Source organism: Protopterus annectens, chromosome 6.part0, assembly GCF_019279795.1.
Source record: "Protopterus annectens isolate FY-2018-M chromosome 6.part0, PAN1.0, whole genome shotgun sequence".
Taxonomy (NCBI): Eukaryota; Metazoa; Chordata; order Ceratodontiformes; family Protopteridae; genus Protopterus; species Protopterus annectens.
Window position 1 is genome coordinate 1,756,731,175 of NC_056737.1, and position 72,089 is coordinate 1,756,803,263.

Below are 72,089 nucleotides of genomic sequence, written 5' to 3' on the forward strand. Positions count from 1 at the left end.
GATACACAAGCAGCAAAATAATCACAACAGTGCAATAAATGACCCCACACTTGAGTGCTAGGCCAAAATCAGGTAAAATGCAGTTTTTAGAGAAAAAAAAATGATTTTAAATTAAGTGCAACACAGGAAATGCAGTAAACAGGCTCTAGATGTGTTCCAAGTACTATTACTGTTACAGATATAAATTTTAGCAAGCTGGAAAATGCCAAAAAGTAGGAGGCAAAGCAGTAAAACTTAACAAAAAAAATCAGAAGAAAATACTTAAAATCACAAAAGTGGCTCCTTTTCTTCTCTCAGTGTTTTCTCCCCTTGGTAGGTGCTTCAGCAACAACTAGCAAGCCTGAAAATATGCCAAAACCATGAGGCAGCTGGGTTTTAAGAGTTACAGATCAAGGAGTTTAGAATTGACCCAAAATGGCCAATAAAACTACAGCTTCTAGGTAGTAACGACTCCTCCAGGGGCAGGCAGGCTGTTCAGTGTTAACCACTCCCACTGGTGAACACAGAGACTTCCCTTTAGCCCAAGCAAGCACTGGCCTTCTAGAAACTTCCAAACAATTCAGAAGAGCAAATCTGTAACTGAACTTTCTTACCTTTCAGAAAGTGGGAAAAAAGCAGGATGTCTGTTGTAACCTTGAGCAACATAGGGGTAAATATACCATTATGTCAATGATTTGGGCAAGTGGGAAAAAGGCAAGATGTCTGTTGTAACCTTGAGCAACATAGGGGTAAATATACCATTATGTCAATGATTTGGGCAACTGTCAGACCATCTGTTACATTACATTACTCATTTGAACATGTGTGCTGGCAGTCCTTGTTGCTAGCAGGACCTCCATATGTGTTTGCTAGCTGTGCAGCTATGCTAATCTGTAATATAATTATGAAATAGTTGTATGCTGCACTCGGATATTAGTTGGCCTCATTTGCATTACCTAAATTAAAATCCTGTCTGAATGCATAGTAATGCATAACCTAACACTTTATGCACTTATAGTAATGTTATAGGGATATGTCAAGTATGTTCCTGTCTGCATGCCTGTGACTTACATCAGTAAAAAGCACACATTTCATTTGAAATGCATTGAGTGGATAAAGAATGCATGACTCAGTCATTCATTGATGGCTTCACAATAATGTAATTTAAATACTACACACTACTGGATTAGAACCCAGGACTAGGTGGCAAAGCTTACTGTTTGCAAAGCTTTTAGCAGACTGAGCTACTGAGTCACTGCTACATCATGTGTATTTGTGAAATTATAAGTGCACTCATAAAGTCTGTGACATACCTCCATTACATCCACTGTTATGTGCCTGGCTTTACAATGATGTATTTCTCCACCAGAGTCCCATTGAACATGTATTTGCCAGTAATGTTTTAGCAGGAGTACTTGTACATGTTGCTGATAAAAGTGCTCATTTAGCCATTATTGGAGACCTCAGTTACATCCATTAATCTGTGTCTGGCTTTCTAGTGGTGCACTCCTGTACAAGACTGCAAATTACACACCCAGTTTTATCACTACTTTTTCAGCAAGTTTGTGCAATGTGATGCGATGCACAGTTGCGCTTAAATACGTTTAATTATGGTAACTTGCAATTACTATGTTTTGCTTAAGCCATCTGTTTTAATTAACAGCTGTGTGGTGTGGCAGGATAATGCAGTGGTCTGCAGGTCCGATGGTCTCGGGTACAGAATAGGTGACAGGTGTTTATTTTGCACTTGTTTATTATCATCTAAAATGCATATATCAATCTAGCTCCATTTAACTCAGCTTAGTGACACACCATATCATGCAGCATCTCACAAAAAAATCTTTAAAGAAAAGAAAAATGGTGAGATAGGACAGTGGCAAAATAGGGTGCAAACAGGGGAAAAACATAGTGAAAGGCAGGTAGGTATATGCTGGAAGGGTGTAGGAAAGAACTATAGCTATCCATTTCTTGCACAGCAACAACTGCACTTCAACAGAATTTTAGATGAATTTGGACTGTAACTCCCAGAGAGAGGGGTGAGGACAACATAAATGTGTTGTCAACCCAATTGGACCAAATTACACGAGTGTGAAATGGGAACTATGTATGGGACAATTTTTTTTTTTGAGACATGTGCCCATTTTTTTTTTAAGGTGAGAGTGGAATGTTGGGGAAGGAACATAGTTACATGTGGGAGAGGTTAGTTGGGAAGGTGAGGAAGCTTTTGCAGAGAGACAAGACTGCAGACAGGGATGGTGTGTGACACAAGAGGGGGCTGAATACCTTGGATGGGGAGGGTGTTGTGGAATCCCAGTCTCAGGTGCCTCCACAAGGTAACAGTTGAAACCATGTCCCCACCCATGAGACTGTTGGTACTGCTTCTTCACTGCCCCGGGGCTGGCAGTGATGGAGGCTGGGCTCCAATGTGAGGCTGTTCCACCAGGATGGTGACCATGCCCTTCATCTGGAGCAGGCAGCATCCAAAACAATGGAACACAGTCCTGCACACCAGTCTTGGCAGTTCATCATGGGTGATAACACCCCCTCCACCACTGCTCCCAGAGAGAGGCTCAGCTCCAGCCTGTAGGGTGGTACTACCCAATGCTGCAGCAAAGGAGACACCACCAGACTGCGGCCCAGACATGCTGGGTCCAGGTGCCACGGCCGGAAGAGCCAAGGTAGGTGGATCACCTGGAACTGGGCTAACCTGTCAGTTTATAGTAAATTAGTCATAATAGTAAGTTAAGCTCAGTAATAACCAAATCAATGTTAGTATTAATATAATGGAACATAATACTGATTAATACAAATACATATTAAGGTGTATTATGTGAAACACGACATTAAATAACTTGACAGTAAGTATGTTAACAGCAAACCAGATTGAAATAACCCATAAGGCCAATAAAACAGTTAGTCTAACAGAATATATTAATATTAAATCATTATAATAACTAATATTAATAAATTAAAGAAGATAAGGGATGGGGAGAGAGAAAAAACATACCCTTAGTGAAGTTGCAGATTATATTAATACACAGACTGCTAATACATACTTCTACAGGTGTGCAGTGTCAGTTGTGAGTACAGTGGCTCAAATTCTTCTATAGATGATGTAGCATGTACATACCTCTCAAGCTGTTAACATGGGACAGTATAGGCAAGCACTAACAAATGTAGGTACACAACTACATGGAACTGTTTCACATAATGTGCACGTACATACCTACCAATGTATTCTGTAAATGGATTTGCAAATCCATTGAATTCTAGGTAATCATTTATCTGCTAATCATGGACCAGACAGAATGGGCAGTTGTCATTACATTATGCAAAATCATGACAGTTGAGAGGTATGTTTGTGCACATTAAGTAGACTAGACAGCCATCATGTCTTAGTTGGCAGGCATGGGAGTAGAACCCAAAAGCTGTGACTGCAGGGGACATGTACACATAATTTAACAATTGACTGCAGTGATATTAGAACAGACATGCAATGAATATAGCCCTACTGTAATTATTTGAACATATTACTTATGAAACTACAATCCTGCTTTACACTTTATTGTTATTGCTGCTTAGAATCTGTGAAGTATTCACATGGTATCTGCCCAGAAAGTAGGCTACCTTACCAATATTCTTTGCTTCCAGAGTGGGAGAAATACAGAGCATTATTTGACTGAACGTGACCTGGAGACAGCCCTGAACCCTACTATGGGTTGTGCAATACATTTATCAGGCAATTACGTTTGCATTCTTTATTTATTTCTGTTTTACAGTTGACTGCAATGACATTAGAACAGACCTGCAATGAATACAGCCCTACTGCAGTTATTTGAATACATTACTTATGAAACCACAATCCTGCTTTACACCTTATTGCTTATTGTTATTGGTATTGTTTATTGTTTATTACACTACAGTTATCAGAAAATATTCATACTTATCACACTCACGGCACATCCTGGCCAGATTCCCAGAATGAGACTGGACGTTGTGAGCCCATTAAGCTCCAGCTGTTGCAAGAGAAGCACACCATTATTCATACCAGTTTTGTACAGATTCAGCTTGTATTTTAGTAAAGTAGAAACAAACATACTTACATATCTGTAGGGCATGCCCAGCCCTAGCCTCTTGGACTCAGGTGTCCAAGGTTCCCTTCAGGTCATCATAGTGGTGACAACACTTCTCACCAGTGCAAGGGATACCAGGGTATGATCCCTGGCAAACTGATCCCAGGCTTCAGCTTTACATTCTGAGCCCTGGTAATCACCCTGCAACAGCCAGCGTTTGTGTTTGTGGACCCAGAGTCCAACAAACGCTATGGATTCCTGCATACCTCACCTCTGCTCCTGAAAGCACACTCTCTCACCAACCCTGCCAGGCATTTTGACTGGTTAATAAAACTCCAAAGAATGCTGCAGAATTCCCACCTATTGGCCTTAATATAGGCTGTTTTCCTGCCTTTACACATCATATTGTAACATTCAAAAAAGCGCCACATTGCTTAACTTTGCGCAAACCCGCTTAGCAGATCTGAGCATCTCGTAAACTCGCACAACTGCATTTTGGTAAAGCTTAGCAACACGCAAACAGGAGTAGCCATTAACTTTGTTTAAGCAGTGCTTAGTACTGCACAGCTTTTGCAAATGCAACAATTTTGTTATTACATTTAACCTCCCTTTAGGTCACCACACACATTTCCATAGCAATAAATATAAAAATGTATGATTTCTGGGGACTCAAACCCAGGACCTGCAACAGTTTAGGCCATGACTCTACCTATTTTGCTACTTGTATAGCTAAAAAAGCAGTATACCTTCAGAAATACTACTAGGCTACCTGTTAGTGTGGCTAAGCATCATGCCACATAGCTGAAATGGCCATTCAAAAAAATAAATAAATAAAATAAAAACACGTAGACAAAAATACATAATTAATTACATCTAGTTTTCATTTTTAGATGTTTGGCAGATGTCACCAGCGCATGTGTAACAGCAGCACGGCATTGCTGAGCTCCATGCCATGCAAATAGGCATTACAAGAAAGCAAAATAAATAATCACATCTGGTTTCTATTTTTAGATGTTTGTCAGGTATCAGCTGTATATCTGCAAGCACAGCTCGGCACTGCTGTGCTCTACATAGTGCAAACGAGCATTAAAAAAATACAAAAATAAAACAAAAAATATTAAAATTCATACATATTTCTAGGCTAGCGGGGTACATTGCAGGGATTCTTATCCTATAAATAACATCTATCCTGGAATTCTCTGGACAATCTACAGCCATGGGCCAACCTCTACACTACTGCCTACACGGATTCAGTATCCCATTAACTATGACCTACCTCGGTAGCATACCATGATTAATATGCATGGTGCACTGCCGAGGGGGAACCATGGCCGCATACACAGGTACATTCCTCTACACAGAGCCTACACAGATTTGATTGAATCCTGGAGAATATGTCCCTATTTCATTACTGACGTCTACTTTACACTGCAGTATACATTCTTTGTGCACCATAAGCAATCTCTTGGTTTAAAACAAATCTGTGTAAATCCCACACTTTATCCACAATGCAACAAAAAATGCAGCAAGTCAAAGTCACAGCTAATACTGCTTGGAATATTTTATGTCAGTTATGCACCAGAAAATGCATTTGGCTAAAGTAACAAATCTAACAATTTAACCCTGCTCTGGAGAGAAAGTGTTACATTCTAAAATTTGAGACTAAATGAAATGATCTGTATGTGAATAAATATAAAGATGAATGGGGGAATATGTATATATATATATATATATGTATATATATATATATATATATATATATATATATATATATATATATATATATAAATTACCAACTGACATTATCCAATGCTAGAGCTGACAGTATTGTGTTTGTAACAATTGCTTCAGCAAATAAAGTGAAAAAAAACATCACATTGGTTTATGGAGCAATTATTCTAGGAATAAAATGAATTACTTTGGCAGGAAGTACAAAATAATTCTATTTTTGACAATTTTACCATTTTGGATTTATTATTTCAATATGTGAATGCAGCTGTAATGAGTGATTAATTATTTCATATCTTGCTGAAGAAAATAAGTGATGATTTTATTGACTAAGGAGTCAGAGAACATCTGGTGAATTATTATTTCCATGTGACTAGATTCAGCATTAAAATACTACAATAAAATGATTCTAAAAATATACCTCTAAATAAGATATTTTAGCAAATCTGACTTTTGAAATATTAATTCAAAACTCTAATACCAATATTGGCAGTAGAACTTTCTAGAAATCGACACCAGTCCAACATACCATCATTAATAAGTTAACAGATTTAATGTGGTTCCTTGACTGAACTGTGCACATTTTTTTCTTCATCAGGACTGTGTCCCAAACTTCTTTTGTTCCACATGTCAGCAATATTCTTCATTTTTTAAAGAGGTAAACCAATCAGATACTAGCCTATTTTCAGGGAAGATTGAGGAGTAACTTGCTCAGAGTCACACAAAAGAAGCTGAGTTTCAAATCCTGGATTACATAATGAATCTCATTAGCAAGAGATAGTCTTAATGCCCTATCTTAAACTGATAAGTTTATCCCTAATCAGACAATATTGCTTTGTTTGCTACCTAACTAAGCATGTTTTGCTTTGAAATGCTGCAGGCATTGCCATGATGAAATAAAATATATTTCCTTGCTGGTTTATTTAACTTAACAGCAATGCATAACAATATCACTGCTCCACATACTTAGGGCCTACCATAATAAACATTTATTTTGTCAGATATCTAACTGTAGCACTTGACTGTTTTATATCTCTTATTAACAAAGTCCATATGGCTAAACAAAAACTGAGGTTAGCTTTTCTGTAAAGGAACATGATGATGGCAAATCAAGTTTGATCATCCCAGCTTTATTTCTTTCTATTACATCGACACTGCTCTTTTAAATTCCTATAGTTAACAGATGTGCGTGTGTGTGTGTGTGTGTGTGTGTGTGTGTGTGTGTGTGTGTGTGTGTGTGTGTGTGTGTGTGTGTGTGTGTGTGTGTGTGTGTGTGTGTGTGTGTGTGTGTGTGTGTGTGTGTCTCAGCATGCAATGGAGATCAAAAGTTAGAAGCCACAGTTTGGATTGTAATGTTTTCAGATGCCCAAAGTGGGACTTTTTCTGTTAAAATGTCAGATTGTGCAGAACAAATTGTGCCCAGTCTATTAAATAAAGTGCAAAGGACAAAATATGAAATATTTGACAAAATAAAAGTGTATTCTTATAGTGCTGCAATTTCTTATGCTGCTTCATATTCTATTTAAATGTTTCACTGTGACTATTAATGGAAATATAGGAAGTATTTTTCTCCTAAAATCTTAGGACATTTGTCATTTTCATCTTTTTCTAGAGGACATGACTGCTCAAATAGGGACATCCTGTGCAAAGTGGTTCAAATGGTAACCCTATGCATTGAGTGGTACCATGCAGTGCATAAAGTAATTAATTTTCAGTTCACTACAATTAATCAAAGACGATGTGTCTACCAAATGAATACAGCACATTTACCAGTTTACATAAAATGAAAACTTTAATTGCCTATGCTGTTGGCATAGCGGAATGGAGACCTGACTATGACAAAGAAAACCTATATTTGACAAGTGGCTTGGACACTTGACATCATAACCAGTGTGCATATTGTGAGTTGATGAAGCAAGCGCTGTCAGTCTTTAGTTGAGCCTCATTGAAAACTGGGAATCACACATCATTTAGCTGGGTGTGCTGGTAGGCTGAGAAGCTGTGACTACTTTGAATCATTGGCAGATATGTCCTAAAGCAACACCTCATAGTCTGTCTGGCATAATATTGTTGTAGTGGCAGTTTGGTGTGGGTAGTGGCATTGGACTAAGCATAAACAGCCCGGGGTGTACATTGCATTATGATACTGTAGGTGGCCAGTCTCACTCCTGTCTCCTCATCTAGGTTCCAAGTCCCTTTCTCAATCTGTTGCTATCCCAACCTCAGGGGTAATAACAGGATAGGATGTTCTGGTCATTCATGCCTCCTAATCTACAGTGTCCCAATCTCTTTCAGATAATGCAAGTAGCCACAGGTGGGGTGGGGAGGCTTAGTACTTGGCAGGGAGGTGAAGATATGTAGGAGGTCACTGGTCAAGTTGATGGTCAACAGCAGACATGGCTACAAAAAAAAATCTGTTACATACAACAATAGTTAAGTAACCTATATAGAACTGCAAAAAGCCTAGAAACAAAACAAAATATGTTATGAATGCAAACTGCAAATTGATATAAATGTTAAAACTGATGTTTTAACTGGGACACTCCTCAAACAGAGTATGAAAGATAAAAAAACAAGCTAGGGTACCGATGCAAAATAAAGTTAAAACTGATGCTTCAACTGCAAGTCATTAATTAAATAAAACACTCATTTATACTGCAGGGCCAGGAGAGAAAGATGTGAGAATATTTAACTAATGTGAAGAAATTAAAATAAAACAATAATAAAATGCATGGAATACACATAAAACTAACCTGGAGGAAAATGGCTGAATAAATAGGATTAGTAAAATGTGCCTTTTATTAACACAACAAAGCTATTGAGTGCCAAGGGGAATGATGTTTGTTTTGAGTTCAGCATCATGGAATGCTAGTAGGGGAACAATGGTAAACAATTAATTGATGAAAGTGATCACTGATAATGGAAAGGGCTCCAGTAAGTTTCTCAGAGTTAGCATACCTGTCAACCCTGCTGTATAGCCTAAATCAGACAGCTGAAAAAGTCCCATTTCATTCATCATAAATGCTGAAATATTTTCTAAAAATAATGCAGTATATCTCATTATTAGAAATAAAAGAAAATTCCATGATGTGCTTCTTTACAATTAAATACACCATCTACTTCACATAAGGTTCTGGCAAAATATTTTTCTAAAACAAATGACCACTACTTACAGACAGACCTGCAGACCTGTGGTTCTATTATGCTTTTTTGTTGTTTTTTTTTTTTTTTTTACTTTATCACAGGTAGATAACATAAGCCATCTTATCTCTGCAGTTTCTAACAGATAGGGATAACCTGATGTACCTTTCCTTACCACATAGATGTATGTGAGTGACTTCATGGTTAAAGGGTGTCAGCTCGTTGACTCATACTAACACCTTCTTGATTGCCCTTATTGTGGTACCAGTCAACACTGTACTAAATATACATGTTTTAATATGGAGCCATTGGTTCAAGCCTTAGCAAATTGGCTGTATCTTTGGACAGCCCATCTGCATTAAGGAGTCTACAGCACAGCCAATGCATGGTTCTATAACCTGAAAGTTGTAAGGTCAGTGGTCACCAAGATAACTTCAGTTTGATGCCCTTCTTTTCATGTAGCCATTGAACTGGGGCATAAACTTCCAACCCAAATGCTAGTAATCAACACTGGTGAGGACTCACTTAATTGCAAAACACTGTCTTTGTGTGCTAAGAATTGCTTCTAGAAATCAGGGGCTAATAGTATGATCTCTGAAAATAGCATTTTCTTTAGTTGTCTAAAGGTTTGTTCCAATTAATGTCTTCATTTTGTCTTCAGTAGAAGCTTACAGTCAGGTAAGTTAAAGGTGTTAGCCATAGTGCAAAATCTGAAAAAAAATCTAATAATTGCCCATAAAAACCTTAACCTGTTTTTTCTGTAGTTGGCATGGACCAATTTTGTACTGTTTCCTCTATTTCAGTTTGTAGATTCAGTATAACTCACCCTATTACATAGCCGGACTGTAGAATTCAGGTGCATCAGATGTGCACTTAGCTAGGTTAGCTGTCAGTGAGTTTTGCACTGAGAAATTCAACTAGCTTAAACTTTGGGTAGATGATCTCCTAGTATTCAAGAAATATTGCAACATCATCCATATAAGTAAATAGAAATAGTGTCTCATGAACAGAATGCTCTTTGTTAAAAGAATGTGTTCTACAGTGTATTATCTTTTCCTGACTCCTGCTTTACAGCTGGTGTAATGTTAACCATATTCCATTGTACATTCTTGTATGCACCTTATTTTACAACTGTTTAATGAACTTTCTTGTCAGGCAATGCCTTTTTGTTTTTCTGAATTAAATTATCTTTGCCAGGTATCTCTGAGAATATGTCTGTTCATGAGCACTAATCCTTTCACTTCTTGTTTGTGAGATGCAGATAGTGTGCTCTCTGTGTTTTACTTCATAACATGCAAAAGGAACCTTAACTTTCCCTACAAACATAGTTAATATGGAAATTTCAGTTTCTCTGTATAGTTTCAGATTTGAGCTTAGAGCAGCTAACTTGCACTTTGGCTAGTGCTACCAAATCCTAGCACTATATAACATCTTGCTCTTAACCCCAGATATATTTGTTGTGATGGGCTGAGATGGCCTAAAGAAAATGTTTGATTTGCAATTGGATTCGAGCAGAGGTGAAGATCTTGTAGGAGGAGATTAAGTATGATGTTAATGAGTTAGGGGTCTGGAAGACTTTGTATCCTAGGGGGTGCTGCTTAGCTATTTGAGCAAGAGAGTTAGCACTTATTAAATCTTTTGGTGAATGGTATAGTTACTCCATTTCATCGCTGGATACAGGATATTAACTGCAAAAAAGGTATTTATGTGGAATAAAGGAAGCGCATTTAGAAATCTTTCATGGTCATCCATGGACATGTAAGGTAATCTGCAGAAGGTTAAAGACTGATAATTTGTTTTTTATAGTAAATTCAATTTCAGTAACTTCTGTTTCTGCATTAACAGGAATTATTCTAGAAACAGTTGTACCTCTGACAAATATTAATGCCCCACCCCCACTGTTTCCAGCAGGTCTGAATGCACAATAAGTGCCAAAATCCAGTAAATAGTGAGGTGCTGTATTTACGTTGAAACTAATGTGACACAAGCGACACTTGGTATGAACTGTGAGGTTAGTCTGTGATTTACTCTTTCATGCTACTGGTAATTGTGTGAAACTCTTGCCTTTGAGACTCAGGTCATGGCAGAAAAGGGTCTGATAGCATGGCAGTAGCCAGATGTGCTCCATGTATATCACAGCATATAGATTATTTTTAATATAAATTAATTTATTTAGTGCAATGAGGTTTGCTAGAATATGCATATTTTAAATGACATTTAAATTACATTTTATGGACATATAATTTACAAATGGCTTTTTTCCTTTTCTTTTTCGGATTGCACAAGTCGTTAATGCACTATTTTGTATAGTTGCCATTTCAGGAGTTTCTGAAAAGATGTACTGTCTAGAAGCATGCATTGTATGGCTCTCAGGACGAGAACTTGTGAGCGAGGGGGTTACATTCTTGAAGTTGGTGCTCCTGCCTGACATAAACCCATTTAGCTACTCATTTAACAAACTAATAGATCAGATTAAATTAATTTATGGCATATGAAAACAAGATGTGGGGTAATAAAAGAAGGAGAATCCTGAGATTAAAGGACAAAACAAAAAACAATCGCACTGGGGAGAGTTAAAACCAAGAACAAAGAGAATATCAGTGAGCTATAAATGTGCTTCTGAAAAATGATACTACCTGGATTGTCAAACATTAAAATAATAAACAATTTTTTTCCCAACATTCAGTGCTTGCACATTTAATGAAATAATGTAGTTTAGCAGGTCTGAAAAAAAGCCAATTTGTATGCAAGAACCATTGCTAAGCTAAAATGGAAATGGTTCTATCAGCCTTCGTGAATAAACCCTTGAGAAGTGTTATGAGAATGTCTCCTGTAGTTTCTAAAGAGTGGAATATGAAAAGAGACTGAAGAGATTTTGCAGACTTGCTTGTGTTGTGGTATAGTGCAGTTCTTCATTAAGAAAAAGTCTGAGAGAGCAGATGGGACAAATGACAGAATGTCTGCGCAGTGCTTACATGTTGTACAGTAACATCACAGCTGATATAAGGAATTCTGTGGCAAACAATGACGCACAAGCTGTCTTTCAAATGTTACCAAATGGACGGGTAAGGATTCAAATGCATTCAGCTGGCAAACTGCCCCTGTCAGCACTTTGTGTTCCCATGAGTATATTGTATGTATAAAGTGCACTGTGTATTTCAACAGCTGAAGAAATATCCATTCTCCTCAATTTAATAAGAGCTTCCAACCACTACCCACAAACAGACAAACATACATCGTGCACATATATATGTATACACACACACACACACACACACACACACACACACACACACACACACACACACACACACATACCCAACATTAACATGTACAAAAATCGCCGTGATACAGAAGCAAATCTTGCCTTTAATTTTCTTTGAGTAATACATTTAAGAAAAAAAAACTTGTGCAGATACAAAACAATATTTTGAATGTATGATTTGACTGAGTCTATACATGTCACATGGGCATACACAGATACCTAAAATAATATACATGTATCAAAACCATGTGGACCAAGTCCATTTTCAGCAGGGACCCTGGGAGAACAGCTCCAGAAGACACATTTAACATACTATTGGTATAACAAATTATTTGGAAAGGTACAAGGTAACCAAGGCATTTTTTTAAAACTTCTAGATACAAACAGGTTTGTTTTATGTGCACACACCTATTATCTATCTATATGAAGTAGGTTTACTGTCAGAAAGTTACCACCTATATTTGAATTACATAAAACTGATCTCACTTTACCAAAAATATAGAACACCAAGAGGACAATTTCTGAAATCACAATAGCAAATGTCCTGTCATGTTTGATATTGCCAGTTCAGGAATAAATATTGAAAATGTGTATCCAAATTGCAACTCACAGCCATTGCATCAATATACACCCAGGCATATCTGTGAAAAAACTTAATCTTACCCACTCATGAAGCAACATGCAGGGTGTGGGGACAGAAACAAAACAGTAGCAAAACACATATCCATACGTCAACACATAATATATTGTAAGCATGTGACAGAAACAGATGAATGCATTCTTTCTAAAACAGCATAAATTAGCATGTAAGAGCACATTAACAATACAGTAGCAATTGTCAAAAGCACCATAAATCAAAACCTTAACTCGTATGCTTAAATTGTGTGATTACCAGGTCTGAATAATATAAACAAATATACCTGATTGTTGCACAACATACTAGTGATGACTGATGCACTCATTTGTACAACATAAAGTCCTGCTGACCAAGTCAGTCAATAGTGCCGATAGTATGTACCTGTGTGCAGAGAAGCAGCTGTCCAATAACACAACAAATTGGAAGTTGGACATGGACAACATCTTTCCATCCACAATTTTAGAACTATGCGACCAGTAGGATTTCATTTTATCCCTGACAATTTCTATGCATGTATGTATGTATTTATTTATTTATTGGTATTTGATTACCAAAATTGTCTGACTGGGTCAAGGCAGTGATTTATTTTCAGTGGAAACCTTTGGAGAAAACCTCCATTTAAAAACAAGAATAATGATATAATATGGTAACAGAGTAACAATATGTTTCACAGTGGAGTCTAGAAAGCAGATTACATATTATAACAAGGAAAGAGGGGCTGCATTAACAAGTAGAACAGTAAAGGTGAGGTCAAGAAATAGCTGAAAAAAATAGTTTTCACATAGCTTCACAAAAATTCAAGAGATGTATGACATATTATAACTTTTGGATGGTGAGAACACAATCAGCTGTGTATTGTGCATAATAAGATATAGTAGAAAACAAGAATATAATGTTCAAAATGATGACTGAGAATAACTGTTAGCTTGAGGTAGTACGCTGTAGTGTAGTGTAATGCTGCACGGAGCTGGCAGGCAGATATAATGTAAGCATGTGATAGAAACAGATGAATATTTTCTTAATAAAATCAGCAAAAATAGAATGTAAGAGCACACTGACAATATAGTAGCAAGTGTTAGAGGTACCATAAAGCAATAGTGCAACTCACATGCTTACACTGTGAGTTTATCAGGTCCAAATAATGCAGACAAACATACCTGTTTTCTGTACACTATGCCAACAATGATATAAGCCCTAAGTTGTAGAAAAATAATGTCCTGTTAATGAAGTCAGTCAATAATAAAATTGTCCACTTCACTGCCCATAGTATGTTCCTGTGTGTAGAGAAGCATCTGTCCAATAACACAACACATCATAGGACTCGTTGGTACAATATATATTTTTGTCCATAATTATAGACATTTGTCACCAGCAGGATTGTACTTTACTCCTAACATTTTCTATTTATTTAATTACTGACATTTGTTTACCAGAATTGTCTGACTAGATCAATGCAGTGATCCTTCCTGGCAAATTCCTGGGGAGGAAAGCTCCCATTACAAATGAGAATAATTACAGAATGTAGCATCAGACAAACAATATACTCCATAGTGGAGTCATGAAAGTAACTTACGTATTATGACAACAAAGGGGGGGGGTGTATATTAACAAGTAGAAAACTGCAAAAAATAGTTGTCACACAGCTTCACAAAAATTCAAGATATTTACAACATATAACTTCTTCATGTTGAGAATGCAATTAACTGTGTATTCTGCATAATGAGTTATTGTAGAAACATGGTGTTCAGGAGGATGGTTGACTATATCTCTGTCATCTTTGTAATACATAGTGGTTTAGTGTAATGCTGTATAGAGCTGGCAGGCAAAGTGTCCTAACCTGATACAGGAAGAGACTGTGTGTAAAAGAGACATGATGCTAATTTGGATGGGATAAAAAAACAGGGACAAACAGGATGATTGCATAGATGCAGAAAGGATGAATATGTTTGAGAAGTAAGTTGTACTGGGGGTTAGATAAGAACTAATGAGAAATACAGAATAGAATGTTATCAACACAGATAGATAGGTGGCAGAGACAGAGAGGGAGAGAGAGAGAGAGAGAGAGAAAGAGAGAGAGCGCACTGGTATATGTGGGTTTAGATGACAAGTATGTTTTTAGACAGTAAGTGTGGTTGAAAAAGTATGTTTTCAGAGAGTAATTGAGGGACAGAGGAGTCAAGGCAGAAGATGTGTTAGCCCCAGAAGATTGCAAGTACATAAAAAGAAATTGCAGGAAAGGTGGTTTCAGGGTGCAAAATTTTATCTGGGTTTGAATTTAGATATCATGGTATCAGGTATCACCAAGAATGATACCATGGTCTAAAGAAAAAATTCTTGATTTCTACAATTGGCTAAGTTTCTGGTGTCATTCAAAGGGGATCCAGTGTCTGTCTGCCTGGGATGACATGCTCGACAAGCCCCGCTGCTTCGCTAGAGATGGCTTGCACCTGTCACGGCTTGCACCTGTCACCCTTGGGCTTTCGAATACTGGCCAAGGCTCTTGCCACCCCCATAGAGCCTTTTTTAGGCAAGGTTCAAAAGACAAACACACTGCCATAAATAGCTCATGTAACAAAAAACTGAGGGTAATGCTACTCAATGCCAGAAGGCTGAACCTCAAAATGCATGCACTCGAGGCACTCCTCAGTATGAGAAAATCAATATATGTGAAGTAACAGAAACCTGGGTTAAGCCTCCAGAGAGCACCCCAGCACTACCAGGCTACAACTCATACCATACATTTCGGTCACAGAACCCAAACCGAAATACAAAAGGTGGGGGCATATCCATATTCATCAAGGCCACAGAACCCAAACCAAAATACAAAAGGTGGGGGCATATCCATATTCATCAAGGATACCCACACCTCCAGGTTAGTGGCATAGCATGATGCTTCAGAGATCATCCATGTGCAACTAACAATGGGCAAAACTTGTAGCTTGCTACAGATCACCCACCATGTCCCAGGACCCCCATTCCGTGTTTCTGGAAACACTGGGAAACATAAAGGTCCTGCAAAACACCCTAATATTGGGTGATTTCAATTACCCAAACATTAACTGGGAGAACTACTCAAGTACTAAACCCCATGCCCAACATTTCCTAGAATTTATAAACTCAAAACGCCCTGGTTCAACTGGTCAACACTCCCACCAGAGGTGACAACATATTGGACCAGATCATCACCAGCATGGGCGACCGGTGTTCCACACCAAAGGTCAACCCCTCGCTGGTTAGATCTGACCATAAACAAATCACTTTGGATATCCACATTCTGCCCCCACCCCCGGACAAGGAAACCACCATGAAAAACTTTTTAAAAGCAAACTTCATGTTACTTAAGACCGAGGTGGAAAGTTTCAAAGTCCCCATGTTGAAGGATAATGCTGTCCAAGCTGCAAAATCTTTTACTAATGCATTCTACAGGCACCTACAAGGGGTCTATATTATAACATCGAAGTCTTAAAACTTCAAATGTTATAATATTGACCCCAATTCAGCTGCAGAACACCAAATATTTTCCTAGGGAAAGTATTCGGTGGGTCATTTCTGTGGCTTTGCTATTTCCTCGACTGTGGTGCGAAGGTGACGGACCGGGTTAAGGTAAGTGTGTAATAGTTAGGGACCATAGGGATAGGGAGCGGGTAAGGTGAGTGTGTGATAGTTAGAGACCTTAGGGTTAGGGAGCGGGTAAGGTGAGCATGCGTTAGTTAGGGACCATAGGGTTAGGGTTGGGTTAAGGTAAGTGGATAGCTAGTAGTGTATGTACAGTTTAGTGTAGGGTTCTGTGAAGTGTGTATGTGTGGATTATGTATTTTGGTGTGCTTGTGCTGTGTGTGTGTATTCTCGGAACAGCGAATGTTTTCCCATGGAAAAAATTCGCTGTTCTGAGCATTCGAGTATATCACATTTCAAAATTCCAAGGTCGAGCTTATGGTGTTTAACATTTTGGAATTTCGATAATATGATATAGACCCCCAATAAGAATGCATGGATCATGCCATCCCAAGCAAAACCAAGACTCACTCCTCCAAGAAAAGGAAACCAGTCTGGTGGACTCCTGCCATAAACAAGCTATACTATAGAAGGAGGAAACTAGTACAGAAAAGAGTAAAATCCCAAGAAGGGAAGACATCCCTGATCAGTATCAGCAAGAAACTAAGATCCCTCATAAACTCATCCAAGGCGAGCTGTGAAAGAAAAATTGCTTAGGACTCCAAAGATAACCACAAGGCATTCTTTTGCTATGTCAAGAATCTAAATGACAATGCTCAGATCTGCTCAGAGTTAGTGCAGAATGGCACAGAATACACTGAACCGACCGATATCGCCAACATCCTGGCAGACAGGTTCAGCGCAAACTTCACCCTCCTCTCATCCCCAAAAGGGCCCATTACCATACCGGAAGAATGTAGAGTCCCTGAAATCACAGACACTTAGGTTAAAACAGTCCTCTCCAAAGCCAAACACACAGCATCAGTGGGACCGGATGGTGTCCCAGGTTTCATCCTACACAAGCTCAAAGACAAACTAACCCCTCACCTAAATACACTGTTCAAACTCAGCCTTTCCACAGGCTACATACCCATAGAGTGGTGCACAGCAATGGTTATTCCACTCCACAAAGGTGGAGCCACAATAGATTCCAGGAGCTATCACCCTATAAGCCTGACTAGCTTGGTCTGCAAGGATATGGAGCGCATCATCATAGAACTCATTAACTGAGACACTGGGAACCTCCAAACACTGGATCCTACCCAGTTCAGCTTTGTTAAGCACAGATCATGCCTCCTAAACCTGGTGGACTTCTTGGAGACAGTTATCAAGGCTATAGACAAGGGAAAGATGGTACATACAGCCTACCTAGACCTTGCTAAGGCCTGGACACCATTCTCCATTCTGGTATTATAGACAAGCTCAACAGCCTGAACATAAACCCCAACAAGATGGGTTGCCAACTGGCTCACAGACAGAACCCACATGGTGAGAGTTGCAGGAGCTAGTTCCGACTCTAAACTGGTTACAAGTGGCATTCCCCAGGGCTCAGTCCTAGGACCACTCCTGTTCGGCATATACTTCTCAGAGGTACAGACAAGCACAGAAGGACTATGGCTGATGAAGTTCACAGACGACTGCAAACTAGGGGCTATAATTGACTCTCCGGATGACACAGACATCCTCCAAAAGTATATCACTGAGATGGATACCTGGTGTCAAAATCATGGCCTCAAGCTAAATGCCAAAAAGTGCATAGTCATCCCCTTTGGAAAAAACAAAGTACCCATAAACTACCACATAGGTGGTAGTCCCCTAAATGCGGAAGATGTAATAAGGGATTTGGGGACCCAAGTAGACGGTAATCTCACCTTTGATAATTACATTGCCAAAGTGGTTAGAAAATCCTTCTATGTGGCCCACCTAATCACAAAAGGGTTCGCATCCAGATCAAAAGAGGTCATTGTGCCCCTCTACTCATCACTCATCAGACCCATCATAGAGTACAACGCCCCATTTCGGAAGTACCTTACAAGATACCTGCAACAGCTGGAAATACCACAGAAGTACCTCAGCAAGAGGATCACTGGCCTCAAACAGATGCCCTATGCAGCTCAACTGAAGAAACTCCAGCTGTACTCGGTTGCATACCACCTACTCAGAGGTGATCTCTGCCTGACATACAAGGCCATGTCCAACCCAGAATTGATGGACATGCTCCACTTAAAGAAAACCTTATCTCCTCAAGCCACATGCTCTAGGGATCTAAACCTCACCACAACAATAAGCAGGACATGCTGGAGGGATAGGTTCCTGTCACAGAGACTTCTCATGCTTTGGAAAAAGATTCCAATCTACATTAGGCAGAGATCCTTGCTAACACTTTTCAAAAGAAACCTTGATGAGTGGATGGGAAACGGAAAGTTTACCCCGGGGAACACTTCAGTTGCTCTGCTGGACATAAATGACTATAAGGTACATACCAAAGGGGGCATTATACTCTATGATGGGTCTGTTGAGGACTGAGTGCAGTGGTATGATGACCTCTCTGGGGTTATTTTTTTTTTAGCTATATAGGTAAGTTTTTCCATACTCTGGCAATAAGTGAAGAGTACAAGCAGTCACAGATCTGGTTGCTAGAGGATGTTACATGAAAGAACTTTTTTTTTTCTAAGTGAAGAGGTCTATTTGGGGATTATAACCGGAGTACATTAAATAAAGCTGGGAATTGGTCAGGTTTATAAATGAGTTTATGAGAGGTGATTAGTTATCAGAAGGTTAGAGAGCAGGGTAGTTCTGACCAGGATAGTTGCTGAAGGGCAAGGCAAGGATGTGACAAATTTGGCAATTTTGTTATAGCACTGGTCAAGAAAGTTCAGTTTTGAGGCTTGTATATTTACCATTGTTGCAGCAGCAGAGAGGAGTGTTGAGAGCAAAAAGGTTGAAGCAATATGTTTGCATGATGATTTGGTTAAGTAAGGTGGGATTCTGCAGAGGGTACCTACATTTTATTCATTTTTTTCTTAGTTTCTTTTAAGTGGAGACCAGATTTTAGGTTTTCTATCTATAATGACACCTAGTAGTTTTGTATGGGATACCTGTTCAATTTTGTTGTTTACTGAGGTTATTATAGAGTTATTATTTTGGTTAGAAAGTTGTTTAAGGGAGAATAGGATTAGTTTATTTTTGTTTAGGATTTAGAAAAAGTTGGGAGTTGAATAGCCATACTGCAACTAACGTGATAGATTCTTGGGTTAGGTGTTGTAGTATGTACAAGTCTTTAGAACAGCAGATGGAAGAGGAGTCATATGCATATTGAACTCTGGTCACATCTTTGCTAGTTAATGGCTATGTGGACATCACTGATGAATATATTAAAGTGCAGAAGTCCAAGAATGGATCCCTAAGGGACACCAACTGAAATGGGCAGGAAGGAGGAGAATGTGTTCTACCTTTTTACAGCTTTAGACATATTAGAGGGATAGCTCACAAACTGGGAGATTGATATAGAGTTAAGTCTGAGTGAGGATATGTTTTTAGCAGTTTACCATGGGAGACTGCATCATATACTTTTGGAAAAAAGCTGATGTTGGGTTACCTGTATTTTGGTTTAGGTTTGTATTTGTCATGAAGTTCAGAAAGGCTGTTGTAGTACTGTAATATGCACAGAAGCTGTGCTGTGTCACAGATAAAAGCAAGTTGTTGGTGATGTATTTTAGATGTTGAGATTGTACATATTTTCTGGTCATTTAGAGGTGGCAGATCAGTTAAGCAATGGCTCTATAGCTGCAGAGTTCAGTGGTTGTACCACGTTTCTGCACTGGGCAACATAAATTTTTTTCCAATGTACTGGAACATAATGTTCTTTGATGGTGAGGTTAATTAAGATGGATATAAGGTGTGCAAGGGCATCTGCAGGTATTTTGATATATTCAGCAGGAAGATTATAGGGAACAAGGGAGAGAGGTTTTAGCTTCAGAAGTAGTGCTCTTGTTGTATTAGTGGACACTGGAATCAGAAGAATATATTACTGTCAGAGTGAGTGGGGGATAGGGGTGTTGTTATAATATAGGTTTGGCTTTGAGTTGGGAGGTAACTGTTTGAATGACGTAGTAGTTGAATTGGTTCTGATTTAGATATGTTAGATGGGGTATATTATGTGGCATGGCCAGGGTGAAGAAGATGGTTCACAGAGGAGCAGAAGAGATTAGGATTCTTTTGGCTTGAATCTTGGAAGTTAAAATAGTATGGTTTCTTATCTTGCATGATTTTGTTTTGATTGGTTTTTCAGGTTTAGAGGTTGGATTCAGTTTTATTGGCTTGCCAGGCTTTCCATGCTTTATTTTTATGTTTCATTTAAAGTTTGGTATGGATGATTAACCATGGAGCTGGTGTACATTTAATGAGTTTAATTCTTATAGGGGGTAACTGAGTTTAAAATATTTATGAAAGTTAGCTTGATCTAGTGGAACGGTAAGTAATGGCTCTCATTTGGCTGATTTTAAGATTGAAATTAAAGTGTCTTTGTTAAAGCTAGATAGGTTTCCTGCATGGCTGAACTGCTGTTGCTTGGGTATGTTGACAAGCTCCATGATAACAAAAGTTACTATATGATCACTTAAAATGTCAGGAAGAATGACATTTGTATTAATATTATTTAAAGAGTTTGTCAGGATCCTGTCAATAATAGTGGAATGTGATGACTTTTTGTTATATCTTGTAATAGAAGAGATAAGCTGACATAGTCAAATATTGGTTATAGCTTGGTCTGAGGTATTGTTGCTTAACATTGACCAGTCCGTATTGACATCCCCTAAAATAATAGTTTATTTTTTACCTTGAAAGTGGTCCCATGGAGGAACACTTTGGCAGATGTGGTGTTGTTTCCTGGTGGTATATATACCAATGACACATATGCTTTAATTTTAATTAGTTTGAGTGGGGACAATAGGTTTTCAGTGCTGCTGATTTAGGGAAGTATAGTCTGGGGGAGAGAGATTTCTAGAGTATTTTGAAAAATGATGGCTCCTTCCTTAAGAATATTAATCCCTGGAGAAAAAAAATGTTATTGAAAATAACTGTGCTGCAACATATTTTGGTTCATAATTGTAGACCTATGTCACCTGCAAGATTTAATTTTCAACCTAATATGACTCTTTCTGACATTGAGAAAAGAGCTGTGAATACATAGCTAAAGGCTGTTCAGAAGTATACGAGTCTGATGACCACTGGGGCCCTTATAAGCCTAACAGTACAATCCAAATGTGATTAACAAATGTGAGTTATATGTGGGGTGATTTTTGACTTCCTCTGTCGATCAGAGGCATAGGCACCAGACCAGGGATGAATTTCTAATTACCCATTGACTGGTCCAAGTTGTGTTTAAATAGGGATAGAGAGAAACTCTGCTTCACATGGATGGGGAGCTTGCTCCAGAGAATGCAAATCTCTGAGAAACATATCTGTCTCTCCAACATGTCCTATTTATGTCACAAGCAAAATTTAGGTCTTTTAATCTAGCAGTTCTGGTGCTGCTTGTTTTGTGAATTTGAATAAGGTTAATCAAAATGGGATCCAGAGATGGCTTATATGCCAGCAGAATATCACATCTCAGAAGTCTGTATGATTCTGAGTAACGAGACAGGGCTTTGAGGTGATCAGCATAGGCCACTGTGTTTACTCCTTATATTCTTTTTATGTGGAGCCTTTGCTGATATTCCAATTGCTGCATGTGTCTGGCAAAGTACATACCAAAGGGGGCATAATACTCTATGATGGGTCTATTGAGGACCGAGTACAGTGGTAGGATGACCTCTCTGGACATAGATGCCATGGCCTTTCTTATAAGTTGAGCAATATAGAGTGATTTTCTTACTACCTTGGAAACATGTTGATCTGAGGCTAGCTATCTTTCTACATGAGTTCCCTAATCACTGATTAGTGAATCAACTTTTAGGAATGTTTTATTGATTACATAGTTATCCGAGGTGGCCGACTTTCCAAAAGGTATAATGCATTTCTTGGTATTGAGTTTTAAGCATGGTGTTGGCACCAAACATTTGTTAGACCTTCCTGAAGGAAGGGGGATTTAATGACTATTCCCAGTTTGCAATCATCTGCGAACTTGGTTAGCCAGTGGTCTTTGACATTGGCTTTGACATCTGAGAAGTAGAATGCAAAGAGGAGTAGGCCTAGCACAGATCCAGAGAGGACTCCGCTGGTGACTAGCTTCTTTGTAGAGGTGGCATAACTGATTCTAACCTTCTGGGTCCTATCAGTGAGTTAGGTAGCTATCCAGCATGTTATTGTACCTAGTTCTGTAAGTTTGTTGAGAATGCCCAAGTGAGATTTTGTATCAAATCATGGAAGGCAGTATGCACTGTTTTACCCTAATCCATTGCTTTAGTGACATTTTCAAAGAAGCCCACCAGATTCAGTAGTAAGCATGGCCTTCCCTTGACAAAGCCAAACTTGGCTGGATCTATTATCTGGAGGTCTCCTATGTCCTTGTTGATAATATCCATGGTAATTATTTCCAAGGCTTTGCAAATAAGATTAGTCAGACTAATGGGTCTGTAGTTTCCAGGATATGTTGCAGGTCCTCCCTTATGAAGGGGTTGGCTATTGCACTCCTCCATTCACATGGTACAAAGCCTGTTTTAAGACAATAGTTAAATAATGACTCTAGGGTCCAGATAGGAAAATCGCCCTTCCTAATTTTTTCCATTTTTTTCTTTTGTTGAGTATCGTGTTTAATTTGTAATGCCACCATGGCAGTTTGTTTCTGGGGCTAGTCCTGGGCTTACTTCTTGTAGGGACAGTAGTCTCTATGCCGCCAGTGGCATGGCTGAACAGAGTTTCTGAGAGTAATTCAGCATAGGCTGCTGTGTTCATGCAGTTTGGAAGGCTCAAATTAAACAGACTTAATAAAAGGTAATTTGCCTTGGAATACTTCCTAACTGTTACTAGTTTTAATGGGATTGTGAAGTTAATTTTGATTTCAAAGGATCCTGCGTTATGGTTGGACTTTACCAGGGAGGATGAGACACTGAGTGAGGGGGTTTGCAGTGTTCTCCCACCTTTGCGAGCATAAGTTCCAGTATGTTTAAGTCTCTAGTGGGAGTATTCACTATTTGGTCAAGGGTGCTTGTATTTGTGAAGTCCAGAAATCTCTGTGCTTGTAGATTTGAGGCCATGTAGGATTCCCTGTCTATAGAATGGTATTTTAAGTCTTGTGCTTGCGTGGGTTTGCACTCAGTTTACCAAAGCTGCTCAGAGTTTAGCATTCTTAGGTAGAGGCCTGGAATGTATCTGAACAGAAATACAAGGCATCCACTGAAATATTCTAAAATTACTTCAAAAATTGGCTTAGCTTCTGGTGTCAATCCAGGAGGATCTAGTATCTTGTCAGCCTCAGAAGATATGGTCAACAGACCATGTTGCTTTGCCAGAGATGGTCTTTACCTGTCTCCTTTAGGCTTTTGAATACCATCAAAGGTGCTTGTATCCCCCATAGTGTCTTTTTTAGGCAAAACCAAAACAAAACAGAAAAACTTCTGACGTAAAAAACATCAACTACAGACAAACTCAAGATTATGCTGCTTAATGCTAGGATTATAAACAGGAAACTGTACTCCCTGGAAGATCTCCTCATCTTGGAAACTGCTGATGTCTGTGCAGTGAGTATAAACAGGTTTTATAACAAAAGGAAGACATGGATATCTAAGAACAAGAGGGAACTTAGTCAGCAGAGAAAGAATACTCTCCACGGCTTGGATAAGCAAATCAGATATCTGGTAAAGTCCTCTAAGGCTAGTTATGAGGCTGAATTTGCTTCCCTAGCTAAAGACAATCATAGGACATTCTTTAGCTATTTCCGAAATTTAAAAGTGCTGAACTCATAGTGGATGGTGCCTCTCACACTGTCCCTGAGGTAATTGCCAACCTCTTACCTGACAGATTTGGAGCAAACTTTACCTCTCTATCCCTGCCAGCCATAATCCAATGCATATTTGGCTCCTGTCCTCTCCCCAGTATCTCCATATCAGTGGTCTCCAAAGAAATAAAATGGCCTCTGTGTGATCAGATAACATCCCAAGCTGCTTACTAAACAACCTAAAACATGATCTAGCAGATCCACTTGGTACTCTCTTTAACCATGATATGAGTATTGTCTTTGTTCCATCAGAATGGAGAACAGCAACTGTAATCCCCTTGCACAAAGAGGGTCCATCAACCGACCCTGGGAACTATAGGCCCATAATGCTAACCAGACTTATCTGCAAGACCATAGAAAGAATCATCATAGACTTTGTCAAAAAGGACATTGGCAATCCTCAAACTCTCAACCCGAGCCAGTTTGTCTTCATTAAGGGTAGATCATGCTGACTAAACCTGATGGACTTCTTAGAAAATGTCATCAAAGCCTGGGACGAGGGCAAAGCAGTACATACAGCCTATCTTGTCTTAGCCAAGGCTTTCAACACGATCCCCCACTCAGGTATCATCGGGAAACTCTACCAGGTGGGGATTAATCTATGTATCTCTAGATGGGTAGCCAACTGGCTCACCGACAGAGCCCATACTATCAAAGTTGGGGAATCCACCTCCTCTGTTAGAGTAGTTACCAGTGTGATATCACAAGGTTCTGTGCTAGGCCCTCTCCTGTTTGAAGTCTATTTCTCAGCAGTTCAGGTGAAGGCAAACAGCCTGTGGCTTACCAAGTTCTCAGATGACTACAAACTGGGAACAATCATTGAGTCACCTAAAGATATTAGCATATTACAGGAGGGGTTAACACAGACAAATGATTGGTGCCAAAGTCACGGTCTAAAACTAAATTCACAGCAGTGCATCATTGTCCCCTTTTCCCCTTTTCCAAAGAGGTAGTCCCTACAAATTACAATACAGGCAGCACCCCCCTAATCCTGAACCCAGTGGTGCATAACTTGGGAACACAAGTTGATAGCAGTCTAAACTTTGATCACCATGTGCCCACAGTGGTAAGAAAAGTCTTTTATGTTGCACATATCATAAGTAAGGGCATCACATTCAAGACCAAGGATGCTATAATTTCTCTGTACTCCACCCTCATCAGACCACTAAGAGAGTACAATGCTCCCTTTTATGTGTACCTCATCAGACATCTGAAGCAGCTGGATAGACCACAGAGGTTCCTGACCAAGATGATTCAAAGACTCCAAAACATGACTTACATGGAAAGACCAAAAGCCCTGTTGCTGTACTCTGTGTCCTACAGGCTGTTCTGAGGTGACCTGTGCCTGGCCTACAGTGCATCCTCTGACTCTGCTCTAATGGAAATGCTACACATCAACAAATCAAATGGGACAAGAGTCACTTGTTCCAGAGATCTCAACCTAGCCTGTGACTTAAGCAAAACATGCTGGAGAGACAGATATGTCTCTCAGAGACTGCCACTACTCTGGAATAAACTCTCAGTTCATATTAAGCAGAGCTCCTCAATGACCCTTTATAAGCACAACCTAGACAACTGGATGGGAGTCCGTAAATTCAGCCTTAGGGTTGCACCTTTGTCCGTCATGGACAGGGGCAGCCACTGCTGATCCTACATTCACTCTGCAAGCAATCAAACTGTCTAACAATGGTCAGTTATGGTACACTGGTATTACTTGGCTAGGCATATAAAGACCCTAGGGCCGATACTTTATTTATTTATTTATTTTAGATTAACATTTGTTAACCGGGAGAGTCCGACTGGATACAGGTCCATTTTCAGCAGAGGCCTAGGGAGAAAAGCTCCAATTACATTCATTTTTCACATTAAATGCCATTACTTGTGACATTCATTACAGGAAGACTAACAATGTGAAACTAAGTGACACATATTATATATACTCTGAGTAATTATGAGAGCAACAGGTAAGACAGTGTAAACAGATTCATAATTATGAGGAGCAGTACATGGAATGCATTACAGTAGCTACTAGGCAAATGGATGAGCAGTTATTAATGCTCTCTTAACATGCTGGAAAACATGGACTATGGGTAGACTGAGAAGGTAGCATATTTTAGTGTGGTACAGAGAGATTAGCTATATACTAGAGTGTTATCCAGGGGTGAGACAGGAGCAAAGCCTGTTGTTCATGAAGTGAGCTTTATGGAGTTTCTTAAACTGAGTGATGGAGTTGTTGGATGTTTAGTGGGCAGGAACGGAGTTCCAGAGTTTAGAGATCGAGTGGCTGTAGACAGATTTTCCTGCCTCATTGTTAAATTTGGTGACCTGTACGTGATTTTTGGTGCTAGATCTTAAGGTTCTAGTAGTGGTGTGAGGGTGAATTAGATGTTGTAAAGCTGGGATTTTGTCTGAGTGGTTTAATATTTTGTGCATTAGTGAGAGCTAATTGCTTTAAAGTATTAGTGGGAGCTCTAACCAGTTAAGTTTGATGAGACACTCACAGTGATGAGTTCTACAGGATGAGCCTGTAGCAAATTTTGCTATCTTATTGTAGCATGATTTGAGTTTGTTTAGATCAGTTTTGCGAAGGTTAGTGAGCACAAGGAAGGCATATAGTAATGTAGATAGTAGGTGTGTCCTTGTTATTATTATTTTTGAATGGTTTGAGAGATAGTGTTTGTTTTGATAGAGTAGTCTGAGTTTTTTGTGAACTTTCTTATAGTTTGGGCAATGTGTAGATCAAATCTAAGGTTGTTGTCTATTTCCACACCTAGCAGCTTGGTGTGATTGGTAGGGGTAATAGTGGTATTGTTGTTGGAGGTGATAGCAAAGCTGTCAGTGCAGGGAAGGGATATGTGGGTGCTAAAGAGGAATAATTTAGTTTTGGATGGGTTAAGAATGAGCTGTTGGCTGGTGAACCAAGTTTCGGCTAGAGAGAAGGATTCTTGTGTTTGGGAGAGGAGGTGATCTAGTGTGAGGGCTGCACATATAAAAGTGGTGTCATCTGCATATTGCACTATAGAGGCTTTGGGTGTGGTGGATGGGAGTTGGTTGGTGAACAGTGTGAATAGTAAAGGACCTAAGATGGAGCCTTGAGGGACCCCTAGGGAAACAGGCAGCAAGGAGGATATTTGGTTTTGCCATTTCACTGCTTGCTGCCTACCAGATAGATAGTTCTTAAACCAAGAGATAGAAGATAAACTGAGGTTTAAGGTGGAGAGTGAGTGAAGGAATTTCATATGGTTGACCATATCAAAAGCTTTGGATAAATCTAAGAATGTAGCAGATACGATTAGTCCATTATTTCTGTGGTTATTTATGGTGAATGAGGTAAGTGTAGTGGTAGTACTATGGAAGGGTCTTAAGCCATGTTTCTGTATAGATAGTAGTTTGTTTTCTAGCAGATATTGCAACAATTGTGTGTGGATTACCCTCTCAAGTATTTTTGATAAGGGGGATAGTATAGCTATAGGCCGATAGTTATTGAATTTGAAAGAGTTACCCCTTTTGTGCATTGGTATTATATGGGATATTTTCCATAAGTGGGGTAACGTACATTCTGAGATGGATCTGTTAATTAGGATAGTGACAGGGTAGGCTATAGCTTCTGCAGCTAGATGTAGATATTCAGTCGGTAAGTTGTCTGCGGCTTGCATGGTCGGTTTACGTTTTTGGAGACGTTTTTGAATGGTTTAGTCTAGTAACCTCCTATAAACCTATGCCATCCTCACCAAAGAGACAACAAGGTACAGATAAGGCGGTCATGTTTACGAAGTCAGTGCAATGGAGGAATGATTTTTATCTCCTGTGGTTTGGTTGAGGCAATATCTTACCTTTGCTCATTTTTATATTATGTCAGCCAGACAAGCTAAACCTTACTGTTCAACAATTACAAAGCATATGTTTTTATTCTTCTGTGGATATTTACTCCAAAACAGCTGTGATTGTCAGCACAAAGTCCTTAATTTGTCAAGCAGTCATACAGTAAAATGGATCATTGCCATAATGTAGATTGGATAAGTTCTTTTGCTGTTATGAACAGCACCATGACCAGAATTGCCATATTTCCCAATAGTGACATCTCCAATATGTTTACCATGCATTTATCATGGAAAGCTTATATGACTGCTAGCAACAAACTGGGTGTTTATCTTCTTTATGGTGAAGGGATTGATTGTCGCATGCAAAGGCAGTTGCAAGATACAAAAAAGTGAATAATGAATTCCAGTATTACTGCTATAATAAGAACTAGGTGTTCTGTGTTTTAGTATACTCCTTGTGAAGATGTAGAAGTGTGCTATAGAGGTTATTGTGAAGATGCAAGTGTTCAAGGGTCAGTGTTAGAGAAAGAGTTAGGTAAGGGGAGAGAGTCAGTGTTGTGCTTGTTTGGTGCTGTCAGCATTGTGTCCTTTTGTCTCATGTAGTGGTACTTAGGGAAAGTGTTTTTACAAATGTGGTGTGTGAGATTAAGGTTAGGGGCAGGGGGTAGTTTTATGATTACATTTATGGATAGGGTACATGAGTAAGATGGCAAGGGAGGAGGGCAAAACCTCCCTGCTCAGCCTATTCATGAGTGTTAACCTCAACCCACCCTGATTCTAACTGTAAGTCTACACATTGCATTATTAAAACCCATTTCTGTAATAGTATCTCTACTAAGACTTTACCTGATCTTGGTTTTGGAGCTGGGGTGTACTGATAATAGAGTATTTTTAATGGAAGAGAAGTATTCAAAGTTTTGTCACTCAGTCTTTTGTGTCATTCAGTGGTTTGTGATTATTTATTTTTTATACTACCATTTGTGGTTCTCTCTTTTGAGTTTTCTACTTTCATGACATAATCTCACACACACACACACACACATATATATATATATATATATATATATATATATATATATATATATATATATATATATATATATATTAGATATAAATATACAGAATAGACACACATACTTTCTTTATACCACCATCTAGTAACAGTAGTCAGAAAATCATTCTGCTTAGCACAGCTAATATCTAATTGCATATCATCCATGTCAAAAGATGTTATCATACCTTTATATTTATCCCAAATTAAACCATTTTACTATAATACCTTCCTCTCTGTGCAACTTTCTAAACATATTAAGCGACTAGAAAGCCCCATAGGTTCATATCTAAGAAGAATGTTGGCTTAAAATCCCTGAACTTCCAAGAAAGGCTTGAATTGCTATCTTTCTACTTAGTTTGTTATAAGCTATTATGGGGTGATATATGCAATGTGTTGTACACCATTGGGAACCCTATCCTTCTTGATCTCGGGTGTTTTGATGGTTTTCTATTGACTCATTATGTATGATTGCATGACACGTATTAGTTATCGAAACATGTTTTTTACCCATTCATAAATAAGAAAGCTTGCGCTGGATTTTCTTTTCTCTCACTCTCTCTCTCTCTTGTTTTTTTTTTGTTTTTTTTGAGTAGGGGGCTGTACCACCCTCTCTGTTCTAAGTTATTGGCTTTAATCACTTATATATAATTTACAATGAAAGATGAAAAGTATTTGATATTGTGAGTTCCTTGAAGAACTATGTCTTTATGTCATCTCTCTGTCTCTTGCTTGTTCTGTGATTCCTTCTACTGGGTATTCATACGAATTTTATGATACGTCTCTTTATATGGCTTCTTATACAGATCTAGTGTTCTTTTAGCTATCCATTTATGTGTTGCCATTATATACAGTAACTTATTATCTTATGGAGATGGAGACCAAAAACTGTGCAACCCATTTCAATCAGAATTCCAAAACTGGAGCTCCATAACTGCATAACATATTAAAAACAAGGTTTTGCCAATCCCTTGTATGGCGAAGAAATAACCTTTGCTCCTTTACTGCTGATAATTATGGCAATATATTCTATTACATCTATGCTGTTGTTGCTGAAACCTCATTTTTCATGCCAGCTTTACAGACATCTGAAATATTTACTGTCGGGTCCATTTTCTATGTTATTAGTAACTTGTTATTCGGTAGCTAAGAGCAAACGGACAGTCAAATTTTAGGAAAAAATATGAACATCACGAAAGTCCTATGTAATTCATAGACAAATGTGTCAAATTTCAAGAGGCTTTTTGTTAATATTTTCTTTGTGCAACCATGCTGCTTTTAGAGTCACTTTTTGTTTTCCTTTTGTGAGCCAGTGCGTTACATAGGTCATATTCCTATTATATGGCATAGGATGGTCAAATTATTTATTATATGATTACAGGACAATATGTAAAATACGTTACCAAGATTTGATTACTACTTTGGTTTATAAGTTAAATAAATAAATAATTTATTTTTTTATGGCCCTCAATCTGGGAGTCTTTGTTGTGCCAGGTTCTGCACTCTTCTGCTTTCGATGTTGTCAGCAGTTCTACATTTAATAACTGATTCCTTCATCCGACCTACCTCTGAGGTCAAATTAAAGGTCTGAAACTAAACCAAAGACCACCCAAGAAAACTAACAAATAAAACTTGAGTAACTAATGGCTTCCTATTCACTGTCACTATTTTAAGCCCCATGACTGACCATGTCTTGAAATATAAAGGTGCATATGAAACACATTACTTTAAAATACAGACGCAGGGACCTCACATTAGCTATATCATAAATTATACACAAAAGTTCTTAAACAGCACTACAGTCATTCATGACTAATAATAAAAGACAGAAACGCATAATGAAACATTTACAAAAGCTGTGTTATATACATAAATACAAGTGTATTCAAAACATTATTAACTATAAATTTTAACAAATCAATTGGTTGATGCACAATATTCAAAAATATTTGGAATATGACAAATTCAGATTGCATTACTACAAAAATAAATACAGGTCTGCATTCATAAAACAATATTTAGTGAAGGGAGTGTGATTGCACTGCAATTTCATAAAAAAAAAACAATTAAGTGTTTCTTTAGCATGAATCTTAACAAGTGCTATGCACCCCTTTTTCAGTTGTTAAGACTGTTGAACTAGGCAGTTAAATCTGCCAGTACTAGATAGCAAAAGCCAGAGGCAAAATTAAAAACAGATTTTTTCCACCTGCTGTCTCTATCTGTAGTCTGTTCTTGATTTTCTTCCCCCAGATTCACTATCCTTCCTTGCAGGACTAGTTTAGTCCTGCACGGAAGTTGCTGTTTAGGAGCAGGACGGCAGCGCGCCATGCATATTAATGAAGGCGCGCTGCCTGAGCTCCTAAATGGACACGGAGCATGTACGAGTGCAGTGTGGTATCTGAGAGCAGAGCTCTCAGAATGTACACTCCCCTGCAATGAAGAACAGCAGAGTATGAATAAAAATGAGCGAGATGCTTATAGGTGCTCGTATACCCCCAGCAACATCCCCCCAAGTTTACAAGAACAATATATAAAACAGTAAAGATACAGAAGTTATTTTTTTTATAAAACAGATTAAATTTAACCGTAGTTGCGCAGGTTTGCCCATCGCTTAGCTATGGTTAATTCAGCTTGAATGGCACAAGAGGATAAAAAGCAAGATATGTGCAAATGAAGCAGTACAGCAATAGTGTAGTGGGCAGAGCATTCACCTTATAAGTAGTTATTCCCGGTTCGAGTCCAACTGCAATACAATTCATTTTCCATGTCAAATCACTTTATGATCAATTTATTTTGCTGCTTAACCTACGATATATATGTATAACATTTATATATTTATAACATGTATTTGTGAACTGGAGTACTGCATTAAATGCAGATGTGAGGTGTCATTGTCATAATGTTGCAAACTCCACAGATAATCACAAGTGCCCCATACAGTATATGCACACAGGAATCAGGGATACAAATGGAAGGTTAAATGCATAATGAATGATAACTCCATACAGTTTCCAAATCCACCACCTTCCCAAGAATCATTAGACATTACTGTCTAAATGAGTGCGGTGGTAAGTGGAAGTAAGCACTAGTAAGCAAGTGTAAGCATAATTAAGCAGTAGTAAGTGGGAATAAGCATATCTAAGCAGTAGTAAGCGAGTTTAAGCCCATTTGCATGGGGGTAAGCAACGCACACACAGGTTAAGCAATATTTAAGCTATCTGTAAGCATATTTAACTGGAGGTTAGCATTGCTTACCTTCGTGCAAACCCGCGCAAACCCACTTACAATTGCTTAAAAGTGCCTTAAGCACTCTGTATGCATCAGCTGCTGTTCTAGCCAGAAACAAAATACACAGCCTTTGCAGGTCTTGAACCCTATACACCATAATCACAGTAGTTAACCCACTAAGCTATTACAGCAGTAAATGAGACTGAGGTATTACCAAACAGATCCTCACTATATGAATGTCAAAGTGAACATGTGAAAGGAATCTATATACAGTTTTATGTTGTATAACCTACTAGATAACATAAATATGTGAACTTGAGTACTTCATTAAGCCCAGATGTGAAGTGTCAGTGTAATAAAGTGTTGAAATCCCCTAATAAACATAAGGACCCCATACAGTGTATGTATACATGAATCATGAATACCAAACAGATATATAACATGTAATGAATAATAAATCAATGCCACTATGCAAATGTAATGCAACTTAAATGCAAATATAATGCAACTTAAATATTAAGCAATGCTAAAAATTGCACAGCCCAGCTTAGTAGGTGTAAGCAATATGTAGGCCAGCTAATTCGATCTGCCTATTGGTATACCACTTTAAGCAATGCCAACCTTAGGTAAGCAGGTTTGCCCATAGCTTAGCCTTTTCAAAACCATCCAATCATGGCAAAGTGTGAGAAACTGGCCCTACTTAAACCCAACAGGCAGGAATACATCTCATAACTGGTTGTAGCTTCCCCTTGTAGGCACTATGTCTGGAATGGGAGAGGGTGTGAGCTTTTGGGTGCAGTGCTGGGCACCTGGGAGTCCAGAGTCATGACAGGACTCCATGTGAAAGACCATGACATGAGACTGCTGCAAGGCCAGTACCAGGGTTTCCAATACAAAGTGGAAGCCTGGGACTGTCTCGCCCATGACCTCACCAGTGCCAGTGCCATACGCCAAACTGTTAAGCAGATCAGGCATCACTATGAAGTGGTGAAAGGGGGATCTCTTGGATTAGTGGATCCAAGAGGCTAGGAGGACAGGGGAAGTCCCAGCTGTGTGTGTGTGTGTGTGTGTGTGTGTGTGTGTGTGTGTGTGTGTGTGTGTGTGTGTGTGTGTGTGTGTGTGTGTGTGTGTGTGTATAGATTTAGATATATAACAACATGTATGTCTACAGATATACAGATAGCCATATATAGACATATATATAAACACATATATACAACATAATATGTATCTACACACACACACACACACACACACACACACACACACACACACACATATATATATATATATATATATATATATATATATATATACGCTCATGTCTACATATATACAAACACACACACACACACACACACACACACACACACGTATGTAAATACATGCTCCCTATATTACCACCACAGTGCTGCATGCTATGTATGAGGGAACAGCACACATAGCAATACACCCAGATATATACAGCTGTAAGTGTGTGTGCAACTTGGACAGGTATGTCACATGTGAACCCCTTGTTGGAACCACATTGCCCTTGTCTGTGAAGTAGGGAATGGGAAATTTGTGGAGGTGGTTTGGGTTGGTAGATATAGAGGACAGCCTACAAGGGTGGTATATGATACATGTGGTGGGTAAACACCCTGGATGGTGTGTGTGGTCTGCATAGTGGAAGCCCCATGGGGCACCATATGGAAACAATGGGAACAAGGCTCCCACCCATTGCTACTCACAACAGCAGTCCATGGCCCTGAAGGTGCCTGGCCTGGAGGCTGAGCGGAAGGAGCATGTGGACCCTGTGAATGTATATGGGGTACCTCAAGATGCTGTAGCACATCCCACAAGTGTCTGTGGAGTCCCCTATGGAACAGACCCTGGACCTGGCCTCTGGTGACAGGATCATGTGTGTGTGTGTGTGTGTGTGTGTGTGTGTGTGTGTGTGTGTGTGTGTGTGTGTGTGTGTGTGCACCTCAGGGGGGGACAACATCCCCTGAGGTGGTTCCACCTGAAGGTAGTGCTGGACTAGTATATAAGGAGATCCCAGGGTTGGTCCCACATGTGATGTGGCCTGGTAACATGGCCAGATGAGGTTGGGGAGGTGGTTCTGCTGGAAACTATTCCCTAAACATGCTATTGTGTCACTGTTATAGAACATATGTGAGTAGTAATAGTCTACACAATCCTGGAACATGTCCAACAGCATGCATAGATATCCCCAATAACACAGAATGACAGATGTGCAGCAATCACATAGCAAGCATACCACATGCATATATGGCACCATAGTGGCCCTGACAGTGGCATGCAGGTGAAATAGTCTGTAACAGGCCAGCAATGATAGCGTCCACACAGGGAACATGGCTACAAACATGTACCACAAAGTGTGGTACAATACAATATATATCCCACTGGTATTTAAGCTGTAGCTATACCTATTGAGTTGCTTGAAGAGTTTGTTGTCACTGATATGGTGGGGGGTGACAGAGGTGTGTATTAAGAACTATGGTAACCTTGCTGTATGAGTTGCTCAGACCTGTTTCCATCTTTATGTCTTTCAGGGAAGATGATGTTCCATGGCTGCCTATCTGCATATTCAGCAGCAGAAAATGAGGTTGTGTTGAACTACCTAATCCACTATTATCCTGTCCTATTCATCAGGGCCACCCTTGTGCAGCAGGAATGGACCTCACTGTGGAATGATCTAGGTCACAGGGTCAATGATGTCGGCCTACATAACCGCTTTTATGAGCAGGTCCGGCATCATTGTTCTGACCTGCTTCGCAATTCCCATCGGCGTGCTGCTGCAGTCCAAGGGGATCACCTTGCAACAGAGGGGGGGTCATGACATCCATCCCCCCAACACATGTTGAGGAGCTCCTCACCAGCCTCTTGGCAACTGCCCACCCGAACACCCAACAACTGGCAGAGACCATTGTGGTGGTGGGTGCTACCCACACACCGGCTGAGAATCATGCAGGTAAGGCCACAGGGCACATCAGTAGACCACTGTTGCGTATGCATCCACATCTGTACAGGTAGATCATGCATATCTGACAGGTCATATATATAGTTTGTTGCTGCATACTAGTAATAAAAAGATGTGCATAAGTGGTAGGATTGTGGCCTTGCAATGTTGATGTACTGTAATGCTGCACCCACCCTGTACCAATGCCACAGCTGTGGCCACTGACATCTCATCTCTCATACTCTTATGTAGGTCCCTCTGATATATCACCAAGGTAGCAGCCTGTAGATGGTGAGTATGGTTTATGTTGATGCTTGCCAATACACCGGGCATGTAATGGCTATGGTATATTCCATGTACACATCTAACACACCTACTCATAATACATGCTGTATATGTTCACGTATTGTTGCTGTTAAATGCACTACATCACAGTGATGACCATTATGGGGTATCAGAAGGGTATGTCAGACACCTGCAAGATACCTAACAACCTGTTATTGCAAAATGTGTCCACAGGGATGAATATAATGGTGGGATACATGGCCTACAATAGGGACATGTGTGACACATCACCCTTATACACTGCAGCAACATTGTATATACCAGTATTACAATGGCAACTGTTACAGATCTACACTATGGCATAACATATTACCATGGTCCTCATTATTAGCTGGGACTAGGCTGTAACACATGGTGTTCAGTATATGGGACACTGCAAACTGACACATGTGTAGGCCATACTTGTCAAGCATCCGCAAAAAGGCTGAAGGTGGGGAGGGAGTGCACTGCAGCAGGGATCTTTAGGATGCTAAGAGTGGCTATATCTGCACTCAGTCAGGTTCAAGAACTGTGGCAGACATAACCATACCCCCACAGCAGTCTGTGAACACCAAGAGATGTGCACATGAGTAGACCTTGCAATCATGCAGAGTTGGGGGACAATTGTAGGGTAGACTGACCATACACTGGCAAATGCAGATGGCCCATGTTAGTATATCCCTGCCAGGAATAGTGACTGCTGTAGTACACATAACAATAGGTGCAACAAATCTTCATGATAAGGGCGTGCACACATATGGACACATTGAGTGTATACATCGCGGTCAGCATCCGCACACCTAACACATTTCTTAGACTCTGCATGTGAATGCACAGGATATATGTCACATATCAGGCTCATGTACTCTTAATATATGTGATACTGTGGTCCCATGGCAGATCAAGGAAGAGTGCCTCATATCAATTAGAGTGTGTATACTCCCCATAGCCACAGTATGGTCTGACGGTTGTTAGTGTAATAGTATTGGATTGGAGATACATGCTCCGCTGATGTTGAGATCTGTAAACCAGATATCACGCATTCACAAATGACATCTGTCCACATATCATCCCAGGTATGTGTTGCTGAAAAATATAGGGGCTGTGAGCATTTGAGCAGACATAACTGACACAGTACTACACATTCAGCAATGGTTTGTACACCTGTGAGGTTTGGTGCAGAGTACATGGCAGGATACAGAACAGGTGCACAGCAATACTGTGTACATGGGTGCAGTGTATTCCAGGGGAAGGGTCGACACCTACTAACACAGCCCATGCCTCACACACGTTTACTGTTGCTAGCATGGATTGACTACAGCTGCACTGCATCCTGTTGTTCCATATGTTATGCATGTTGACAGATGGGTAATGGGAGAACTGTGTGTACTATCTTTCTGCAACCTCACCTGTATATGTGTGTTTGTGTGGGGGGGTATTTTGTCTGTAAGTACAATTTGGTGGAGTGGAGGGGAGTTGATGCATAAGGATGTGTGTGTGCATGTGTGTGTGTTTGTGTGGGTGTCCATGTATGCACATGTGTGATTGAGGGGTTGTTCATACGGCAGTACTTCCCTCTGGGATTGTACAGTACATATACATGGTCTGACACATGAGACACCAGGAATACTTGTCTGATATTTAATCACAGGACAGCTGATAGTATAATAAGGTCTGTAGCATGGAACATGCATTGGGAGGGAAAGTAGACACCAGGTATACCCTTAATATTGCAATCAACAGAGAGGTGAATGACAACCCACATATGCAGATGCATTGGGAAATTACAAGACAACACCAGGGAGTGTATCCATATATTACAGTTGTCACATGATAGGTTGATTGAGCAGCAGATCTGGCATGCTCTGAGCAATACTTACACATGACACTTCAGTGTGTGACATTATGGAGTGAACGTAGTAGCCCCTCACATATAAGGGCCATGCTCATGATGTCCGGACATACACAGGGTGAACACTGAATTACAGCAGTGAGGCCATGTAAAATCTACTCCACTCAGGTCAAGGAGGTAATGGACTAACAGGTCTTGTGTTGTGATCACTTGTCTAGGCATTTAGAGGAATGAAACTTTAATGAGTGGTATTAATGAATGTGTGTTACCAAGTTTGATGCAGGATAGGGAACTTGTGGGAAAAAACGTGGGACTGTCTGTAAAATCACGGACAGGTAGGTATTAGGGTGGAGTGTGTGTGTGTGTGTGTGTGTGTGTGTGTGTGTGTGTGTGTGTGTGTGTGTGTGTGCGCGCGTGTGTGTGTGTGTGTGTGTGTGTGTGTGTGTGTGTGTGTGTGTGTTTGTACATACAGTTGTGCACTGCTGTGCAAGTCTTAACGTGCATATCTTGTTTTTCCTCACATGTGGCGAGGTGAGTCAGGGTCCCTCCTGCATGCAATCTGATGTCGGTATTCATACAGACACCGCAGATGATGATAGTACTGTTGAGCACAGGCTCGGTTGTCAGGGACCAAAACTGCGCCATCATTTGACATCCCCCTCTTAGCCACTCTAAACCCACACACAGTTACAGTGCCTATACATACCCCATCACCAGTGGCCATAGCAGAGGGACAGTTGGTGGTTGGTGGCAGTGCACAGGAAAATGTGGTATCTATGCCTACTGTGTCTGGTCAGAGCAGGCATGGCCAGATGTCTGGCAGGGCATCACATAGGCAGATGTACCAGGATGCTTGTGGTAGGGCCACCAGTCACCATGCCCCTGGCAGAAGCGCCACAATTAGTACCACCAGACGCATGTTTCAGACTGTCATGGGGTGCAGGTATGTATGGAACTGTACACTAGACAGGGCCTGAGGCTGCAGAGGGCTGGTCTCACATCTGTAAGTGACAACTTCCATGAACTGTCTGGTGCCCTCTGTGATTATACCAAGGTCATGGATAGATGGTTGGGTAAGATGGTGGGCCTCATTGACCATAGTTTGTCCATGGTTGAACATGTGGTGTGAGTGCAAGAATGGCTGCGTGGACATAGGCCAGCAACACCAACAGCTGGCATTCAACGTGGATGTGCTATGACACCAAGGTGTTCCTGTAATGGCAGTACCAACCATAGCACTGCAGGGGAGGTGCTGTCCACACCACACCACAGCAGGCCATGTGCACGTGGCTCTGGCCAGTCCCAGGATGGACCTGGTTCCAGTGGACATCTATCATCATCAAGGGAGAGTAGTACATCAAGACCTGTACCTGGATGTGCCCATGGAACCCCTGGCAGGCAGAGTCCACTTGCCCATGGCCAGAGGCGGTGAACTACACAGCCTGCCAGGTATGGTCTTCAGCTATCCAAAAAACACCTGTATAGGGCAGCCCCATGCCAGAACTGTGTGCATGCATACCCACACTCTATGCGAACACACCCAGGACAACCCCATATCTACACACACCACATCACCATGCCCATTTCAACTAATTACACCCCTCACCCACACACATGGTGTCAAACGTATGGCCCACTCTCGGTCTCTGGAAAACCAACAACACACCCTGTGCATATGATGATACCTGTGCCACATCCCTGTCATCCATAACCTCAATACAGTGACAGGATAATATGGTTGTGATGCACATGGTGACTGTACTACAGTGTAACAATGTACTGCAGTGTAACATGTTTTCAGGAGTAATGTTTAATGCATACATGTCAGGTTTTGTAGCTCTCCAGCAATGATGCATTATAGCTATTAGTAACACTGGGTGATTGTGGTCTCCATAATGTTATCCATTTGTGTTGTAGGTGTACATGTGTTAGCAGGAGGATGGCCTGCAGTCATATTCCACAAGGGGTATGGCATTGTGGCGACACCATGGCTGTGACATATCTAGGGTACAGTTGAACACATGTCACAAGTTTGTATAACAGTTATTGCCTGTGCCACATGGACAGGTGACCTGCTGGGACATGTATAATCAGCAGCTTCATGTAGACTCACCTACATGCACACACACTCTTACTTGGCAGCACTGGGGCTAAACCCCTACCTAGGTATGTATTGTTAATGAAGTGTGTGGCTTTCCTTGCACACAACACACAGCATGTAGGGTGAGGTGTGTTCCAGGTAACATATTACATGCAGAACATCCCCAGACATGTACAGTATGGTAATGGGGATGTAATGGTTGTATATGGACAATACATAGTGTGACATACCATCATATACACATTAACAGACACATAACAGGCAGACATGCATCCGAGAGACCTGGGCCTGTTGGTGCTAACTAACTTGTCAGTGTGTCCAGTGGGTTACAGGTGGGCTGCACACAGCACATGCATATCTGGGTTGGATTGTGATATCAGTTACCTGTATGGTTGAGGGTGACCGTGGTCACCATACAGTGGTATATGGGACATATACCGGGTATAAAATGGTGTAATGACAGTGTACACAGCACCCACATTCCACAGTGGATATTGTACTCACTGGAAACCATGATGGCACTCTGACATACCCACCGTCACACATTGCCCATGACTGTGATACAACCCATTGTATATCCCAACAGTGGTACTAAAGGGATATGCATCTAATGCACATGCCACAGGCATAGTGTGGTGTTGCATTGTCATACCTCACCTATCGGCAGCAACAACACTATCCGTACTACTGTGTGGCAATGCATATTGTTATAGGAGTTTGTGGCCTCGGAATGCTGTACTCCACAGATATACAGACATGCACACATACACACATTTTCCAGAACTCAATGGGTATCCCATGCCTATTGACCCATTTGTACAACACTGTTGTGCTGGTACTGCAATGCTCATGTAGCCATTAAGGAGAGGAGCATAACAGGGTACACGTAATGTCCGATACAGCAACAGCCACATCTTACTATGGCGATGGGTGTTGCGGTGGTTATGAAGGCCATCATGGTATTCCCAACTACAGGTGTACTAACACACAGACACTGCTATTCTCAATAATGCACATGCACACGTGTCATTACTGGAGTGCATTGTGGCAGGTGGTCATAGGTGTGTATCTGGCTATTGTCCATGGAGAGATGGGTTGTGTAGGGGATGTGTGTATAGTGGTATCATGCCACCTGCCATGTGCCAGCAGGCAATCTATAGACATACACCATTGTGATGACCCTCAGGGTGAGAGTGACATGCATCAGCCAATCCTCTGGATGCCTCCTGTGAATGGCCACTGAGGTGATCCAGTTGACATGTATGCAACATGTCTTACAAATAAAGGTTAGTGTCTGTGATGGAGACCTGTACCCAAGCATGATCTGTTGACTGTAGCAGTATAGTGGAAGTACCTGTGGCATGTGGTGCATACAGGGTGTTGTCTCCTATATGTGCCAGTTATAACACAGCTGGCCAGACATGTCAGTGTCAGTCAAGCATAGGTTGCCTGCACGTATCCAAGCTGGATACCTGCCATTTGCACATCTGTACAGGGACTGACAGACATCAGCTTGGCAAGTAGCTATGCAGTAGGATGGGTGTGTCAACAGATAGATGTTTGACAACAATATGTATGCCATTACTACATGCTGGAAGCCCTCACTGGCATGTGCTGTACAGACAGTAGTCTACAGTTACATTCCACATGTCAGATGATTATCTAGTAGGGGATATATACTGTGACACAGCTCACACACCAGGAACATGACAGTAAGGGCTGAGAGTCTAGCTATGCCTGCAGGTGTGCTTGTTGTCAGTACTACATTTAGCACTCTAGTCTTGCCTGGGAAAGCACTGTCAACAGTAGTACCATCATGATACACTACATGCCAGTGTGACAGCATGTAACATGGGTTACTACCATTGTATGTAACACATTCACATGGATAGCAGTGCTGTACAGGTCTTATATACATGTGTGTCCCACACATGATACTCACACCCCTTGCTACTGTAATGACAGCACATAGACGCATGTATTGTACATGGCATTACATACACTTATTACAGATGACATTACCCTGCTATGTTATCAGACTGGGATGTGAGGACTGGTTACCAGGGCTGAGCCATGCTTAGTAGGTGCCAGCATTTCTGCAATTTAACAGCTAAGCTGATTTATGCACTGGTAAGGGAAGCCTACACGGTGTAAGTGCCCGTACGTTTAACCATAGCTTTGCACTGCTTAGCCTCATGCAAACTTGTGCAAATGCACTTAAAGCTGCTCAAAACTGCCTTAACCACTCTATATCTGACAGCCTTTGTTCTCCCCAGCAGCAAAATACACAGCCCTTGCAGGTCTTGAACCCAGCACTCTGTACACAATAGACACAATAGTTAACCACTATGCCATAACAACTGTGAAGACAGTTGTTGTTTTTCCAATATATCTGCCACTACACATATTGAATAGTATTTAACAATTGTTATGACTTCCACAATTGTGTAGCACTTGTTATTGATATTACTGTTGAATGACATATGTTGTTATATCTAAATATACACATATCAGATACATACAGTGAGATACATCTGGGAAGGTATACACAACCGTGATGTTTACACAAGACAGGAATTTGGATATATACATATACATATGCTGATATATGTCTACATGTACATACAAATATATATATATATATATATATATATATATATATATATATATATATATATATATATATATATGGGTCTACCTGATATGGTCGACAAGCCATTTGATCGACTTTCATTTGGTCGACAATTCATTTGGTCGACAAGCAGATTTGCCTCCCTCCCCAATGTTGTGTGACCCTGGAGTTGATATATATATATAGTTAGGGGGGGGGTGTGGGGGCACAGCCCCCCACATTGGGGTGTGAGCTAAGCCCCCACATAAAATTGCTTTTTAACCAAATGAACTGTCGACCAAATGAAATTCGATCATATGGCCTGTAATTCATGTGATAGGGATCCATATATATATATATATATATATATATATATATATATATATATATATACACACACATATATATGCATGCCTACACATCTGTATAGTGCATCCTATATATGGCCATTTGTAGATCTCTTTGTATATATATATATATATATATATATATATATATATATATATATATATATATATATATATATATATATATATATATATATATATATATATATATATATGTATATACACAAAACTACTAGGTTTTATTGTTGACAATAACCTAAAACTTGATTTGCATGTCAATCAAGTAATCAAGAACATCAATAAAAAAATAGGGTCTCTGTATAGAATAAAAGCATTTCTAACCCCCCCCCCCGCCAGGATTGCTATAGCTCAGACCCACCTAACCTCAACACGTCTATATGCTTTCCCCCTACTCTAATCTTAACAAGTCAATAATAAATAAATTGTCAACCTGTTACAATCACATTGCCAGATTTGCCACAGGCCTGCCATTTAGAACACACCACTGCATTAACCTCAAACAACTTGAGTGGCTAGAACTTCCCAGTCTAATCCAATACAACCGCCTGATTATAGCTAATAAAATTCTCTATGATCCAGATGATACACCATCTCTTAGGAATGTTATCACCCACCCCCATAACAATCAGGGACAGATTAGATCCTCAAACAAAATGCTAATTCAGACAATCAAAATTAACAATATAGCTGGGGAAGCCCTCTTTGCCATCTCAGCAGGTAGAATCTGGAATCTCCTCCCAGCTGTTGCTACTTTGATCTCCAACCTAGGCCAATTTAAAACCAAACTCAAACATAATTTGGCATTAAACTGGCTTTGCCACTGTAACAAGCCTGGATAACCCGCATCATGAATGTAAACAGTTATTAATATATTAATTTTTCCTAATGTCAATTTTTATTTCCCCTGACTGAAACTGGGGATAACTCTAACTGTGAACTTGTCTGTATCATGTTTTATACCATGTATTCTCTGTAAATAGCTTATCTCTGACTATGTCTTCTTTGTTTATATTTTGACTCTGCCTAAATTGGAGCTTTTCTCCCCGGGCCTCTGCTGAAAATGGACATGAATTCAGTTGGACTATCCCGGTCAACAAATGTAAAATAAATAAAATAAAAAGTATATATAGATATATATGTATGCACATCCTATGTGTACAGATATACCTATTTATGTTGATATATATGTAGATATCCATAACTATATGTACATACATATCTATATCTCTGTATATGTGTACACATATATTGCTGTGTATATGTATGTATTTGAGTGTATATTTGAGTGTTTATATATAGATATATATATATATATATATATATATATATATATATATATATATATATATATATATCCATATATATATATATATATATATGTAGATATGTATAGGTATATATATATATATATATATATATATATATATATATATATATATATATACATACACACATATATGTTTACCATATGTCCAGAACATGGAGTGGAGTCCTAACTCAGCACCAATAGTATGTAGACTGTTGCTACTGTAACAGGAATTGTCTTAACAGACATGCTTTGTGTGGGAGGTCACATATGCTTTTGACATATGTGCCATTGGCTACTGACAGACATCCTAAGGACATCATAGTACAGTACCACACTGCTAGTACAGTAATTATCCTGTGGACTACAACAGAGATATGACCAATATATGTGGACAGTCTGGCACTCTGTGGTCAGTCCAGAGGTGTAGACAAATCCCCTTCATGCGAGATATGTGGACTACACCTCACAATGTGGATGTTATTAGCCATGTAGATGGGTATACCTGACTACATATGCCCACACAGTTAATGCATTGACACACGCCAGTTTGTCTTGACGCATAATAACTGGTGGTGCAGAGGTCACATAGCCACATACTACCCAGTAGTTAGAGACATATATACATCTGTACAGAATTCCACTGCTTTGTCAGACATACACAACAGTTATGGTGGCCTGGCAGCAGTATGTCTTGCAAACAACTGGACATAAGAGCACAGTGGGTAATTACTCTAGTATGCTACGTATGTCACAAAGCACTGTGCAAACTACATGCAGACTGCCACAATACTGGACTACATTTTTGTATGGGGGAATACACATGTACTTGCAATTATCGCAGGCTTTACATGCATGTCACAGCACAGAGTAACACTCAAGCTTAATATGACACTATAGGGACTGTCTGATAAACACCATCCTCATATGTGCAACTCACACACTAACCCTACATGCACTTGGTCATGACACAGTGTGGTCCGATGCCTGTGGTATGGGACACATGTGTGTCTGACCCCACAGACATGTGAGCCAGTAGGGTACCATACACTGGAGCAGCATGTAACATCAGATAGAACAGGACCAAGAACAATGGCATCTACCACAGTCTGTGCACAGCCCAAGGTACGTATGCACAATACACATACTGTCAACAATCACCATAAGTACACAGACCCCAGTACTGTACACACAATCACAGAATGCCCAAGTTATGTCCTCAGAAACAACCTCTACTATACATAACATGTCTAGCCGTCCGATATCTGACTGGCTTGTTACACAGGTATGATCAATAAATAATGGTGTACAGTACATATGCACCTCTTACTGCATGACATATGTACAAAGGTTGACAGACTTTTGTCTGGAGCTACAAACACTGGCCCAGTACTGGCATGTTGCTGTGATAACCTCATACATTTACTGTTGTGCCAGGTTTGTTGTGACATATGTCCTAAGAGGGATATGAAGTCACTAACTCTCATGGCTGTCACCATGGACTGACTGCAATCCTCACACTATACTTCTGCAGTTCTCAGATAGGTGTTCTGTGAGAAACACAAGAAACAAAAGGCTCCACACACTGCCCAATCTGCAGAAAACCCTACAGATGGGAGTTCCCTCAAACACATAACACTGTCATGACAGGTATTAAATCATTTAGACCAGCCATATCCACACACACCTTGTTAAACTGACATTACTCCAAATGCAGAAGAGCAACACTTGCATTCTGTAGTCATGTCTGGCACATCCCCCTCCTGTGTGTTGGCCTGTTTCCACAGTGTATGTTGTTAGAGGGAAATCCCAATACCATCTGTGATGCTGTTTGCCAAACACCAACTGCAGGTCCTGCTCACAGTGAATGAAAAGGTTCAACACCAACATGATGTTCCTAGATATTGGAGTGTGTTCCCATGTAATTGGCTATGGGAATGGTACCACAGCTGTTCCACATGCAATCATCTAGAGATGGACTGCAGTTTGTGCAGAGGCCATCAGCTGATCATGAGCATCACTTACAAAACGCAAGCTGCTACCTAAGCAAAGCAGCTGTAGTTCTCCACATCCATCAGAGAGGGAGTGAGAGCGACAGACAAAGACAAAGTAAGTCAGGGAGGGGGTGGCAGAGTAAAACCTAAGAATATTTGTGTCACACACCTACCAGTACAGGATTTAAACCCCCTGACTGACTATGTATTGCTATCACATGTCTATGCAGTTATTGTATGCACCACATAGCTTACATGGTGGGGAGCTATCCAAAGGTATATCTGATGGTGAATGACATCTGCAACAGTGATATAGTAGTGATAAGTTAGGTGTAGTACATGTGCCTGTCCATATGAACAGGTGCCAACATCAACACAGCCCCACTCTCTCAGGGACTCACACACATTGACATACTTGGCAGGGTTAGGAATATATGTCCTAACTAGCTAGTTTGCCACAATACAGTAATGCACAGGTATCACATGCACCATAGGGGTATCCGAATGTTATATGGGCAAAGGGTATGTGAAGGTGTCTGACATTAGACAGCATGCATCAGTAGGCCAATGGGAGTTGTAGTGAGTGTGAATGTGGTCAAAAGCATCATACTCCACACACACAGACACAGGGTGCCAGTATTGACATGCTTGGGTGCATTGTTTCATGGGTGTGTAGTATTTGACTGTGCCAAAAGGCTATACAAGGCTAGGTGAAGGGTGTACCTTGGCATCAGGCCACATGGGAATGGTCTGCAGTGTAGGCAGGGGTGTATTGTCTGGATTGGCCCACACAGGTGGGTATTGTATTCACCATCCAGTCACCTGGGTTACTATTGTGTGTGGCCAGTGCTGTGCAATACTTGCCATGTATGTGTTCTATAGTCCATGACATGGACGGTGTCTGGGATGTGCATACATCCCACATGTATGTTCAGTGACATGTGGAACTGTACCTGGGGTGTCTGGCCCATGTTGTGTACACAGATTGTTATCAGATGTGCCAGTCCTAGCCTCATGTGGTGGGAACTAGTAATGGACACCAGGTTGATCCTGCACCTACATTGATAGCATGATACAAGTATTCCCTGGTGTCAGTGGCATTTGTCCATACAGGGCATGTGTTTAAGGCATTGTATGTCCTTTGTGGGTCACATTTGATGGCAACACAGCTGTTGCAGGCATCCAGTGGTGAACATAGTGAAGGTGCACCATCTGCATTTATGTGCCTATTGTAGTGATGGGACAGGGTGCCATGCCCTCTGAAGTCCACTGCAATCACACCATGGTTACTATATGTGGCCAATGTGGAGGGTACTACCAACATAGCAGTTGCTGCCTAAGCAAGTGTGTTTGTGTATGAAACATGCATTGAGAGTGTTCTCTGGGTAATACAAGGGTTTCTTACTTTGTTCACCAGGCCTTGATGTCACATGTAGGGGTATGGATTGGCACCCAGCCTCTCGGCTATTTGACATCTGTTATCCTTGTAAGGTGGACATTGTGGCATATAATAGGCCCACCATATAAGAAATTTGCAAAAGCTGCTCCACAATGAGTCCAGTTGTTACACACTCACAGCCACCTCCACACAGAATATAAATGACAAACACAGACACACACAGAATTTCACAGTTGCCATGTCTGGGATTAGAACTCCTACTTAACTACTTTATCACACTACAGCTTTACGCAGTTATAAGTAGCACCCCGAGATTACTGAACTACTCTTTTCCCAAAGGTGTATTTCACTTGGAATGACATCAGCAGGCTTGCAAAAGAAGAGCAATGGAGGTTATAGTGACTGTGCATGGCCTCAAAAGCATTGCTTTCTACACAGACAAACACACACACACAAACATCCACACTTACCATGTCTGGGAATAGAACCCTTACCAAGATACTATATCACACTACAGCAGTACACTGTTATAGAACACACTACAAGGATTACTGGAGCATTCTTTCCCCAAATGTGTATTTTACTGGGAATGACATCAACAGCCTTGCAAAGAAGGGCAATGGAGGTTGCAGTTACTGTGAATGGCCTCAAAAGCATTGCCCCCTACACAGACAAACAAACAAACAAATATCCATGCTTACCATGTCTGGGAATAGAGCCGCTACTGATCTACTATATCAAGCTACAACATTGCACTGTTATAGGACACACCACAGGGATTACTGGAGTACTCCTTCCCCAAAGGTGTGTTTCACTGGGAATGACATCAGCAGGCTTGCCAAAGAAGGGCAATGGAGGTTGTAGTGACTGTGAATGTCCTCAAAAGCATTGCTCCCTACACAGACAAACAAATTCACACATACACCCAGACTTACCATGTCTGGGAATAGAACTCCTACCTAACTAGTTTATCACACTACAGCATTATGCAGTCATAGGACACGCCACCGAGATTATTGGGCTCATACTTTCCCAAAGGTGTATTTCAAAGTGAATAACATCAGCATGTTTGCCAAAGTATGGCATTTGAATTGTAGTGGGTGTGACTAGCCTAAAATACATTGCTCTCTACACAAACAAACACACACACACACACGCACAGAGTTGCTATGTCTGGGATTAAAACTCCAACCTAACTAGTTTATCACACTACAGTATTATGCAGTTATAGGATGCACCACAGAGAGTACCGGGCTATTTTTTTCCCATAGGTGTACTTCAAAGTGAATGACATCAGCAGGCTTGCCAAAGTAGGGCATTTGAATTTTAGTGGGTGTGACTACCCTAAAAAGGATTGCTCCCTACACAGACAAACACATACACACACAGTTGCCATGTCTGGGGTTAGAACTCCTACCTAACTAGTTTATCACACTACAGCAGTACGCAGTTATATGATGTGCCACAGAAATTATCAGGCCAATTTGTCCCCAAAGGTGTATTGCAAAGTGAATGACAGCAGCAGGCTTGCCAAAGTAGGGCATTTGAATTGTAGTGGGTGTGACTAGCCTAGAAAGCATTGCTCTCTACACAGACACACACACACACACACACACACACACACACACACACACACACACACACACACACACACACACACACACACACACACACAGGTGCTATGCCTGGGATAAGAAATCCTACCTAACTGGTTTATCACCCTACAGCATTATGAAGTCATAGGATGCTCTAGAATGATTACTGGGCTACTTCTTCCCCAAAGGTGTATTTCAAAGTGAATGACATCATTAGGCTTGCCAAAGTAGGGCATCTGAATTGTAGTGGGTGTGACTAGCCTAAAAAGCATTGCTCCCTACACAGACAAACACACACACTTGCCATGTCTGGGATTAGAAGTCCTACCTAACTAGTTTAGCACATTACAGCATTGCACATTTATATGACACACCGCAGAGATTACTAGGCTACTTTTTGCCCAAAGGTGTATTTCAAAGTGAATGACATCAGCAGGCTTGCCATAGTAGGGCTATGGAGAGGGCAGTGTGTGTGCATGGGCCATAACCCATTCATCTAGAGGTAGACACACCATGCTCAGGCACACACAGGTTTATATTCCGCAGGTACGTATATACAACTACCTACCTGGGCGACTGTCCACTCTAGCTAAACTGCAAGTACTTCTGCTTCTTGAACTGTTTTAAACTGTTTAAAGTTGTTTTTGCACCTGCACTTTTAAAGTTTGTCCTGTTTGTTGCATTTACCTGTTGAGGCTGCACACTCAAGTGTGCTAGCCTGTGTTACATATTTATTGCATTTTCCTGCTGTTTGTTGCAAAAAAGAAAAAAAAATCCTTGTTTCTCGTCTTTCCTGACCTAGAGTAGTCCAAATACAGGCTTTGCTGTATTCTGGACTTTTGGAAAGTTCATGTGCTGCCCATTTCCATGCTTGGATAGAGGGAGACTTCTTTGTTCACCAGTGGCAGTGGGGAGCTTGGAGCAGCCTATCTATCCCTGGAGGAGTGTTCCCAGCACAAGAATCTGGTAGTCTATTGGCTGTTTTGGGCCAATTTCTAGCTCTTTCAAGTCCCCCTGTATAAAACCTGCTTTAACACGGCTTTGCACGATTTTGCGCATAGTGCAGCATCGGGCAGCGCTGCTTAATTGGGTTTAAACCATTCTAGGCTCCACAAAGTCTGGTCTTCACTTTTTCCCTTAGAACTGATCTAGTTCTCATAATAAACACCCTATTCCCACTCTAAAGCCTGGCACTTGCTCACTAAAGCAATTATATAAGTCAGCACTAAAAAATTAAAAGCACTACACCCTCACAAACTCCTCTTGAGTAATTTGTTCCCCATTGGCGCTTTTTTGCAATTATAAAGGAATTCCCAATACTATTCTAGCATGTTCAAAGGTCAGTTGTCAATCTCCTCTCTGGTCCAGCTGGTGAATCTGGGAATCTTGAGGCAATGTTACAACTGCCTCATGTACACAGACAACCCTCTCCTCCTCCCAACAAATTCCAACACATGTGAGAGATGCAACCATATAGCCAAACTAGAGGCTAAGCTCTCTCAACTCAGTACTGGTGTAACCAGTCAAGAGGAGAAGGAAACCACACTCAGTACAATTCCAGTCTCAAATAGACCTACCACGACAGCAAACCAAACACATAAACACACAAAAACATACTGGGAGGCTCTAAATAAAAACCTGCCTAAGCAGCAGAGACCTCCAAAGCAGACATCCAAGCAACCGCTACCCCAAAACAAAACACGTGCAACACATAGCTCACAAAGCTAGTGTGCCGAACAGTCACAGCCCCTAAAGCTAAACAACACACCTGATACACTTGTAATAGGTGACTCTATCATCAGGCACACTGACATCCCACTCACCAGGCTGAACAAGGAGAAAGTCACGGTGAGCTGCCTGTCGGGCGCTAGGATCCGCCACATAACACAAGCACTCAGGTCACTCCAAGGCAAGTACAACTATGACTCAGTCATTGTCCATGCTGGTGTGAATGACCTGAGACGTACCTGCCTGGACTACATGAAAAGAGACATAGAGGAGCTCTCTGAGCATGTAGCCCAGGCCAGTATGACCCTGACCTTGAGTAGCATCTTACCCTTACCAAGAATGATGCCACAATATGAAGATAAGATGATCAATTTCAACAATTGGCTTAGGTATTGGTGTCATTCAAATGGGATCCAATGCCTGTCTGCCAGGGATGACATGCTCGACAAGCCACGATACTTCACTAGGGATGGCTTGCACCTGTCACCCCTGGGCTTTCGGATATTGGCAAAGGCTCTTGCCACCCCCAAAGTGCCTTTTTTAGGCAAGGCTCAAAAGACAAACCCACCTCCATAGGCATCACAAGGGATAAGAAACTAAGAGTAATGCTACTCAACGCCAGAAGTTAAACCTCAAGATGCATGCACTCGAAACTCTCCTTAGCATGGAGAACATCGATATCTCTGCAGTAACAGAAACCTGGTTCAAGGCTCCTGAGAGCACCCCAGCACTACCAGGTTATACTTCATACCATGTTTTTGGGCCCCAAAACTTGGACCGAACCACAAAAGGAGGGGGAGTATCAATATTCGTCAAAGATACCCACACCTCCAGGTTGTTGGCACAGCACGAAGCATCAGAGACTATCCATGTGCAACTAACAGTGGGTAAAACTACCTTCCAGTTTATAGCTTGCTACAGACCACCCTCCCAAACCCAGGAACCCCACTCGGCCTTCCTGAGAACACTGGAAAATATGAAGGTCTCTCCAAACACCATTATATTGGGCAACTTCAACTACCCAAACATAGACTGTGAGCATTACTCTAGCTCCAACACCCTAGCCCGAAGGTTCCTAGAATTTATAAACTCAAATGCTATGGAACAACTTGCTGCCACTCCCACAAGAGGGGAAAACATACTGGAACTGATCATCACCAACATGGGGACTCTATGCTCCAGACCCGAAGTGTATCCCTCACTGGTAAGATCAGACCATAAACTAATCTCACTAGATATTCACATGCTGACCCCAGCCCCTGCCCAGAAAACCACAGTGAAAAACTTCTCTAAAGCAAATTTCACACTCCTCAAAACTGAGGTGGAATCCTTCAAAGCCCCCAGGCCTGTGGAAAATATGGCCAAGACCGCAGAATCCTTTATAAATGCATTCTATGAACACCTTCAGGAATGCATGGATCATGCGATCCCAAATAAAACCAAGACCCAATCCTTCAAAGTTAGGCGACCTGTCTGGTGGACCCCAGCCATAAACAAACTATGCAATAGAAGGAGGAAGCTCCTACATGATAGAGCAAAATCCCAAAAAGGGAAGGCATCTCTGATCAGTATTAGCAAAAAACTACGGGCACTCATAAAATCGTCTAAGGCCAGCTTCAAGAGAAAAATTGCACAGGACACTAAGGATAATCACAAGGCTTTCTTTAGTTATGTTAGGAACCTAGGTGGGAATTCCCAGATATGCTCAGAATTAGTCCAAAATGACAAAAGATACACCGAGCCCACAGACATTGCCAACATCCTAGCTGACAGGTTCAGTACAAACTTCTCCCCCCCTTCCCCACCAAAAGGGCAAATATCTATCCCAGCAGAGTGCTGCCCCCTCTGACATCTCAGATGCTCAGGTAAGAGCCGCCCTCTCCAAAGCAAAAAAACACAGCATCAATAGGACCAGACGGTGTCCCGGGCTGCATCCTACATGAACTCCAAGAAGAACTAAACCCAAACATAAAACTATTGTTCAATCTCAGCCTTACTACAGGATATGTACCCAAAGAGTGGCGTACAGTAGCAGTGGTCCCTCTCCACAAAGGTGGTGCCTCAACAGATCCTGGAAACTATCGCCCCATAAACCTGACTAGCTTGATCTGCAAAGCTATGGAAAGGATCATCATGGACCTCATAAATAAAGATATTGGGGACCTACAGACACTGGATCCTACCCAGTTCTGCTTTGTCAAGGGCAGATCCTGCCTCTTAAACCTGGTTGATTTCTTTGAAACAGTCACCAAGGCCATTGACGAGGAGAAGGTGGTCCACACAGCCTCCCTGGTCCTTGCAAAAGCTTTCGATACAATACCCCACTTGGGCATTATAGATAAGCTCACCAGCTTAAATATAAACCCCTATGTCACTAGATGGGTTGCAAACTGGCTCAAGGACAGAACCCACATGGTTAGAATTGCTGGAGCCATGTCAGACTCCAAACCAGTTACAAGTGACGTCCCACAAGGCTCAGTCTTGGGAACTCTCTTGTTCGGTATATATTTCTTGGAGGTACAGACTAACATGGAAGGACTGTGGCTGACCAAGTTTGCAGATGACTGCAAACTGGGCACCATAATTGACTCTCCAGCTGACACAACCATCCTACAAAAGGGCCTCATAGAAACAGACAACTGGTGCCAGAGCCATGGCCTCAAGCTAAACGCCAAAAAGTGTATAGTCATCCCCTTTAGCAAAAACAAAGTGCCCACAAATTACCACATACGTGGTAATCCATTAAGTATGGAAGAAGTAATTAGGGACTTGGGGACCCAAGTTGATAGCAATCTCTCATTTGACAACCACGTGGCCAAAGTGGTTAGAAAAACATTTTATATGGCCCACCTAATCATGAAGGGATTCACATCTAGATCAGGGGAGGTCATCGTGCCTCTTTACTCATCCCTCATCAGGCTCATAATTGAGTACAATGCCCCTTTTGGGATGTACCTTACCAGACACCTGCAGCAACTGGAAAGACCCCAAAAGTACCTCACCAAGAGGATCAAAGGGCTCAAACAGATGCCATATGCTGCCCGGTTTAAGAAACTCCAGCTCTACTCAGTGGCATACCGCCTGCTCAGAGGCGATCTGTGCCTGACGTATAAAGCCATGTCCAACCCGGAATTAATGGACATGCTGCACCTCAGAAAATCCAACTCCCATCGAGCTACGCGCTTGAGAAACTTGAACCTCAGCACTGAAATAAATAAGACATGCTGGAGGGACAGATTCATAACCCACGGGCTCCCTTCACTCTAGAATAAAATCCCAGTCCAGGTTAGGCAGAGTCCCTCATTGACTCTCTTCAAGAGGAATCTTGATGAGTGGATGGGAGATAGGAGGTTTACCCCGGGTATCATTACTGTGTCACTGTTAGACAGAGGCACAGTATACTAACCTCGAAAAAGGGCATAGCAAAATTAATTTAAAATGGGTGGCGAAAGCCAAACACACTCTGGCTAGGCTTATAAATGCCCTAGGGCAGATAGCCTAGTATGAACCTATAAACAACTGCTAGATGACTACTGCCTTGTACAGTCATGTTGCACAGTTAGCACTAGCATCACAGAGTCTATAATGCCGAGGTATACCAGTGGCTAATTTCTATGGTGAGTAACATTTACATATCATGTGGTGGTAGCCATTTGGCTGTGTGCTGAGCAGGACAGGACTCATGATAGAAGGCTCTTTGTCACTGTCACTCTCTTCCACACATCTGTGTATGTGTACTTTTGGCATATTATAGTGTGTTGTCCTTTGATATATGTATGCATTCCTATCCAATGTGTGTGCAAAGCATGACTGGTGCATACTGAGGAGTGTATGCACTAACATCTGCAACTGTCAGATATGTATGGTCCACTGTTGTTGCCAGACATGGGCTAAGTGTGTGAGCATGCCCAGTATGACCTTTCAGTATGTTGTTGTCTGACATTGCCTTCATTTCTCTAAGTGTGGGACCATGCCCAGTATGCTCTTCTGTATTAAAGGTGTGGATCCAGTCCAGGTAGATTGTACTCTAATGGAGACTTTTGTGTTCTACACCTACAGCTAGCAAACTGTTTCTGCAGGATATCTATAAATCAGTTGGCAATATGGGGTCAAACTGGGCAAGAGATAGTGGGTACTGTAGGTAATTGTGTCTGTGCTGCTTCTGCCACATGGTACTAGTGTTAGCAGAGAGATTCAGACACGTGTTGTGTTATACACTGTGATGCTTTATGTCCTCAAATACTGTCAGGTAGCAGAGGATCCCATACTTGTACATCAATTGATGTGACAGTATGGCCTTATCTTGCTGTGGCAATACCTCACAGCTGTACAGATTCACACAGGTTGCCCAGAGGCAGGCGTCATAAGTCAGGACATTACCCTATTGTGGTGTATGGCCAGGTTTGTAGCCACCCATTCTTGTGTTTGCAGCCAGGGATAGTATGTGCACATGGCTGTGTTTCGAACTTCACACATTGAATGCTGCCCATGCTCCCACCCACCTCTATTATTCTATCCTCTTCCATACATTATGCAAACATTCTCTGATACTTTCTCTATAATTATCACCTCATCATAGCAGTGTATTGATGTTGGTCCACAGTTCATGCAGTGGGACATGGTGGACATGTTACTGTGGTTTGTCTACATGGCCTTGCATATGGGTTCTGTGGACTGTGTTATGTTATTTGGGAGTCCATGGCATAACATACATTGGCAGTATGGGTGAGATGCAGACATTTGGCAGAGGACTGTAGGCCATTTTGTAGTGATGCAGGCTAGCTGTAGCAGGCCGTTGCATTCTGTCAGTCCTACAGTACCAGACAGCCATGCAGTATATTCTCCTGTGGTGATAGGGTAGGTGTGCTAGGTGTTCATGTTAATATTTTCTATCAGTATTGTTCAGGTGGCGTGGATGTTGGCAGGGTGCTGCTTAAAACTAGGGACACACCTGCATGGGACACCTGCAATGCATGCTGCATTCTTTCACTATTGCCATACGCAAGTGGGGGTCATATTGTACCCATTCCCAACAGCCGGGATAAGACCAGAGAGGTACCTGTGGATGGCGGTTGGGTGAGCTGGGTGTATTTGTGCTATGGACACTACTTGCATCTGACTCACATATATGCATGGGGCATTCCAGTTATGTTGGCTTGTGTAGGGACATCAGCTGTTTCTCAATATATCATTCTTATGACCTTTGTGATCTGCGAGTGTTTGTCCAGATGACATCAGTATTCCCTACTACAGGGCCAGATAATGTGTTGCAAACCTGTATGCACAATTCCAAGGGTGTGATCATTTCACAGTAACACATTGTACACTGTCTGTCTGGGGTACCTTCCCCTGCGTACTACTTGTATATCTGGCCCAACAATTATGCCATGTCCATCTTTCAGATGGTGACACATATTACCTCCATGCATTTACAATGACTTACTGCTAGAATGTGTTATCCTGGGGAGCATTGTGTTTGGCACTGCAGTTGTGAGGACTTGGCCCTGTCATCGGCAGTACTGGGCAATGGCCACCATGCATACATACTGACCACTCTCACAGAATGTGTAACACACACCAACCTAACACACACATACCTGCATATTGTACAAATATTGCAATCTATCCTGCTGCCTTGGCTACCTCAGGTTATCTGTGCTCCACTGGTATTATACCTACACATACATGTTAGTACATTTCTACATCGGGTTGGGAGGGCACACCTAACTGTTACTACATTTCTACATGGGTTGGGGTGGTACACCTGACTGTTTCTACATTTCTACATAGGATTGGGGGGCACATCTGACTGTAACAACATGGCTACATCGGATTGGGGGGCACACTTGACTGTTTCTAGATTTCTATATAGGATGGGGGCCCACACCTGACTGTTTCTACATTTCTACATCAGATTGGGTGGCACACCTGACTGTTTCTACATTTCTACATAGGATTGGGGGGCACACCTGACTGTTACTACAGTTCTACATAGGATTGGGGGGCACACCTGACTGTTACTACAGTTCTACATAGGATTGGGGGGCATACCTGACACTTGTACACATTTGCTATGACTGTACTGGCATGTCAGGTACTCTATTTCATTCTGTATTCTAACCTATCATGCTGGCTAGAGGCATATCAGTATACTACAGGTCTTAGGTTTGATTGACCTACATATCAGAGTCTGACCTCTTTCCCTTCAGAACTAACATCCTACTACTTGACCTGATGTAGTCTGTCTGTGCAGGCCGGGGGTGAGTTACTCATAGCCATCATTCTGAGGCCTTAGCACAGCCTTTGTTTGTATTTGTCTACACCTGTCCTGCTGGCTGAGACTGTTGTTGGGTATTTGAACCTCCCTGACTGGCATGTGTGTGTGTGTTATGGACACACATGTGGCCCAGCACATTTCGTGCAGTGGGTTTGTCACCATGTGTGATACTGGCTACTGTGGTGACACCAGTATTTGTTACAGATCTCATGCTGCCACTATAGCTGTCTACGATCTGTTGGCATCTCATTTGACCACCCAGTTCCCTTGCATGCTCACATCCATACCATAGATCCAAGTACCAACACATACTTCTCCATTCAGTAACTGGTAAGAAGAGTGACTTACCTTGTGGGTGTGCCAGTATTGAGGATGGTGCTGGAGGGCTGCCTATGTCAGATGTGCATAGTACACTCCGTATACATGGTTGAGCACAGGTAGTGTCATGTTTGGCATCCCTTTTACTGTATGCGTAAGTCAGAGGGAGGTGTCATTCCCTGGATCCCTACTGTGTCAATGTATGTGCTCTGCATTGCCTCATTGCCAAGGCCAGGGCATACTGGGCATGCCTCCTTCTGCCTACTAAAGCAGGCTCAGGATGTTCCTCCTCTGAGTCACTCTGTGCCTGTGCAGTCCTTGGCAATGGTAGGGGGCTGTGTGGCCTTGCCCCATGCTGTTCCTGCTGCAGCTGTTTCCACATGATTATATTGTGTAGCATGGCACATACAATGACAATTTGAGTACATGTAGCTGGTAAGTACTGCAAGACTCCAGTGGATGTGTTCAGGAACCAGAACCATGACTTGAGCATCCCAAACACATGCTCTATTATGATTATGGTTTGTGCGTGTGTCTCATTATGAAGTTCTTGTTCGGGTGTGTGTGCATTTCTGATTGGTGTCATCAGCCATGGCTCCAGTGCATAACCAACATCCTCCACTAGGTGACCGTAAGGGATGTCACTATTGGCAAATCTCTGATATAGCTGCGTCAGATGCCAGATGTGGGAATCGTGATAGCTTCCAAGGCAGCCAGCACACGCATTCATTATAATGCCCTGGGCCTCGCACATGACCTGGCAGTTGATGGAGAGGAAGCCCTTGCAATTGATGCAGACCTTACCACGCTCAACAAGTGGTGCTTTGATGCATATGTGCATGCAGTCTATAGCACCCACTACCTCAGGGTTTTTTGTTATTTGGAGGAAGAGATGCATATTGGTGGCCAATGCCTTATGGGTGTTGGAAAAATATTAGTGCTCACCGGCATGTGCTGACATGGCATCCAGGAACTGGTGGAGTACCCTGGATGCTGATGCCTGTGAGATCCCCATGATATCCTCAGTTGGCCTTTGGAAGGTACCTGTAGCTAGTATTCATAGGCCTACACATACCTTGGTATCCACTGGGATGGGTTCCCCTCTGTTAGTTCAGTGTGTCAGACGTGGCCAGCACAGCTCAACAGTTTTCTGTAGGAGGTCCCTGTCCACCCTATAGAGCTCCACTATCTCCAGTTAATGTAGCCCCTGGTAGGTTACCCTGGGTCTGTACATTCTTCTCCATCTCCTCACTGTGGGTTGGTCGACAGCATTCTCATCCTCACCACCCTCAGCCTCTTCCCCTTGTTGATGTATGATAGCTGCTGCAGCCCCTATCATTTTGTTATTATCGTTTGTTAAAATTGTCCCACTTGTATACACCTGTGGTGTAGAGTATGTGGAAAAATGAGAGGGAAAGGTGTTTGCATAGTTCATAGTAGTGGTCTGGGCTCGGCTGCTGCCTGTGTAATTGGCTGATTCTGATGCATTTCACCTACCAGCTATGCTAGTTTTCCTAGATTACCTTCCTACTGCTGTTTTCCCTTCCCATTGCCTTCCTGTTTAAGCCCAGGGGCATGCCGCACAAACACAGTGCTCAAATGTGCACAGAGCTGCTATTTCCTGGTTTACTTTTTTTTTCCCTTTAAAACCCGCTGCGTAGAGCACACACCTGCTTGGGCAATGTAAAGAGTGCTAGGCAGCCTCAGACACACACCCTTGCTTAGCACTGCTAAGCTAAGTGCAAACATGGGCCACAGGGCTTCAATCCACTTACAGTATGCCCGACCCCCCCCCATGATGTCAGCTAACTCCTTGGCTTGCACCAAGTTATTCCTCCACTTACACTGTTGGGTGCTGACTAGCACTGAGGGGAAATCTAGGATTCAGTATCATTCCCCTCATTTGCATAGGATTGCCTGTTAATGCATAGTTACAGGTCCCACACTGAGCCTCTCCCCTTAGCAACCACTATTCACTGGCCATGTTGACTTCTGCCTGCCATTGAGTATAATGTCAAAATACTGATTTTGGTTAGAATGCTTATTTCAGGTTATTTTTCGCCCGATCCCATTTGCAGTCCACTGCCCTACGCTTAAACAGCTGAAATCAGTTAAAAAAAATAAAACTTTTTTTTTTTTACTTTTTTTCCATGCCAATGGCCATATATTTGGCCATTGGCATGCTGTACATGTTATATACACCTTTTATTTGGAGCTGTCATGGCTCCGTTTTGCATTTTGGAGAAATGTACTCGGTTACTAGTCGAGTACATTTCTGCAGAATACACTTGTCCTGCATAGCCATTTGACAGCTTCTTGGTTTGCAAATTCACCTCATTTGCATGGTTTTCACCTGCAAATGGGGTAATTTGCTTAATGTAGCTGCATCCCTGCAGGAATAGTGCGGAAGCGTTCATGCACGTCCCTGCAGCTTATTCCTGGATCACACTGTGGACATATTGCCTGCTGGAGCTCCTGCACTGTTCCTGCACACCGTGCAGGGGTTGCTGAATCTGTCTTTCTGATACTGCTTGCTAAGACATGTTAAGCTGCCTTTCTGATAGCACCTGCTAAGAGCTTTATGGCTTTGAAAGCTGACAAAATACTTTTTTTTTTTTTTCAAAAAACTTTTTATTGAATTTTAAAATATTGAAATAAAAACACAACAACAAAACTAAATTAAAATACATATTGAAAGAGTGAAAAGTTAGGAGATAATTATGATAACACAGCTTTTGTATGGTAAATGTTTTATCTCGATACTATCTGAGAACATACAATAACTATATACATCATATACAAGTGTTAACCAAGGAATATATCAAAGTAGGTATAGATCTAAAAAAGAGCAGGTATGAGGATATAAAGGAGACTGGGGTCTATGAATCCCAAAAGGAGAGTAGCCAACTATTCACTATTAATAATATGTAACACCTTTTCTACAGCTTTGTTGATATGAGCCAACTTCTTGGGACTTTTCACTAATGTTTTCTGCGCACTAATATATGTACAGGCTAGGGTTTTAAAATTATTCCAATTCAGTTTAGTACGATCTAACCAATTTTGGGTGATGTAGAGTTTTATAAGTGAACATATGTAAATTAGCACTTGTGTATCCAGTTTGGAAAGGTAAATATTGGGTATGTGTAATATTGCAATCTCCCAGGATAGGGTGGATTTATGATATCCCATTTTCTGTAAACAGACTTTTAGGGAAGTCCAAAGTTTGTGTGAGTGGTGACAAGACCATAAAATATGTAGAAGATCTGCATTAGGGTGAGAACAACAAGAACATGAGGCCGGCTTATTGGTATCAAATTTGTTAAGTTTAGAAGGAGTGAAATATGCATTATTATTAATCATTAGTTGAGTGTAAAAGAGTTTTTTGAAAGGCGAGTATTCCAGTGTATTTTTAATAGCTGAGAGTTTCTGTTTTATAGATATATGAGGATTGTGTTTGTCCCAATAATTAGAAAAAAGGCAAACTGTATTATGAGTTATCTGATTTATAAGATTATAAGATTTAGATAACATTTTCTCTGGAAGTGTAAGGATTTGTATAACCACCTTATAATTAGTGAGATCTTTTTTGTCTATTTTGGTGTGGAGAAACTTTCCATTGACAATATCTCTCAGTTGACGTAAAATAGTTATATATTTAGCATTAACCTTAAGAGTTTTGCGTATATTAGTGAGAGTTTCATTTTTGTATTGCATCAGATCCCAAACGGTAAGATCCTTGATCAGGGGAAAATTTGAAAGATTAATAGGTATGTTGTCTAAATTAATATTAGGGTTTAGGTGAAGAGGTTGCATTAATTGAAATATATTGTCTAAATTGATGAGTTTTAACAGTTCTTGAAAAGCACTGATTTTTTGTTTTAAAGAGTTAGGAATTTTTAAACTATTCATGACACCTAATGAAAGAAAAGGAAGAGCTAATGGGTTAATATTTTTAGTTAGAATGTGCTGGTACCATAATTTTGTCCAAATAGGGTGCTGATTATACCTCTCAGTATTAATATTCAAAATAGATAATAGTTTATTAGCCGAGATAATCAAATAATAAAGATGAAAGTTCGGAAGACCAAGTCCTCCCCTACTTTTAGGAGAAATTAAATTAATGTAAGAAATTCTTACTGATTTGGGAAACCATAAGAAGCTGGCCAGTACTTTATTAATTTTTGAAAAAAAAGATTTTGGAATTAACTGATCCACAGCATTGAATTGAAATAGCAATCTGGGGAGTATATTCATTTTAATTTTGCTGCTTTTGATAGAAGTGATAAATTTAGCAATTTCCATCTATTCAAATCAAGTATTATAGACGACCATACTCTAGCTAAATTATTTTGAAATGTGGAGAGACCATTATGATTTATAAGAATCCCCAAATATTTAAAGTCCTGGACTATCCGGAAAGCGGAGTCTGGAAATAAGTATGATTTGTGGGCGAGTGGATTTATGGGAAAAATATGTGTTTTTTGAGTGTTAATCTGATAGCCTGAGGCCTCTGAAAATCTGTCAATAGAACCAATTAATTTTGAAAGGTCTGAGCAAGGTGTTTGGAAATATAACACAAGATCATCTGCAAAAGCCGATAAAAACATTTTAGTGTTAAGAATTTTAGGAATCTTATGAAAGGTATTTTGTGCTATATATAATAATAATGGCTCTATATATAAATTAAATAAAAAAGGAGATAATGGGCATCCTTGCTTTGTACCATTGATGATCTTTATGCTTTTGGATGCTTTCCTATTAATGTATAGAAAGGTAGAGGAATTTTTGTATAGAATTTTAATGAAGTCTATATAGGTAGTTGGTATATTGAAGCAGGACATAATGTGAAAAAGAAAATCCCAATTAACCCTATCAAAAGCCTTAGCGGCATCAAGGATCAGTGCATACAGCGGATTTGAGTCATTTTTAGCAAAGTGTATAAGAGAGTCAATTGTCAAGGTATTATCCCATGAATGTCTATGTGACATAAAGCCCGCCTGCTCCGAAGAAATCAAGAATGGTAAAACTTTTTTCAGTCTATAAGCAAGTAAAGAAGCTAAGATTTTAATATCGATGTTAATCAAAGAAATAGGTCTATAATTGTTAGGATCAGTTTTTTCTTTATTATTTTTCAAAATTAAAATGGTTTTTGAGGTGTTCCAGTGCAAGTCCGATATACCATAAATCATTATGTAGTTGAAAATTTCCAGAAGAAGGGGTGTAAGCACAGATGTGAAAGTTTTAAAAAATTCAGGCGTGAAACCATCTGGACCCGGAGAATTACTAGTCTTGAGCCTACCAATGACTTCCGATATTTCTTTAAGAGTCAATGGGGCAGAGAGTGCATTCTTTTGTTGTTCATTTAACCTAGGAAATTTAATAGAGGATGCAAAGTTCATTATGTGCTGTTTAACCCTAGGTTTATTTTCCTTAGAGTATATCTCTGAGAACAATGATGTAAAAAGCTGCATGATTTCCAGATCAGTATTGTAAATCTTGTTATTATATTGTAATGACAAAATTCTAGGATGAGTTTGATTACCTTTAACTATTCTAGCCAACACTTTAGAAGGAACCTGTGCTCATTCAGAATATGTAGCTAAGAGCCTTTGCTCTGATATAGTAAGATTATGTTGATGTAAAAGCAATAATTCTTTCTCGGAATTTAATAATATTTCATATGAGGAGGAATTAGGACTCAATCTATATTGATTTTCCAAGGTTTGAATTTTTAATTTTAACTGCAATTCTTTGTTTCTATATTGTTTTTTAGCTTTACATGCAGCCCATTGTATGTCTAATGGAATATCTGATGTGTCTAAATTAAGATATGTTTCCTTTATTGTTTCAGTTATTAATTTATGTATAATTTCGTTTGAGAGTAAATTGTTATTCAATGACCAACTATTATATGAAGATGCACCTAATGTATTTGAAGTCAAACTAATCCCAAGAGATATTCTAGAGTGGTCAGAAAAAAATCTGGGCTCAAGGGAATAATCAATTTTCCTATGTGTAAGAGAGTTAGAAATAAGGAAAAAAATCCAATCTTGACCATGCCCTATAACATTTTGAGTAGTATGTAAAGATATCCTTTCTGTCATAATATCTTATGAGAGAAATAGGGTCTATAAGGCTAAGGTCCAGTATTATTTCTTCCAGAGCAATGGATGCTTGGAAATTATACGAGGGGGATCTACTAGTGCGGTCAGTGTCAGGATTAATGATAGCATTCCAATCCCCCCCTATAATAAAATAGTGGTCTTTAAAAGAAGAGAGAATATTATAAATCTGCAAAAAGAAAATATGTTGTTGTTCACAAGGACCATAAAGGTTAAAAAATATGATTGGTTTGTCAATGTTATGAAAACAGGAGATAATATAACACCATCTTCCATTTACATAATGTTTCACGTCAGAAATAGTTCCCTGAAAATTGTTTTTTATTATAATGGCCACCCCTCTTGATTTTGAACTATTACCAGCTGCTACTATCATTTTGATCCATTTTTTGTTTTTTTCTTTATCAAAGTCTTCTCTAGTTAAATGTGTCTCTTGTAGAAACCAAATATTAGCCTGGGATTTAAATAAAAGATGAAATAATAAGGATCTCTTGTTTTTATTATGTAATCCTCTCACATTCCATGAGTCAATATTTAAGGTCATTCTCTTAAATAAAAATAGATATATAAAACTTGTCTAAGGTTTGACAAAATGTAATAATAACTATATATCTTGGCCCCTTATAATTATTATATTGTAACTTGATGGCTCCCAAAAAAACTGTTATAAAGATCCTACAATATTCCTTCCCAGATACCCCGGTGCCTAACCACCCACCCCATACTAAAGAAGGAATATATAGATGAATCAAATAAGTGGTTTTGGTTAACACAATCAATAAGATAACTATAGCAAACTTAAATGTAGTCCTAAAAAGGACTAAAACTATTTTTAGTAAAACTATACATATATACAAAACTAAATTGAACAAGATAGCTGTCATTCAATTGACCCTATAAAACTACCTATTCTCTGCCCCTATATATACCATGTAAAATATGCAGAGTAACAATACACAAACATTAACCCGGTATTATATAAATAAGTTAAAGCTATGTTAGAATAAATGAGTTATATATGTTCCTGGATAAGTAAAATATAATATATAACTGATATGGTTAATATGGCATTTTCAAATAGAAAAATAAACTCACTATAATATATTTTGAGAGAATACATAGCTAGTTAGTTTAGCTAAGAGCCAGAAGTCAATAATAGTCTGTATAAAAGTAAGACTATTTGATTAATATAACAACTGTGTAATAACATTACCGGACTGTCATCAGTAAAGTAAAGTAACTTATAAATTTTGCAGTTATATCAAACCAAAGATGTACATTTTCGAACAAAACCAGCGTGAATTGAGTGTTAAGGAGAATTCAACAAAAATAGTTGTATTGTGTCTAAGACAAGTAATAATCAACTAGTCTTCCAATATCATAAAATCTTGAGCCTGTATATTTATGACAGCGTTACTATTCATTTGCCACTCTAGATAAAATAAACCTAAATATAAGAATAAGCTAACAATGAAATACATACATATCTGCCTGGCAAGAGATCTACTGAGTAGCGGATAAGGTTGAGCATCATTTGTTGCGCTGTTAACCTCCGAAGTTCTCTCTTATCATCAGGCCCCAAGGGCCCTGACAGCGCTATAGCTACAGCACAAAATTAATTGTTTAGAAATAAATATTCATGTATATATATCATACAAGTCAGTCAACTTCCAACTATTAATGAATCAATAACCATACATTAGAGCCACTCTACAGTCTTTGATATGTATGACTGATTGATGTTCTCGTAGCAAGTCAAATACACAAAGGTAAGTCTAGAACGAAAGTTCCTCAAGACTTGACAGCACGACGCTGTCTTATAACATACGTGTTTAGTTAAGGAAAAAAAGTCATAAGGTGTTTATAAAGTTTTCCAATTTCACTGTATACTCTATAGATCTCTGCTTAAACCTGGAGATAAGCTAAAACAACATTTCAAAAAGTAGCTTTGTCTTTTGAGCATGCAGCTAAACAAACAGGCACATTGATTATTATTATTTGACCGTTAAAGTTACCTCAGGTACTACTTTGAATAGTTTTAGAAATATGTCTTTCGCTTCTTGCGAGGTGCTAGCTGTATATTTTATATCATTATGTGTAAAAGATAACGTATTGGGATAACGCATCTGAAATCTGACACCTCTTTTGATTAAATCCGCACAATATGGGCCTAGTTTTTGTCTATTAGTTTTAATTTGAGGTGGTAGATCTTGTGAAAAAGATAGTTTGTGCTTGTTCCATTCGAAGTTTCTTTGTTTTCTGGCTGCTGCTAATATTTTCTGAGTATCTTGATAATTCAATAACTTGGTATATATAAGCCTAGGTGAAGAAGTAACCTGACGAGATCGTAGGGCTCTGTGCGCCCTTTCCACTACTAGACTTTCATTGTTAGTGTCTAGACCCAACAGTACCTGATAAATCTGTTTGGTGATTTTAAGCAAATTTTGTGTGTCATATATTTCGGGCAAGCCTCTAATTATTATGTTGTTACGACGACTTCTTGCCTCCAAATCTATCAGTTTATTCTGTATTTCAGTAATCAAGATGTCTTTAGCCCGCAAGTCTTTGTTAATAGATTCAATCTGTATTTCATAAGTATGATTTTTATTTTCGATACTGTCTAACCTTTCGGTTATATTTTTTAAAGTTTTGCCAAAATCTGTAAGTTGTTCTGTAAAACCTTGAATGGCTGTATGTATAGGTTGTAGCGCCAACTTCAGATCTTCGAGATGAAAATTTGAGTCATTTTTCTCTTTGGCGCCATTTTTAGTGTTTTCTACGACCTGTTTTGTGGTTCTAAGCCTCTTAGAACCTGTTTCTTTTTCAGGAGACAATAATGAGGAGAATTTGGACTTTGTGGTTTGTGTCTCCATATTATTCGAATTACCAGCCATGTCGGAGCACCAAAAGTATCAATGGGGTTGAGATAGAAGTAACAGTCACTTGTAGGCACGTGATACAGGCCCAAAAGGTGAAGAAAAGTTAATTTATACAAAAATAGAAGATTTCACTCGTTTTTACTGCAAGAAAAGTTCAAGTCCTGGAGCTGAGGTTTCCGACTATTTTTTAGCACCGAAAACTGAGGAAACACTTATCCTAAAAGCTTTTTAAAACTGTCGGTGATATTCGATGGTGAAGGAGCGACACTTATAGGGTGCACACTAGACAACCGCCATCTTGGAACAAAGACAAAATACTTAATAGTTACAAAAGAAAAAACATGTTAAGTATACAGAGCAAACAAAGCTCCATTCACTACAAATAATTATGATTAGGTCTGTGATCATAATCCTTTATTATGCATTCTCGATATGGAAGCCAAGATTCACTTCTTGACTTTTGTTCTCAAGTGTATTTTCTTGACATCTGTGTCTCGAACACATAACAACCAGATAATGATTGGACACCCAGTCATAATCATCTATATCCATGATTGTAATGTTATCATTAACAAAGAGTACTGTTTCTTTATTAATGACATCATTGAATGTTGCTCATTGAAGCTCTTTTCCCCAACAGTCCATCCATATCATTGTTAATACTAATGCCTAAGTTAAAACCTATACTCTGAAAATAAGATTATTGCTTTATGACAAAATACAAGCTATCAGGAATTCACTCGATCTGTTGCATCTAACCATCACTAGTCGTTCTGCAATGGAAGTTTCTGAATCTAAATATTAAAATTTCAATGCATCAGCAATAAAAAACAGGCATATATTGTCCCTGTCATAAGTAGGACATCAACTTTTCATATGTGTTTTTCCACTGTGACTTCTCAATTAGACATGTCCATGTTCTTCCATACTGGGTATTCTACAATGAATGGTGAGAACAGTCAGCAGCAACAGTAGTTTGTATCTTTACTGGTATCCTGGCAGTAAGGATGCATAATTATTAGGCCTGACATTACCCCTGGATGAGAGTGGGATAGATGACCCTCATAAATGTGAGGATCCCTATGTCTTACTCTATGTGGCTGCTTGTTCCATTACAGTCACTATTAGGGCTACCACTGAATGGTTTGGTTGCAGAACATCCAACCCTTAGGACCACCTCCTGCAGCACTTCCCATTCCTAGGAACTATAACAATGGATGTCTTCTGACTACCCCATCCTTTCAAGGATGTGAACAACCATTGTCTACAGCCAACAACATCTGAGAACAGAAAGTTTGTAATTAAGGCATCGACCATTAATGAGACTAATGTTGACTTTATCACTGAAATTTTCAAAAGTATTTTTTGCAGGATTGTAAGCATATCTGCAAATCACAACAGAAAAAATGCAGTTATTAGCATCACACAATCAATTTATGGTTGCAGAACAACAGAAACAAGTGAATGTAAGTGCTTCCTTTCCATTTCTACAAGATTTTGCAGTCTCAGGGAGAGAATAATTAATGGTGTGTCTTGTGGGTACAGCACCTCCACCCAGAGTGTAGGTGTGGATGTAGATGTGCTTGCTCACTTGCAGATTTTCTCATATTACATTTTCTGTAATTTTAAATTCATCATTCATCTCTGCATGAGCAGATTAATCATACTACAAATTGCTGTGCAGATACTGACTGGCAGTCTCACCCTACAAGACAGTGGAGTTTCTAAAGCCTTAGTTTGGTTGGCTCACTGTAAAATACTGACCTGTTGTGGGTGTCAACATGCCTGTATAAGTTGTGCCAATTGCAAGCAAAATCAATGTGACATCCAGACAATACTCCACCACACTGCCACCAATTAATGTGATGTCCAGTTAATATCCCATCGGACTGTCACCACATAATGTGACATCTCTTACTATTCTGGGTCAGTAACTAAGGAGCTTCAATCCTCACTACTGACTCCAATGTGAGACTATCACTTAAACAGGAGTAATATTCCACAAGTTCCCCTAAGAATACAATAGGAACACACACTATAGCCTAGGACTAGACTGTATTCTTAAGTCCACCCCAAATATAACTCCTTATTTTACACTTCAGAGCAATGTGTCCCAGTTTAAGATCTGTGATGCACTCACACTTAAATAAATTAAATTTCACACATCCAAATTCTTCTGGGAAAGCCTGACACAGATTTCCATCTGTGTCCCTTCCCCAAAACAATATGGTAATACTGCCACAAATCAGTGTCTTTAAGCCCTTCTAAAGTGGTTTCCAGTTATGAAAATTAAATATTAAAACAAATAGTAGCAAATGACCTGAGCACCCAGGCTTTTAGGGTGACCCAGGAAGTTATCAAGGCAAGTATAAACTGTTTCACATCACTAAAGAAGAACACTGATTGTCCAGTCACAATGTAAGTTAATGAAAATATTTAATATTGAGCAAAATGATTAAAAATATAAAACAGTAATTTCCAATAAACAAACAGAACTCAATCACCAAGAAAATGAAATCACTACTGTAGGATAGAAGCTCAACATTCAGAAAACCTCTAACTGATATGATTAGTTATAATTTCCTAACTAACTAAAGAACACTGTCCCTGATCCAAACTAAATTACTACAACAGAGCAAAGGCAGGTTTACAGTTCTTGGTGAGTCCTTTTGGGTATCTACTACACAGTACATCTGTGACTGACAAGTGTAACTGACTACTACTGACTACTGACTGTTAACTGTTTTCAACAGGCTGTTTTATAGATTAGCCTGTCACAACTACTCCGGATCTAAATTTCATTTCGTATTTTGAAAATCAACCAACACCTGTTTCTAAAAGTTCCTTCCTGTCTTTCAGCCTCTGACAGTAACACATAGCAACTTTCAAGATTCCAATGACATCATCTGCAAATCAGCTGAATCAAAGACCGTTTGCCTTTAGAATCTTTCTTCAAAAACATGCATTGTTAGGAAATGTAAAAAGGACACTGTTTTCAAGTCTTTAAAACATTCTGTACAAACAGATTATAAATCATATGTAAGAACTTATTTATGATATCATAGCTAGTCATGTTGGCATATCATACACAGGTTAATATGAAATTATATACAAAAATTCAGCCAGACATGCAAGCACAAATAACAGTCTAATTTCTTCGCAATCATCTTTAACCCCCTTAAACATCATTTCATCATTTTTTCACAAAAGGAATTGTGCCTATATTTCCTTATTGTATATCTTGTACATGAAGTGCAGTACAATAATGCAGAGCAGTTTATAGTTCACTGGTAAAGTCTAGTATATATGCTAAACTACTGGTACAGAGATTCAGAAGGGGAAGAACACAAGTATACCTGCTTGTACTGGGTGATCGATATCCGAGTTTGCATATCACTGTCTTCATTAGTAAGGGACGTTGCATCTCTTTAGCTCCATTGTGGTCTAATTCCATAGGAACAATGAGAGTTAATAGGTTGTTAGCACCAATGTAATGATAACTTGTACATGACAAACTATATTATGTAACATACTGCATCTGGTTACATACCTTGTCATATGTCAGCTTCAAGTAAGTATTACAAGAAAGTCTCCACTCTGATCAGTTTCAATCAGATGCTAGGAAATCTAAGTCACTAATTTAATGTGATATTTGCTAGATGCACAGCCACACATTCACAAAATGTTCATAGTTAAAATATGCAAAATATAAGAATACATGAGATCATATTATGAAACAGATAGCGTCTAGGAATTTGTACATGGTCCCATGGACTATCCCTATAGAAAAGGGAGAAAGTGGCCAGTGTCCTGTGAGAAATAAAACAAAGCTCTGCAGCATTTCCTGTGTTACTACTGAAAAAATCATTCAATCAAGTAGCGAAGTGTCAAGCAATGGAGAATGAGGGATGAGTCATTCTTGCCTCCTTCCTCAAAAATTATTAGGAAGAAAACTTCATAGGGAACATAGGTGGATGTCCTGAATATAATCTGCCTGACAGCCAGACACAAGCATGGTGCAGTACTAATATGGTTTTGTTAGTATAACCTGGCTGAGTTCTATGCTCACTGGCAAGAATGCAAGGAATAAGAATATAAAGATATAGTCTATCTGTAATAATGCAAGCCTTTTGCACTGTAATGCACCTGTATGGGAAAATTAAGGAAGCTGGTTTTGTGAGAGCAGTGAGATGAAATAGTAAATGGTGAACTTTTAAAAATCAAAGGTTAGTCACTATAATATCACTGCATCGGGGATCAATAGCATAGATGATCAGATTTACCTCCAGTGAGAAATTAGTGATCACCAAAGTTCAAGGTTATTTACTTCAGTTTGCATGTGCGTGTGTGTGTGTTTTTATGAGTATGTTTATATGTGTGTGGGTGTGTGTGTGGTGGGAGAAGGATAATCCAAGTATTAAAAGAAGCACCAGGACTGTATAAGAAGGTATTGAAAAATTGACAGTCTCTGTACAAAGAATTATGTTCTGCAATGTAAAACAACAGTAGAAAGGTCAACAAAATACAGGTACAGTACTAGGAGTGAATTCTTTATGTATGTAGGTGCCTCTCACCACTTCAACTATGATTGAGTAAACAAGAAATAAATCCCAAAATTAAATTGAGAATGACCTTGAAAAAACAAAAATTAAAGTCACTGTTTTTTTTTTTGCACTGTGATATAACACCCCCACCTGCACCCCATATGCTGCAAACTTTTCTCTACATAATAGTTTATTATATGAATTCCATTCTTGCACAGTCATGAGGAGATTTAGAACAGCTTAAAAAGTTAAAGACACCACACATATGGCTACAACACTGCAGTTCAAGTGCAATAATAACTGACATGGTCAGGAAGCTGAAACATCATGGAAGTCATATATGGAAGTCAGTCCTTGAAATGACATATGTGAACAACTTCTGAGGAATCTACCACTCCGTCTCTTTACATTATGCTGGATAAGCCACATGTAAACTGTTGAGTGCCACAGACCATAATGGTGAGGAGCAGTGAAATGGGTGAGATGATGAAGCCTGCTTTCTAAATATGAAAAACATGTGTTTGAGAATATGCCATAAATGGAGAGGTTCAATGTGCTGGGAATGTAAAGCACAAAGCAAAAGTGGGCCATGATATCAGTGCACAGCATTGTTAGACAGCAGACAGATGGCACAGAGCTGAAGAACAATGTGGAGAAGGCAAGAGTAATGCTTCAGAGAAACATAATTTAAATATAATATCATGAATTAGTACAAAGAAAGGACAATAGATTCATACAGGAAAAGTTTAGAGAGAATGATGGCACAGGAGTCTACAGAACAAGTAGTAATGAGTGGGAGCAGAGGTGTGGAAACGGTATCTACACAGTGGAAACATTTAAAGACCATGCCCTCTTCCTCTGCTATTTAGGAATATATACATGTTCAGACTTGGCAACACAGATGATGCATCCTGCATGTGTGTCTGGAACTGGACATCATCAAGGGTCCTCTTCCTGCTAATCTAGAGTCAGCTGCCATGGCAGATCCCAAGTTGTGCAGCAAGAGATTGCAGCAGTAGATTACATGGTTGCCTCAATCCGACTGAAGTTAGTCTGATACTTAGAGCAAAGGATTAAGCCTCAAAGGTGTTAACAAGCTTCTCCATGTAGCTTAGGGTATAGAGTTTGATTTCTTCTATATTGATCATCATGTCACTTAACCAGACAGTGCTTTCAGGTTGTCCCTTAACTGGTTGATAAAAGTATAAGAAAAAAAGGTTATCAGTTTATTCAACCTTAAAAAAAAAAACATGGGAATAGAAAAGAAGCATGCTAGGAGGAGGAGGTGTTTGACTAACATTTGCCAAACTGTTCCTGTATTTTTGTGCTAGGTATAAAATGTCCATAAATAA